Consider the following 59,304-nt stretch of genomic DNA (forward strand, 5'->3'; position numbering starts at 1 on the left):
TTGTTTAAAGGATACAGTTTCAGTTAGAGAAGATGAGAATGTTATGGAGATGGATAGTGTGAAAGGTTAAGCAGCAATGTGAATGTGTTTAATGCCATGAAACTGTACACCTAAAAATGGTTAAAATGGTATATAACATTTGTCACAATTTAAAAAAAATCACTTATTTCTAATGGGCTTGAATAGCAGAAGGCAAAACATGGCTCTCAACACGGCCGTGCTGAGGAACTAGATCACGTGGAAGACAGTGACTGATCTAGTTTTTCACACTGTCCACATGACGGCACCTCCATGTGAGCTCTGAGTCCCTTCTTCAAGAGACATCAAGAAAAAGTTTGCAGGACTTCTCTGGCAGTCCTCTGGTTAAGACTCTAGGCACCTGTTTGGGGACACTGAGATCCTGCAAGGGGTAGGGTGTGACCAAAAATAAAAACAAATGAAAAGAAAAGGTTTGAGAGTGAATGCAGGTATCCTCTACCAGACAACATGTTTAAAGTCTTGTGTGAAATTGATATTCTCTGTCTTGGTGATATGAAAACTCTCTCACTGAATCCTTTGAGAGAGTTTCATACTGCATTAGAAGGCAATGGTAATCCACTCCAGTACTCTTGCTTGGAAAATCCCACGAATGGAGGAGCCTGGTAGGCTACAGTCCATGGGGTCTTGAAGAATCGGACATGACTGAGCGACTACACTTCCACTTTTCACTTTTATGCATTGGAGAAGGAAATGGCAACCCACTCCAGTATTCTTGCCTGGAGAATCCCAGGGACAGAGGAGCCTGGTGGGCTGCTGTCTCTGGGGTCGCACAGAGTTGTGCATGACTGAAATGACTTAGCAGCAGCAGCAGCAGCAGCATACTGCATTTATAATACCACTCAGAAGAAATCACCTATGTCTTTTATGATCTGATATAACTGAAAGAACAGTGAACTGAGTTTTTGTGTAGCATCAGACAGAAAAAAGATAGTAAACCACTTAATAGAGTTGTGGTGTTGGGGGACGGCTTTAGTTCTACTTTCTCAAAATAATACAATTGAGATAGATTTTCCTTAAATTTCTTTGTAGTTTAAAAGTCTAGTTCATGCTGGTGATGTCTTGATAGTTAAGAACCTCATGTGCTAACTGTTAACTGTTTGTAGAATATAACACAATTTACATGGTATGCCTGGTGTAGAAAAGAATGAGATTTCCTTAACAGAAGGCAATAAATCCTTACTTTTCAAGAGTTTATAGTTTAAATGGAGAGATGGAATAACACCAAAGTAATTGAGAATCAACACAGTGCATGTTAGAACTGGAGATGGAACAATAGACTGGTTCCAAATTGGGAAGGGTGTACGTCAAGGCTGTATATTGTCACCCTGCTTATATAACCTACATGCAGAGTATATCATGAGAAACACTGGACTAGATAAAGCAGAAGCTGGAATCAAGATTGCTGGGAGAAATATCAATAACCTCAAATATGCAGATGATATCACCCTTATGGCAGAAAGTGAAGAAGAACTAAAGAGCCTCTTGATGAAAGTGAAAGAGGAAAGTCAAAAACTCAACATTTAGAAAACTAAGATCATTGCATCTGGTCCCATCACTTCATGGGAAATAGATGGGGAAACACTGACACTATATTTTGGGGGGCTCCAAAGTCACTGCAGATGGTGACTTTAGCCATGAAACTAAAAGATGCTTGCTCCTTGGAAGGAAAGTTAAGACTAACCTAGACAGCATATTAAAAGCAGAGACATTACTTTGCCAACAAAAGTCCATGTAGTCAAAGCTATGGTTTTTCCAGTAGTCATATGTGGATGTGAGAGTTGTCCTATAAAGAGAACTGAGTGCTGAAGCATTGATGCTTCTGAACTGTGGTGTTAGAGAAGACTCTTGAGAGTCCCTTGGACTGCAAAGAGATTCAACCAGTCCATCCTAAAGGAAATCAGTCCTGAATATTCATTGGAAGGACTGATGTTGAAGTTGAAACTCCAATACTTTGGCCACCTGATAGGAAGAACTGACTCATTTGAAAAGCCCCTGATGCTGGGAAAGACTGAAGGCGGGAGGAAAAAGGGACAACAGAGGATGAGATGGTTGGATGGCATCACCGACTCAACAGACATGAGTTTGAGTAAACTCCAGGAGTTGGTGATGGACAGGGAGGCTTGGCATGCTGCAGTTCATGGGGTCGCAAAGAGTTGGACATGACTGAGCAACTGAACTGAACTGAACTGACAGTGCATGTTAGAATATAGAAAATGAAGGTGGAAAAAGAAATTGACGATGACAGTCCAACCTCTAAATGTTAAGTTGAGAGGATTTATTAAAACAAAAAAGAATTGTTTCTGAAGGAAGTACAGGATTTGTAGAGCTCGGCACCAAGTCCCAGACTGCTTAGGGAGATTCCTGTGAGTGTTGGCGCAAAGGACAATGGATGATTATGCTTTTCTGGGTCTCATAAGTGAAGTGTGGAGGTGAATATCAGAATTCTTAGAGATCTAGCTCAATCTTAGGGCTTCTATAGTTCTTTCTGGTCGTGTGATTTTCTTTGGGTATTTTAACTATGTACTCACATGCATCCTTCTGATACACTACTTCCCAAGACAACCCGTAAAGGCTAGGAGGATGGGATATGCTCTAAGAAGCATGTGTCATGTCCCTTCTCTCAACAAAATTACCTATATGTCTCATCTTCTAGTGTATGTGTGCTCAGTCGTGTCTGACTCTTTGGGACCATATGGATGGTAGCTTGCTGGGTTCCTCTGTCCATGGGATATTCCCAGCAAGAATACTGGAATGGGTTGCCATTTCTTCCTCCAGGAAATCCCCTGGATCTTCCCAGCCCAGGATTGAACCCATATCTCCTGTGTCTCCTGCGTCACAGGCAGATTCTTTACTGCTGAGCCATGGGGGAAGCCCATAATGGCTCATCTTAATCCACTAGAATATTGATGGCCTCCAAAATAGCTGTCACTGTGAGAAATGAAAAGGTTTCTACTTCATTGTGGTGTCATTTCAGTATTTATTAATCATCATTAAAATAATTTCCTGAGATTCTATTTATGTGAACAGTTACTGTGGCAAATGCAGTAATGTATTTAATCTTGCTTCCTGGCATTCACAATCAAGGGAGATGGAATGGGTCTTTAGTTAAAAGGAAAGTAACACTGATTTGTTACAAGCTGATTGGAGGAGGACATATCGGCTACATGCTGAGTTTTCCTTTGTGAACTGTCTCACAGAGTAGCACTTTAAGTGATAGACAAACTATTTTCAATTTGGTCTCCGGTACCCTGTACAGAAAAAGGGAGGGCAAAAAACTTAGGGACAGAAATGAAATCCTAATTAAACTATCATATTGGTGAGTTTTCCTAATGGTTTCCTAAATATTTTATTTATTTACTTTTCCCCAATCTTCTTTTATGTAGTCTCTGCTTTTTAAAAAGTATTTATTTATTTGGCTACACCAGGTCTTAGTTGCAGCATGTGGGATCTAGTTCCCTTCCCAGGGATTGAACTCGGGGCCCCTGCCTTAGCAGCACGGAGTCTTAGCCACTGGACCACCAGGGAAGCCTCCCTATGTAGTCCCTTCTTTATATATTTTAAAGCATATATTAGCTATCACACCATTTTTGCCCATAAATAATTCAAAAAATATCTCTCATAGATAAGGATTTTTTTTTTTTTTTTTAAGCAAGGATAATTGCAAGGAGAGATTTCTTTTCTGGTTAGGAAGTTGTCGGGGGTGGAGGGGGGATATGTGAGAATTTTATCAGTGAATAAATGGCAACCCACTCCAGTACTCTTATCTGGAAAATCCCATGGACAGAGGAGCCTGGTAGGCTACAGTCCATGGGGTCCCAAAGAGTCGGACATGACTGAGCAACTTCACTTTTCATTCTCATGCACTGGAGAATGTATTCTTGCCTGGAGAACCCCAGGGACAGAGAAGCCTGGTGGGCTGCTGTCTATGGGGTCACACAGGGTCAGACACGACTGAAGTGACTCAGCAGCAACACATATAGTATCTTTGTTGAGATTCCATAGAAATCTTTGTGACTTAAGGCAAACACATATAAAATGTATTCTTTGATGAAAAATTCAACTCTGTTGAGTGTAAACCTGTATGCAGGTCAGGAAGCAACATTTAGAACTGGACATGGAACAACAGACTGGTTCCAAATAGGAAAAGGAGTACGTCAAGGCTGTATATTGTCACCCTGCTTGTTTAACTTATATGCAGAGTACATCATGAGAAACGCTGGGCTGGAGGAAGCACAGGCTGGAATCAAGATTGCCAGGAGAAATATCAATAACCTCAGATATGAAGATGACACCACCCTTATGGCAGAAAGTGAAGAAGAACTAAAGAGCCTCTTGATGAAAGTGAAAGAGGAGAGTGAAAAAGTTGACTTAAAGCTCAACATTCAGAAAACTAGATCATGGCATCTGGTCCCATCACTTCATGGGAAATAGATGGGGAAACAGTGGAAACAGTGGCTGACTTTATTTGGGGAGTTCCAAAATCACTGAGATGGTGATTGCAGCCATGAAATTAAAAGACGCTCACTCCTTGGAAGGAAAGTTATGACCAACCTAGACAGCATATTAAAAAGCAGAGACATTACTGTGTCAACAAAGGTCCGTCTAGTCAAGGCTATGGTTTTTCCTGTGGTCACATATGGATGTGAGAGTGGGACTATAAAGAAAGCTGAGCACCGAAGAATTGATGCTTTTGAACTGTGGTGTTGGAGAAGACTCTTGAGAGTCCCTTGGACTGCAAGGAGATCCAACCAGTCCATCCTAAAGGAGATCAATCCTGAGTGTTCACTGGAAGGACTGATGCTGAAACTGAAATTCCAGTACTTTGGCCACCTGATGCAAAGAGCTGACTCATTTGAAAAGACCCTGATGCTGGGAGGGGTTGGGGGCAGGAGGAGAAGGGGACAACAGAGGATGAGATGGCTGGATGGCATCACTGACTCGATGGACATGGACTTGGATAAACTCTGGGAGTTGGTGATGGACAGGGAGGCCTGGTGTGCTGCGATTCATGGGGTCACAAAGAGTAGGACACGACTGAGTGACTGAACTGAACTGAACTAGCTCCATCTGCTGCAAATTTCTCTATACTGCCACTATATGAAATAGCATTCCTAAGTTCTAAGATTACCAAGGTTGTCATGGCTAGAGAGATGAGTCATATGTGATTAACTGCCAAATTCCTAAGCCTATTGCTGACCAAAAATATATCAAAATTAAAAAAGAAAATGTGAGACTTATGAAAGACCCCAGTGTAGAGATAGTCTGTTATAGTGAAATAAACATTTATGGATATTGGAATAAAAATCTGGTCTAAATGCACACTCTTCTACAAATTTTGTGGGACTTAGCCTTTTAAATTTCAGTTTTCTTATCTGAAGCATGGGTAAAAATCCACTCCTCTAAGGCTCATGGAAAATACAATTTTCCCTTTCATAAATTACTTGGTGAAATATCCTGAAACACTCTCAGATTCACCACTTTCCCTTCCTGCAATAGACATATCTCAAGAATTTGCGTCAGCCAACTTCCCAATATGAAGCAAAGCTGCTCCTTCCTCCTACCAATGATTGAGTCATTCCACCAGATATCAGTAGCTATTTAAACACTCCAGCAGGAACTCACAAACTTTTACTTTGTAGAAGTCCTCAACAGCTTCACTCTCTCATTCTTGGAATACATTTGAAAATGACTGTTGATGACCCCAAGGGTATGAAAGATCAACTTGATCAGAAGCCAAATGGCAAGACAGCAAAAGGTACTACAGGTGGGTAAATGAATACAAGGACAGAGTTAATTTAGACATGTAAACTAACTAAATATAGGAGTAGAAAACTACAATGCCTGGGTGTGGGAAAGTATTAGAGTTAATAACATTTACTTAAAAGGAAAACAAGTCAGATATAATGGTTATTAAAGAAGATAATGATAAGCCAACTTGGTATGAATGATGATGTAGTAGAGGGTGCTGATAACCAACTCTTATTGATCATTTGCTATAGGCTAGTTTCTATGATATTCATTTTATATGCATTAAAGCTTTACACCTTGAGGTTGGGACTACTATCATATCCCTTTTACAGAGGACTAACTGGTAACCGGGAGGATTAACTAAATTACCCAGTTTTATGTGGCTATTAAGTGGTAGAGTTAAGACTGAGCTATAATATGGGAGGAATATTGACCAGAGGGAAATGTCGACTGAAAGATTTACCCAGATATTTTCTCCTAATGCTAGGATTGAGCAATTATTTGCAAGACACATAATTATCTTCAACTTCCTTTCTACTAATTTGCCAGACATATTGTAGAAGCTTAATCACTCTTGAATCAGTGAATCAACCATATTCCTTCCTGTCAAAATTTCTATTTGGTTTGATTCATCTGTAGAGTGCATTTAACACTTGAGAACTCAGTGAAAATAGTAATATTTGATCACTGATTGATTTGAATCATTATACATTCACACTGGAGCTTTTGTGATGTGATGGTCCAAGCCATGTAGCTACTCGCAATTGGATTAAAGATCTCTGTTTGGATCTTAACATCTGTGTGATCTTAGGCAACTCACTGAATTGTCAGTTTCCTTATTTGCATATAGAGTTAACATTTTCAGTGCCTTATTTGTTTATCTTACAAGGTGAGGAGTCCAAATCCTTTATTTGAAATGTTTTCTTTCTGAACCGGTAGTATCTGTGCTTTTTTGGTGATGGACTTCATAATAAGATATTCATACGCTAGTGAGCTACATGATTTGCTTTTATAATAATAGGGAATTTTTTTCTCGTAACAAGAGTGCTATAGCTGATATGAGTGTAGGACATGATATTAATATGAATCGAGTGAATAGAGTTTCATTTATATTTTTTCTTTGGTCAATAACCCCAGGTCCAAGATGTATTTATTTTTAATGAAATAAAAACTAAATAGCATAGAATTATATGTTAGTTCTTTGAGACTTTCTCAGTTGGTTAACTGACTAAAGACTTTACTTGTTTGATGTCTAGTATTCATTTATTATATGTTACTTATAACGGTGGTTATGTGTGTAGGGAGTGTGGGTGTGTGTGCACACATATGCATACATACACATGGTCTGTACTGAAAATATCAGACTCTCTGCCTTGTGGTGGAAGTTGATCCAACCAAGCTGCACTGAGAGTTTCTTGAGACAAAGTATATGCTTTAGAATCAGATACTTGGAGAATTCCCAGGTGATCCAGTGGTTAGGATTCCATGCTTCCAATGTCATGGGCATGACTTTGGTCCCTGGGCAGGGAAGTTTAGAGTGGCAAGGCCAAAAAGAAAAAAGAAAAAAAAAAATGAACTTAACTAGAATCAGATCCTTGGAGTCAAATATCTGATATTGAATCCCAGCTCCTAAATTTCATCAGTTGTGTGACCACGGGTAAATTACTTAAAGTTTTTAACTGCTCATATTTTTTGCCTGTAAATGTGGATAGTGAATTATTTGCAGAGTCATTGGAAAGACTAGAAGTAAGTAGTGCAAAGTGCCAGGTACAGGCTGGATCCAAAGAATTGTTTGACCACTTACCTCCATCATTTTTGTCTTTCTGAATCACTCTAGGTTTTGTTTCCTCTTGGAGGTGGTACCCTGCTGCTGTGACTCTAGGGGTCCTTTGTCTGGGATTACTGGTGACTGTTATATTGTTGATACTGCAATGTAAGTGCTGAAGCAGGAAAGAAGGGAGAAAAAAAAATGAGGGCTTATAAACAGGGTTTATTAGTTGGTTTCATAGTAACTATAAGCCACCTTGATTTAGATACATTTGAGGCAGACTGTTTTTAGGAGTGAATGGGAAGATGAATGAGTTTATTGTGTTCTTCCCTCAAATAGATTGAGGCATGGATGAAGATTACGGATATTAGGTTTTTGTTTGATTTTGTTTCCGGAACTTCATGGATAGAGTCCATTTAAATCCCAGAATAATGAGGAAGGAAATAATTTGAAGTTACTAACCCATAAGATCACCGGAGGGACCCATAAAAAGACACTTCATTTAGTTCACATTGAGTTTTAATACAAATGATTAAATACCAATTTAAAGTTAACTCAGAAACACAGTCTTCATAAATACAATATTTAAAATAAAACAGTCTTTGGATTTACAATATGGCCATTTAGGAAAGAGGGGACGTCAAAGGAAAAGAAATGAAAAGGTGAAAGTGACCAAGAAGGGAAAAAAAGGGCGATGATCATACATCTAATCCACCTATATATTTAGGTTATAGCTTTGAGCTATTTTGGCTCTCTAGAATCCTAGAATCCAAGTTATGAAGGCCTTTGAAGTGCTAATTTGTTCCTCAATGGTGTTTAAGGTCAAAAATCACTTATTTTTTCAATCTATAAACACTTTGGACCTATAAATCCTTTCCTAATGATGTGGGAGAAGAGCCCTTGACTCAGTGGTGGTCATTGGAAGAGTCTTCCTTTGAGGTTCTGATCACTTTTTAACAGGGTCAAGTATGGGTTTCAAGCCAAAGGGTCTACTTGGTACTGAACCATAAAACTTATAGAATCAAGACATTGGACCCTTAACATTTGTTGCCTGCTTGATTTCACAACCTTCCTTTCATCTCCACTCTTTCTAAAGACAAAAAAAAAAAAAAAAAAAAACAAGCTAAAATTGAAAAATTGTTTTCATATTCTTGCGAAAGCAGCTTAAAATAGTCCCATGGGAGAGTTTCTCAAAAACAGGGTGAGTGTCACAGTTTTTATGTAAAATCAGGAAGTGTGGAAGGTGGGGAGAGGGCAATTAAGACACAGAATTAATACACAGTAGAGTAAATCATTAATGACAAGTGCTACTAATAGTCACTGAGTATGATTGGTGTCTGCCTATTTTATATTATCTACATTTTACTTATGCCACTGATGAATGATTTAACTTGTGATTTCTTTTAACTTGTGTGTAACTCTCAGTAACAAGTAAATTCCTGTTTGTTTGTTTGTTTGTTTTTTATCACAAGTATCTGAGACATTTTTCAACATTAATATATATATATATGTATGTATATTGCAGAAATATAAAATAACTTCCAAATCCATAATTTGAGTAAAGTTGGGTTGATTTGTTGTCAAAACAGATGGCTTGATTCTGCTCTTTGATTTCTTCAAAATCCAGTGGAGGAATTTTTTTATTGGGAATTGGAATTGGAATCTAAATTTAGTTCTAATTTAGTATCCCAGGTCTCTGATCTCATAAAGCAACAGCAAGCAAATATTACTCACCAGGAAGATATCCTGGAGGGACAGATTTTAGCCCAGCGCCGATCAGAAAAATCTGCCCAGGAGTCACAGAAGGAACTCAAAGAAATGATAGAAACCCTTGCCCACAAGCTGGATGAGAAATCCAAGAAACTAATGGAACTTCATCGCCAGAACCTGAATCTCCAAGAAGTTCTGAAAGAGGCAGCAAACTATTCAGGTATGAGGGAGAGAGGGGTCCAGAGAGACAATAGAAGTTTATCTGTAAATCTTAACCTTTCTTTTGAAATGTCCCAAGGACAATATTGGTGTATAGATGTCTGTATCATTTTTCATTCATCAGGTTCTACATTAGAGGTCCTCTATTTTTGTCATCCTAGCTCTGGAGAGTGAAGTTGCTCAGTCGTGTCTGACTTTTTGTGATCCCATGGACTGTAGCCCACCAGGCTCCTCCGTCCATGGAATTTTCCAGGCAAGAATACCAGAAAAGGAAAGTTGCCATTTCCTTCTCCAGGGGATCTTCCAGACCCAGGAATCGAACCTAGGTCTCCTGCACTGCAGGCAGATGCTTTACCCTCTGAGCCACCAAGGAAGCCCCTATTCCATGTCATCCTCACTCTATCACATGTCAAATTCTTGAGATTATCTGATTCAATCAACCACACTTTCTGGTGGGTTTAAGATTTCCTTCCTCACAAGAGTTTTCTCTTTCTTTTTAAGACTTTAGTTTTGAGATTTTCTGGCAGAATCCTCCCACTTCTTTGTACAGATTCTCATCTTTTTCCATTCCAATGTATCATAATCACTGATTTCTTTTCCCAAGTGGTCTCCTTTGTCCTGAGGATTCCCACCTCTTCATTAGCTTTATTCTATGGGACTGTTTCTTAAAGTATACAACTACATCAACATAAATTGAGTCAATAGAGGTGAGCTGGCTTTTAAGTGTTAAGTAGATACTTCAAATCAGACAAAAATGTGAGGGACCCAGGAAGTCAGTGCATATGAGAAAAACTGATTGATCTCAGTCAACGAAGTGAACTCAGAATCTAGGAGGTGGTAGAAATAGTAGCATCTGTAACCAGGAGAGGATAATGTGAACTTTGATAATATTACAGAAGTGATCCATATGTACTATTTCGTTTTTCAACAGTGTATAATTAAATCAGGTATGTGTTTTATTCATGGGGAGCATTAGAAAGTGTGAAATGTAGTCACTTTTGGTAATACCTTGCTTTCTTGGTGGGGTGCCTGAGAATCTTATTCTGGACACTAGCACCTAACTGCCACTAATAAACAGATTTCTCCAGCTTCTTGCTTGTATCGCTCATGGCCTCAACCATGTAATTTTGTTGACTAAAGATTACATAGTAAGAGTTTACAGATACCCATGCATTTATTTTATAGATCAAAAAGTTGAAACCCAGGTAAGTTTAATGATAAGTAGGTTCGTATAAACTTTTGCAGTTTACAAATACCTTCAGTACGTATGTGCTCAGTTATGCCCGACTCTGTGACTCCTTGGGCTGTAACCCACCAGGGTCCTCTGTCCATGGATTTCTCCGGGCAAAAACACTGGAGTGGGTAGCCATTTCCTACTCCAGGAGATCTTCTCAACCCAGGAATTAAACCCACGTCTCCGGCATTGGCAGGCAGATACTTTACCACTGAGCTACCTGGGAGGCCCTCAGTATGTACAGTTCAGTTCAGTTCAGTGGCTCAGTAGTGTCCGACTCTTTGCAAACCCATGAATCACAGCACTCCAGGCCTCCCTGTCCATCACCAACTCCCCGAGTCCACCCAAACCCATGTCCATCGAGTCAGTGACACCATCCAGCTATCTCATCCTCTGTCGTCCCCTTCTCCTCCTGCCCTCAATCCTTCCCAGCATTAGGGTCTTTTCCAATGAGTCAACTTTTCACATGAGATGGCCAAAGTATTGGAGTTTAAGCTTCAACATCAATCCTTCCAGTGAACACACAGGACTGATCTCCTTTATGATGGACTGGTTGAATCTCCTTGCAGTCTAAGGGACTCTCAAGAGTCTTCTCTAACACCACAGTTCAAAAGCATCAATTCATCGGCACTCAGCTTTCTTCACAGTCCAACTCTCACATCCATACATGACCACCGGAAAAACCATAGCCTTGACTAAAAGCACCTTTCTTGGCAAAAGTCTCTGCTTTTTAATATGCTGTCTAGGTTGGTCATAACTTCCCTTCCAAGGAGTGTCTTTTAATTTCATGGCTGCAGTCACCATCTCAGTGATTTTGGAGCCCCCAAAAAAATAGTCTGACACTGTTTCCACTGTTTCCCCATCTATTTCCTGTGAAGTGATGGGACCAGATGCCATGATCTTAGTTTTCTGAATGTTAAGCTTTAAGCCAACTTTTTTACTCTCCTCTTTCACTTTCATCAAGAGGCTTTTTAGTTCCTCTTCACTTTCTGCCATAAGGGTGGTGTCGTCTGCATATCTGAGATTATTGATATTTCTTCTGGCAATCTTGATTCCAGCTTGTGCTTCTTCCAGCCAGGGTTATTTAAATTTCCAAAATAAGCAGAAATTTTTAGACAAGCTGATTTTTTAAAGCAAGTGTCAATTAATCTCTTTAAGGAAAGAACAGCTGAAGAAATAAAACCATCTTAAATAAGGCTTAAAGGAAGGATCCTAATATATCAAGGACAGGGATGTTTATATAAGTAGACATAGCTACATATCAAAAATAGTTTATTTCACAGGTGGGGCCATAAACTAGTCTTGTTTTTATCAGTCGTATGGGAGTAAAACTATGTCAGGACTGTTCAGAACCATCTTCTAGAGGTGCCAAGTTTAGACAACTAATCAAAAATACTAGATGTTGTGTCTTCTGCTGGCAGACATGCCTTTCATCAAGCAGCTTTGAGAAGATTCTCAAAAGCAGCAATAAAATACTATGCAGAAAAATATGCCAGTTTTCCCAAGTTTGAGATAAGTTTTATCTTTCTTACTGACAAGTCTGTGATTCTCCATAAAAGTATGAAGAGGGTGAGATGCTGGGAAATTTGCATATGTAGTTTGCTTGAGGTCAGCCAGCTAGAAAGATGCAGTGCCTTCCAAGTAACAGATATTTTAGCACTGAAATTAGCGGTGGTTCTCAACTTTTAGTGTACGTAATTGTCACCCAAGTAGTTTGTTAAAAGTGGCAAGTTCCAGATTTACCTCAAAACACTGTGTCAACATGTCTTGATGGGCACCAAGAAGTATTTCCTCAATTCATTCAAACTCAGGAGCTTGAGAGGTAATGTGATATAATGGGGGCTTCCCAAGTGGCTCAGTGTGTAAATAATCCGCCTGCAATGTAGTAGTAGCTGGAGCCACAGTTCAATCCCTGGGTTGGGAAGATCCCCTGGAAGAGGATATGGCAACCCACTCCAGTATTCCTGCCTGGAGAATCCCATGGACAGAGGAGCCTGGAGGGTCACAAAGCGTCAGACACTACTGAAGTGACTGAGCACACACACATGGGATATACTGATAAAACACACAGATGCTGGATTTAGACTGCCTAAGTTCAAATTCTCATTTTCTCTTCCAAATGAAGAAAATGAATGAACTTATACATACTGTTGTTATGAGGATTAAATGAGCTAATACATAAAATTATTGCCAACCATTAATGGCACCTAGCAGTTTTTGGGTTTGTTAAATAAAAAATGATTAAAGAAATACAGGTGGTTTGAATACATTATGAGATTCATCTTTTTCACTTTTTCATGACTTGGAAAACCTACCTAGACTTTTCTTTTAGTTCAAGAAAGCCAATATTCTCTTTCCTTCAACATAGTAAGACAGGACTATGCAAATTGAGAAGAATCTTGCATTCTTTGCTTTCAGCCTGGTGTTCTGTATGTCCTCTTTCATTCACTTTCTCCTTTTGTAGTTCACTGCCTTCTATTTTGACCTCTCTGATAAAGCCTGTTCTTACAAAATTATCTCATGATTTTATGCCATAAAATGAAATTGAAATGTTGCCTTTCTCAAGGATTTGATTTTTATATTTTTGGTCACAGAGTAGCACAAAGGGCTTTGTTCCCTAGTAGAGAGGTTTCAAGTATTACTAACACACAGGAGAGATGGTGATGATGGTAATGAAGAAAGGAAGAAAGGGGAAGGATGAGAGGGAGAAAAAGGTGAGGTGAAGTGAGAGGAAGAGGGAACGGAAGAGAAGGAATCGGGGAGTGTTTAAAATATCTGTAAACACATAGACAGGTTTCCCTGGTGGCCCAGACAGGAAAGAGTCTGCTTGCAATGCAGGATACCTGGGTTCAATCCCTGGGTCGGGAAGTTCCCCTGGAGAAGGACATGGCAGCCCACTCTAGTATTTTTGCTTAAGAAATCCCATGGACAGACGAGCCTGGCAAGCTACAGCCCACGCGGTCACAAAGAGTCAGACATGACTGAGCAACTAACACACACAGACACACAGACACCATCACGTTTTTGCCTGTTGCCTAAGCCCTGAGGTTTTTGGACTTCCTGGGAATTTTGCTGCTGAAAACTCTCTACCTACTGAAATCTTGTTGAAATGGAGATGCCCACTTTGCCTCCATATACTGTTCTCCCTAAAGCAGCTCTGTCCAAAAGAAAATACAGGGTATACCACATATGGAATGTTAAAGCTTCTATTATTCTATAAAATATTACAGAAAAAACTTGAACAAACTTTTTGGCCACCCCAATAGGAGCCACATGAAAAATTAAAGAGATGAAATTAATTTTAGTGACGTATTTTATTTCATTCAATATACTTGAAATATTATTGCAACACTAATCAGTATAAATATTATTCATGCATTATTTTACATTCTTTTTTTCATACTAAGTTTTCAAAATTAGGTATATTTTATACATACTGCAAATCTCACTGCAGATGAGCCATGACTCAAGTACTCAAAAGCCTCACAGGGCTACCTATTCAGAAGTAAGAGTTACAGGATCTAAGCCTAAATTTGTTATTCAAAGAGATGAAGTTTTAAAATATATAAGTACATCTTTTAGTTACAGAATAGCTACTAAATATTCATCCCCTAACTCTCATTTCCATAGTTCCAAACATAATTTTTTAAAAAATAGATCAGTTTCTAATATTACATCCCAGCTCAAGCCTTGCTTTTTAATAGCCTCGCTTTTTAATTTAGTTTTCTAAAATCAGAATGCATTTCTTTTTCTCCAAAAAAAAAAAAAAATGGAGAAATAAAGACTCTAGGCTATTTAGAGATTTGCAGAGTCTGGGTGTAATTCTGACTAAGAAGAGATGGTATGCATGTGGGAGTCCTGAAAGGTGAACTGAGTTAAGAATTGTAGAAATATTAATATCTTTTCTCAGGCATAACTCACTGATTAGATATACTATATTTCCTAGGTCCTTGTCCCCAAGACTGGCTCTGGCATGAAGAAAACTGTTACCAATTTTCCTCTGGCTCTTTTAATTGGGAAAAAAGCCAGGAGAACTGCTTGTCTTTGGATGCCCACTTGCTGAAGATTAATAGCACAGATGAACTGGTGAGTGTTCAACAGATGTATGGGATGTGTGTCGGGCTGGAATATTGGGTCATAGGTAAGTAGATCTTGTTTAGACCCTCAGTAGAGGAGTGCTTGCTTAAGAATCAGAACATGTACATGATTTCTAGCCTTGTGTGGCCACTGGATATGTGCATGACCTTGGATGGACAGGTTACTAAGCATTTCTAGGCTCCACTAGACATCGCTGTAAAGCCATGGAGAAGATGTCAAAGTTCTTTTTGAGTTCTTTAGTTCTGTGACTCTAATCTAAAAAGTCCACATCCACTCATTCATCGACACAGAAATGTTACTCCCCACAGGAATTCATCCAGCAAACGATTGCCCATTCCAGTTTCCCCTTCTGGATGGGGTTGTCAATGAGGAAACCCAATTACTCGTGGCTTTGGGAAGATGGTACTCCTTTGACGCCCCACTTGTAAGTTTGATGCTCTTTTTTAGTTTTGTTTATTTATTTATTTCTATCTTTGACTGCACCGGGTCTTTTTTGCTTTGTGTAGGCTTTCCCTAGTTGTCACACGCATGGGCTGCTCCCTCATGTGATGTGTGGGCTTCTCACTGCAGTGGCTTCTCTTATTGCCAGGCATGGGTTCTAGGGGATGGGCTTCAGTAGTTGTGGCTCTTGGGCTGTAGAGCACAGGCTCAGTAGCTGTGGCATATGGGCTTAGTTGCTCCAAGGCATATGGGATCTTGCCAGACCAGGGATCGAACACATGTCTCCTGCATTGGCAGGCAGATTCTTATCCACTGAACAACCAGGGAAGTCCGTAAGTTTCTTATTCTTCACTGAACCTACTAGTGAAGTTACTGCTGCATTCCATGCAGTGTCCTACTCTTGCTGGAAAAAAGCCTGGGGAATTTCTGAATCTCTCTCTCCAACTCTCTCACACAAGGACCTGCCCATTTACCCATTCAGATCTTCTCTTACCTTTTCCTGCTCACATTTATTAATGACTTGAAGCTTTAAGACAAGGTGGCAGTAAATCTAATTTTTCTGTTTTTTTTTTTCTCCCTGCCTGCAGGTTTAGAATTCAGGGAGCTGTTTCCCGTATGTATCCTTCAGGGACCTGTGCATATATTCAAAGGGGAACTGTTTTTGCTGAAAACTGCATTTTAACTGCATTCAGTATATGTCAAAAGAAGGCGAATCTATTGAGAGCACAGTGAATTTGAAGGATCTGGAGGAAAAGAAGAAAACCTTTGAATTCTCTTCTGGAATTTAAGCTATACTTCATCACTTAGATGTAAACCATTAGAGCCCAGGGAAATGCCTGCTACTGGTTGAGTGCAGAACTCCTTAGCAGAGACTGGCCCAGCTGCCTGGCACCTTGATAGCAAAAGTTGCAATTCCCTCTGTATATTTTTCCCTAACTTGTTCCAAGTCCTCCCCTGCAGGACTTCAGAGAAGTCAATTTTCCTGTTTCCATTGTTTCTAAGAACTTGTTGCCTAACTCAAGGTCACAGCATTTTTCTCATTTTTGTCCTGTGCTTTCTTCTAGACATTGTAGAGTTTTAGATTTTACATGGAAATCTAGAACTTATTTTAGATTAATTTCTAAGTGATATATGGATGTATGGAAGTTTTTTGTTTGTTTTTTGCTTGTGAGTATTCAATTGTTTTTGCAACATTTGCTGAAAAGACTATTCTTCCTTCACTACATTGCCTTTGCACTGTTGTCAACAATTATCCATACATGCCTGGCTCTATTTCTGGATTTTCTATTCCTTTCCATTTATTTATTTATTATTCTTGGCTTACAACATCACCATGATATTTTGAATTCTATGGTTCTTTAATATATCTTGGAATCACATGGTAGTAGTTATTCATTGTTGTTCTTTTTTAGAGTTGTTTGGTTAATCTATGCTTTTGTATTTCTGTCTTAAATTGGCTTGTCCATTTCTAAAAAAACTTGAAATTTTGAATTGCACTGAATCCATACATAAATTTAGGGAAAATTGAATTCTTAAAAAGACTGATTTGTTCAACTCATGAAAAAGGTGTATTGCTCTATTTAGGTATTCCTTATTTTCTTTAAGCAATGCTTTTTAATGTTCTTTGTGTAGATATTGTTAGATTATCATCATGTATTTCACATTATTTATGCTACTGTAGATAGTATTGTTATCATTTGTTGTTCTTATTTTCAAAGTCTTCTGCTAGTATGTAGAATTATAATAAAGTTTGATATTAATATTATACCCTGAAACCTTGATAAACTCACTTATTTCTTCTGGTAAGTTTTTTCTGTGTGTATTTCATTGGATTTTCTATATATATAAAATCATGTTATCTGAAAAAAAAAATACTTTTTTTTTTTCCTTTCTGGATGTTTTATTTTTCTTTCCCTTGCCTGATTTCATGGACTAGAATCTCTAGTCAAATATTGAATAAGAATGGTGAGAGTACATATCTTTATTTTGTTCTTGATTTTGGAATAAGTCATTCAATGTTATACTATTAAATATGGTGCTGTGTATTTTCCACAAATGAAATTAACCAGTTTGAGGAATTTTCCTTTTATTCCTATAATACTGAGAGGTTTTATTAGGAATGGGTATTGATTTGTCTTGAGAAGAAAATGGCAACCTACTCTAGAATTCTTGCCTGGAGAATTCCATGGACAGAGAAGCCTGGTGGGGATTCCTATCCAAGGAATCACAAAGAGTTGGACATGACTGAGAGACTAACACATTGATTTGTCTAATATTTTTCCTACATCTATTGACAACGATTATATAGTTTTATTTTTTTTCTAACAAGGTAAATTACACTGTATAATTAGAGAAGGCTAAGCCATCTTTGGATTCTTGGGATTAAAATTATTCTTGGGGTTAAAATTATCACTTTAATATATCACCAAATTTAAATTCACTAAAGTTTGGTTTAGGATTTCTGCAACTATGTTTATGAAGGATACTGATATGTAATTTTTTTTCGTGTAAAGGCTTCGTCAGGTTTAGGTTTCAGAGAAGTACTTCTTCATGTCAATTTTTGGAAAGATTTTATGTAAAATTGGTACTATTTGTTTATTTAGTGTTTGAAGCAATTTACCATTAAAGTCATCTGGGCAAAAATTTTTCTTTGTTTTATAAGGTTTTTAACTACTTACAGTTAAACAGTCTGTTTATTTAATAGGTGCAATGCTATTCGAATTATTTATTCTTGAATGAGCTTTGGTGGCTCTGTCTTTCAAGGAATTTGTCCATTTCATCTAAGTTTCTTTTTTTTTTTTTTTTCTGTTTTTGGCCTAACATTTTTCTTTATATTTTCTTATATTTTAATATTTCTAGAGTCGGTAGTGATGCTACCTCTCTCATTCCTGACATTGTTTACTTGTGCCTCCCCCCACCTTAAAAAAAAAAAAATCAGTTTGGCTGTATAATGTTTGTTTTGAAATCTATTTGAATGAAATGAATACAGGCAGTTCTGTTTTTCTATGATTAATGTAAACCTTGTGCATCTTTTTCCATTCTTTGACTTTTTAATTTATTTTTGGTTGCACAGGATTGTCACTGCTGCATGTGGGCTTTCACTAGCTGCAGCAAGCAGAGGCTACTCCTCTGTGCGGTGCCTGGGCTTCTCATTGCAGAGACGTCTCTTACTGCGCAACATAAGCTTTAGTGGTTGCAGCATATGGGCTCAGTAGTTGTGGCACGTGGGCTTAGCTGCTCCACGGCATATGGGTCTTCCTGGACCAGGGATCCAATCTGTGTCCCCTGCATTGGCAGGCAGATTCTGATCTACTCTACCACCAGAAAAGTCCCTATTCTTTTACTTTTAATCATTTTTTGTCTTTGTACTTTGAGTGTGTTTCTTTCAGGTGACAGACAGTTGAGTCTTGCTATTTTATATACTTTGACAATTTCTGCCTGTGTTTGTGTGTTTAAACGATTATATTTATTGTGACATTGGTGCAGTTAGATTTAAGTCTCTCATCTTGATATCATCTTCACTTTTTTCAACTCATCTTTGTTGCCTTTCTCGCTTGCCTTGTCTACTTTGATGTTAATTAAATATTGCTCCAGAAATAATGAAGGGATGGAGCCAAAGCAAAAACAACACCTAGTTGTGGATGTGACTGGTGATAGAAGCAAGGTCCGATGCTGTAAAGAGCAATATTGCATAGGAACCTGGAATGTTAGGTCCATGAATCAAGGCAAATTGGAAGTAGTCAAACAGGAGATGGCAAGAGTGAATGTCAACATTCTAGGAATCAGTGAACTAAAATGGACTGGAATGGGTGAATTTGACTCAGATGGCCATTATATCTACTACTGTGGGTGAGAATCCCTTAGAAGAAATGGAGTAGCCATCATAGTCAACAAAAGGATCCAAAATGCAGTACTTGGATGCAATCTCAAAAATGACAGAATGATCTCTGTTTGTTTCCAAGGCAAACCATTCAATATTACGGTAGTCCAAGTCTATGCCCTGACCAGTAATGCTGAAGAAGCTGAAGCTGAAAGGTTCTATGAAGACCTAGAAGACCTTTTAAAACTAACACCCAAAAAAGATGTCCTTTTCATTATAGGGGACTGGAATGCAAAAGTAGGAAGTCAAGAAACACCTGGAGTAACAGGCAAATTTGGCCTTGGAGTACAGAATGAAACAGGGCAAAGGCTAACAGCATTTTGCCAAGAGAACACACTGGTCATAGCAAACACCCTCTTCCAACAACACAAGAGAAGGCTCTACACGTGGACATCACCAGATGGCCAACACCGAAATCAGATTGATTATATTCTTTGCAGCCAAAGATGGAGAAGCTCTATACAGTCAACAAAAAAAAGACCGGGAGCTGACTGTGGCTCAGATCATGAGCTCCTTATTGCCAAATTCAGACTTAAATTGAAGAAAGTGTGGGAAACTACTACACCATTCAGGTATGACCTAAATCAAATTCTTTATGATTATACAGTGGAAGTGAGAAATAGATTTAAGGGACTAGATCTGATAGACAGAGTCCCTGATGAATTATGGATGGAGGTTCATGACATTGTACAGGAGACAGGGATCAAGACCATCTCCAAGAAAAAAAAATGCAAAAAAGCAAAATGGCTATCTAAGGAGGCCTTACAAATAGCTGTGAAAAGAAGAGAAGCCAAAAGCAAAGGAGAAAAGGAAAGATATAAGCATCTGAATGCAGAATTCCAAAGAATAGCAAGGAGAGATCAGAAAGCCTTCTTCAGTGATCAGTGCAAAGAAATAGAGGAAAATAATAGAATGGGAAAGACTAGAGATCTCTTTAAGAAAATTAGAGATACCAAGGGAACATTTCATGCAAAGATGAGCTCAGTGAAGGACAGAAATGGTATCAGATAAGATCAGATCAGGCAATCAGTCGTGTCCGATTCTTTGCGACCCCATGAATCGCAGCACGCCAGGCCTCGATGTCCATCACCAACTCCCGGAGTTCACTCAGACTCACATCCATCAAGTCAGTGAGGCCATCCAGCCATCTCATCCTCTGTCGTCCCCTTCTCCTCCTGCACCCAACCCCTCCCAGCATCAGAGTCTTTTCCAATGAGTCAACTCTTCGCATGAGGTGGCCAAAGTACTGCAGTTTCAGCTTTAGCATCATTCCTTCCAAAGAACACCCAGGACTGATCTCCTTCCGAATGGACTGGTTGGATCTCCTTGCAGTCCAAGGGACTCTCAAGAGTCTTCTTCAACACCACAGTTCAAGATGTCTAGCCTTGACTAGACGAACCTTTGTTTGCAAAGTAATGCTTTTGAATAAGCTATCTAGGTTGGTCATAACTTTCCTTCCAAGGAGTAAGCATCTTTTAATTTCATGGCTGCAGTCACCATCTGCAGTGATTTTGGAACCCCCAAAATAAAGTCAGCCACTGTTTCCTCTGTTTCCCCATCTATTTCCCATGAGGTGATGGGACCAGATGCCATGATCTTTGTAACTTTTTTGCTCTCCACTTTCACTTTCATCAAGAGGCTTTTGAGTTCCTCTTCACTTTCTGCCATAAGGGTGGTGTCATCTGCATATCTGAGGTTATTGATATTTCTCCTAGCAATCTTGATTCCAGCTTGTGTTTCCTCTAGTCCAGCGTTTCTCATGATGTACTCTGCATAGAAGTTAAATAAGCAGGGTGACAATATACAGCCTTGACGTACTCCTTTTCCTATTTGGAGCCAGTCTGTTGTTCCATGTCCAGTTCTAACTGTTGCTTCCTGATCTGCATACAAATTTCTCAAGAGGCGGAGCAGGTGGTCTGGTATTCCCATCTCTTTCAGAATTTTCTACAGTTTATTGTGATCCACACAGTAAATGGCTTTGGCATAGTCAATAAAGCAGAAATAGATGTTTTTCTGGAACTCTCTTGCTTTTTCCATGATCCAGAGGATGTTGGCAATTTGATCTCTCGTTCCTCTGCCTTTTCTAAAACCAGCTTGAACATCAGGAAGTTCACGGTTCACATATTGCTGAAGCCTGGCTTGGAGAATTTTGAGCATTACTTTACTAGCGTGTGAAAGGGAAGTCTCTCAGTCGTGTCCAACTCTTTGTGACCCGATGGGCTGTAGCCTACCTACCAGGCTCCTTTGTCCATGGCATTTTCCAGGCAAGAGTACTGGAGTAGATTGGCATTTCCTTCTCCAGGGGATCTTCTGGACCCAGGGATCGAACCCGGGTCTCTCGCATTGCAGGCAGATGCTTTACCATCTGAGCCACCAGGGAGATGAGTGCAATTGTGCAGTAATTTGAGCATTCTTTGGCATTGCCTTTCTTTGGGATTGGAATGAAAACTGACATTTTCCAGTCCTGTGGCCACTGCTGAGTTTTCCAAATTTGCTGGCATATTGAGTGCAGCATTTTCACAGCATCATCTTTCAGGATTTGGAATAGCTCAACTGGAATTCCATCATCTCCACTAGCTTTGTTCATAGTGATGCTTTCTAAGGCCCACTTGACTTCACATTCCAGGATGTCTGGCTCTAGGTCAGTGATCACACCATCACGATTATCTGGGTCGTGAAGATCTTTTTTGGACAGTTCTTCTGTGTATTCTTGCCATCTCTTCTTAATATCTTCTGCCTCTATTAGACCTAACAAAAGCAGAAGATATTAAAAAGAGGTGGCAAGAATACACAGAACTGTACAAAAAAGATCTTCACGACCCAGATAATCATGATGCTGTGATTAGTCACCTAGAGCCAGACAGCCTGGAATGCGAAGTCAAGTGGGCCTTAGGAAGCATCACTAAGAACAAAGCTAGTGGAGATGATGGAATTCCAGCTGAGCTATTTCAAATCCTAAAAGATGATGCTGTGAAAGTGCTGCAGTAATTATGTTAGCAAATTTGGAAAACTCTTCAGTGGCCACAGGACTGGAAAGGGTCAGTTTTCATTTCAATCCCAAAGAAAGGCAATGCCAAAGAATGCTCAAACTACTGCACAATTGCATTCATCTCACATGCTAGCAAAGTACTGCTCCAATTCTCCAAGCCAGGTTTCAGCAATATGTGAACTGTGAACTTCCAAATGTTCAAGCTGGTTTTAGAAAAGGAAGAGGAACCAGAGATCAAATTGCCACCATCCACTGGATCATCAGAAAAGTGAGAAAGTTCCAGAAAAACATCTATTTCTGCTTTATTGACTATGCCAAGGCCTTTGACTGTGTAGATCACAATAAACTGTAGAAAATTCTGAAAGAGATGGGAATAACAGAGCACCTAACCTGCCTCTTGAGAAATCTATATGCAGGTCAGGAAGCAACAGTTAGAACTGGACATGGAACAACAGACTGATTCCAAATAGGAAAAGGAGTATGACAAGGCTGTATATTGTCACCCTGCTTATTTAACTTATATGCAGAGTACATCATGAGAAACGCTGGACTGGAAGAAACACAAGGTGGAATCAAGATTGCCGGGAGAAATATCAATAACCTCAGATATACAGATGACACCACTGTTATGGCAGAAAGTGAAGAAGAACTAAAGAGCCTCTTGATGAAAGTGAAAGAGGACAGTGAAAAAGTTGTTAAAGCTCAACATTCAGAATACTAAGATCATAGCATCCGGTCCCATCCCTTCATGGCAAATAGATGGGGAAACAGTGGTAACAGTGGCTGACTTTACTTTGGGGGCTCCAAAATCACTGCAGATGGTGACTGCAGCCATGAAATTAAAAGACGCTTACTCCTTGGAAGGAAAGTTATGACCAACCTAGACAGCATATTAAAAAGCAGAGACATTACTTTGCCAACAGAGGTCCGTCTAGTCAAGGCTATGGTTTTTTCAGTAGTCATGTATGGATGTGAGAGTTTGACTATGAAGAAAGCTGAGCACTGAAGAATTGATGCTTTTGAATTGTGGTGTTGGAGAAGATTCTTGAGAGTCCCGTGGACTGCAAGGAGATCCAACCAGTCTATCCTAAAGAAAATCAGTCCTGAAAAGATCATTGGAAAGACTGATGTTGAAGCTGAAACTCCAATACTTTGGCCACCTGATGTGAAGAGAGCTGACTCATTTGAAAAGACCCTGATACTGGGTAAGATTGAGGGCAGGAGGAAAAGGGGATGACAGAGGATGAAATGGTTGGATGGCATCACCAACTCGATGAACATGGGTTTGGGTAAACTCTGAGAGTTGGTGATGGACAGGGAGGCCTGCATGCTGCAGTCCCTGGGGTCGCAAAGAGTCGGACACAACTGAGCAACTGAAGTGGGCTGAACTGAAATATTGCTTACTATCCTGTTTTATCTTCCTGGTGGCTTATTAACATTACTCTTTTTTTGTTGTTGTTATTTTAGTAGTTGTTTCAAGATTTATATATCGATTGTGACTTACTGCAATCTACTTTGAAGTGATGGGGCTTCCAGGTTTCTCAGTGGTAAAAGAATCTTCCTGCCAATGCCAGGAAATGCAGGAGATAGTGAGTTGGATCCCTGGATTGGGAAGATCCCCAGGAGGAGGAAATGGCTCCAGTAATCTTGCCTGGGAAATTCCATGGACAGAGGAGCCTTGCCAGCTACAGGTCTCAAAGAATCAGACAAGACAAGCAATTCAGCATGCATGCATGCAGTTGAAGAGATATTATACATCTTCATGTATAGGAATCATCTAGGAATGGAACCTTAAAATATTATTCTTCCATGTCTTTTCTCCCAGCCTTCACCTTAACATCGCCATACATTTTATTTTTATATCTGTTATCATTTTTGCTTAAATAGTAAATCATCTTTTAATGACATCTAAACAATAAGCAAAAAAATCTTAAATATTTACCCATGGAGTAAACATTTTGGGTGCTCTTCATCCCCCCCCCCTTTTTTTTTAGATCCATATTACATCATGTGTTATTTTTATTTTTTTTAAAGGACTTTTATCATTTCCTGTAGTGAAGGTCTGCTTGTGAGGAAATCTTTATTCTTTTCCATCAAGTTTGAAAATTTTTAAGTTGCTTGGCATTTTTAAGTTGCTTGGCATTTCAAATATTTTTTCTGCCCTGCCTCCCCAAACACCCCTGCCTCCACTCCACCTCTCTCTCTTCCCCTCTCCCTGCCCCTATGCACACACACACTGTTCAGGGACTCCAAATATATGAATATTGGGCTGCCACAGTGCCATCTGATGCAAAGAGCCAACTCATTGGAAAAGACCCTGATGCCTGGAAAGACTGAGGGTGGGAGGAGAAGGGGGCAACAGAGAATGAGATGGTAGGATGGCATCATCAACTCAATGGACATGAGTTTGGGCAAACTCCGGGAGCTAGTGAAAGACAGGGAAGCCTGGCGTACTGCAGTTCACGGGGTGGCAAAGAGACTGAACAACAACAATGGTGTACTTTCTTCTTTCTTGCTTGCTTACTTTCTTCCCTCCCTCCCTCCCTCCCTCCCTGTCCTCAAACCTTCCTTTCCTGCTTACTTTCTTCTTGCTTACATTCTTCTTTCTTGCTTGCTTACTTTCTTCCCTCCCTCCCTCTCTGTCCTCAAAACTTCCTTTCCTTTTTAAAATTATTTTCTCTCAGTATTTCAGTTTTGATTGTTTCTATTGTTATATCATCAGGTCCATGAATCTCTTGTATTGAGTGTCTCTCATTAATACACACATACTTCCCATCTCGCACTTCGTAGTTCTCATCTCTAGAAGTATGCTTTAAAAAAATCTTCCTTGTCCACAAATGTACAGAATAAATATAAGGATACCAAGGGGGAAGGTGGGACAGAGGAATTGGGAGATTGGGATTGACATATATATACTACTAATACTATGCCTAAAATAGATAACTAATGAGAACATACTAATAGCACATACTGTCTATTCAACACTCTGTAGTGACCTAATTGGTAAGGAAGTCCCAAAAAGAAGGGATATACATAAACATATAGTTGATTCACCTTGCTGTACTGCAGAAACTGGTAAAACATTGTATAGTGACTATATTCTGATAAAAAACCAATTTTCAAAACCCTGCATTTACAAAGCAAAAAAAAAAAAACCAGAATCTTCCATGTCTCCATGGAGCACTTTTAATCTAGGGGTACCAGCCCTTCATGTGGTGGAAAATCCTCATATAACTTTATTTTTATTTTATTTTATTTTTAGTTGGAGGATAGTTACTGTACAATATTGTGCTGATTTATGCTATACATCAACATGAATCAGCCATAGGTATACATATGTCCCTTCCTTCTTAAGCCTCCCCCCCACCTCCCTCCCCATCCTGCCTCTCTACATTGTCACAGAGCACTGGCTTTGGGTTCCCTGTATCCTTGTATAACTTTATAGTCAGCCTTCTGCATCCTCCATTCCAAATGCAGATTGAGTAGTATGGTAGTATGGATTTAGTGAAAAAAAAAATGCATGCATTTGTGGATTCATGCATTTCAAATCTGTGTCATTCAAGGGGCTACTGCATAATTGACTTATGATGTTATATCAGGTCAAAGCTAGATATTTTTTTGTTCTTATAAATCTTCCTGAGTTTTATTGTGGAGCAATTTAAGTTGCATAGAAACGGTGAGATGCTTATGGCTATTGCTTTTATGATTATCAGGCAGTACCAAAGAAGTTCTCAGTCTGGGGTTAATTATTCTCCATTGTGAAGGAAGAATTTTCTGAGTATCCTACCCAACAATCCATGAGCTGTGATCCTGTCTAGTCTTGTTGTTGGGAAAGGGCAGTGTTTCCTGCCCCATGTGAACTTTGGCATTATCTCCTTTATTTTTTTTTTTTTTAATGATTATTTATTTTTGGTTTCACTAGGTCTTCACTGATGCACCTGGGCTCTCTCTAGTTGTAGTGAGCAGGGGCTACTCTTCCTTGCAATTCATGGGCTTCTCATTGTGTGGCTACTCTTGTTACAGAGCATAGACTCAAGGCACCAGGGTTTCAGCAGTTGTGGTATACAGGCCCAGCTTCTCCTCGGCATGTGGAATCTTCCAAAACTATGGATCAAACCTGAGTCCCCGCATTGGCAGGTGAATTCCAATCTACTATACCACCAGGGAAGTCCTCTTTTGTTTATTTTTGATGGTTCTTTCTTATGGCTCAGCTGGTAAAGAATCCACCTGCAATATGGGAGACCTGGGTTCGATCCCTGAGTTGGGAAGATCCCCTGGAGAAGGGAAAGGCTAATCTCCAGTATTCTGGCCTGGAGAATTCCATGGACTGTATAGTCCATGGGGTTGCAAAGAGTCAGCCATGACCGAGCGACTTTCACTTCACTTCTCCAATCCCTCTGGTAATTCTCTCACATTATGCTCTTATGTGTAGGAGATTCTCTGCAAGTGTATAGGATTCTTTCTGTGCAGCTCTCCCTTCTCTTGTACTTTCCTTTGAACTCTTGCTGCCTTTTAGTCTTTCTCAATTCAGGGGTTTTCCAGCAAATGCCTCAGTTCCCCTTTCCCTTGTGTGTGGCCTGCAAACTCTATAAACATGATAAGCTGGGCAGTCCCGGTACTCACCTTGTTTGTTTCCAACTCTCATGGATCACTGTCCTTCTTTATCATTTGATAGCCAATGTTTTAAAAACTGCTGATTCGTGCATTTTGTCTGTTTTGTTTGTATCTATCAGGTTGGAAGGTAAATCCTGTTGTCAACTGAAAAAAATTGTGCAACATGAGAGTTGTGACTTAAGTTCTATTTGGGGCAAAATGAGGACTATAGCCTAGGAGGCAGCAGTTCAGGTAGCTCTGAGAAACTGCTTCAAAGAGGTAGGGGGTGAAGATCAGTGTTATGTATGATTTTAGAGAAGAGGAGTGTGTGCAGTCAAGCACACATTATGGCAGATGCTTGCTGCTAGTCACGAAGAACAGATGTCACCATTAATGATTTTAGTGTTTTTCTAAATACAAGGAGATGCAAGAATGGGGGTCATAAAATCTTCTCCTGACCTGTTCTGCCAGTTTCACCCAGAACACAGAGTGCCTTTTTCTGGATCTCCACCCTGAATTCCTTCCAGGGGGTGTTGAAGGTCAGCAGCTGCAGTGGCTCATGATTTAAACCTTGTTGAGGTAGATGGCAAGTGTCAATTTATAGTTGGCACAGCATTTGTTATTCCATTTGGCTCTAGGCAAATGTCCAAGAGAAGGATTTTCTAAGTAGGGATTTTAGTTTCTCTTTCTGTTGGAACTACTGGTATCTCTGAACAAAAACATGTTTACCTGAAAGGATCTTCGGGGCGGGGGGAAAAATCTGGTCAAGATTGGAAGATGAATTTCTTGCCTCTGTGTCTGGTATAGAAATTTCAAAGTTGATGACAGAGCTATCTTGTTTAGCCAAGCTGACAGGGCCTATGAGTCATTGTTCAGTCACTTCTACTATTTCTGTCTCTAATTCTTCCAGACGTTGGCAACTTGTCTTCCTAAACTTTAGATTTGGAGGAAATTGCCCTAATCTGATCTATTTTGGGGATATGTCTCTCAGTTTATGTACTGCTTCTTAATCCCAAACATAGAAGGCAGTGGCACCCCATTCCAGTACTCTTGCCTGGAAAATCCCAGGGACGGAGGAGCCTGGTAGGCTGCAGACCATGGGGTCGCTAAGAGTCAGACATGACTGAAGCGACTTAGCAGCAGCAGCAGCAGCATCTTTGTTATTATTTAAATTAGGGCTACAACCACAGCCTTGGCCTGCAGTTTATTTAGGTATGCCCTGAGGGTTAAGACTGGTTTCTAGGAATGCAAGGGATTTCTGTGTGTTGATTTTATATCCTGCAACTTTACTGTAGTCATTGATTATTTCTAGTAATTTTCTGGTGGATTCTTTAGGGTTTTCTATGTAGAGGATCATGTCATCTGCAAATAGTGAGAGTTTTACTTCTTCTTTTCCAATTTGGATTCCTTTTATTTCTTTTTCTGCTCTGATTGCTGTGGCCAAAACTTCCAAAACTATGTTGAATAGTAATGGTGAAAGTGGGCACCCTTGTCTTGTTCCTGACTTTAGAGGAAATGCTTTCAATTTTTCACCATTGAGGATAATGTTTGCTGTGGGTTTGTCATATATAGCTTTTATTATGTTGAGGTATGTTCCTTCTATTCCTGCTTTCTGGAGAGTTTTTATCACAAATGGATGTTGAATTTTGTCAAAGGCTTTCTCTGCATCTATTGAGATAATCATATGGTTTTTATTTTTCAATTTGTTAATGTGGTGTATTACATTGATTGATTTGTGGATATTGAAGAATCCTTGCATCCCTGGGATAAAGCCCACTTGATCATGGTGTATGATCTTTTTAATGTGTTGTTGGATTCTGATTGCTAGAATTTTGTTAAGGATTTTTGCATCTATGTTCATCAGTGATATTGGCCTGTAGTTAAATCCCTTGCATTCCTATACACTAATAATGAGAAAACAGAAAGAGAAATTAAGGAAACAATTCCATTCACCATTGCAACGGAAAGAATAAAATACTTAGGAATATATCTACCTAAAGAAACTAAAGACCTATATATAGAAAACTATAAAACACTGGTGAAAGAAATCAAAGAGGACACTAATAGATGGAGAAATATACCATGTTCATGGATTGGAAGAATCAATATAGTGAAAATGAGTATACTACCCAAAGCAATTTATAGATTCAACGCAATCCCTATCAAGCTACCAACAGTATTCTTCACAGAGCTAGAACAAATAATTTCACAATTTGTATGGAAATACAAAAAACCTCAAATAGCCAAAGCGATCTTGAGAAAGAAGAATGGAACTGGAGGAATCAACCTACCTGACTTCAGGCTCTACTACAAAGCCACAGTTATCAAAACAGTATGGTACTGGCACAAAGACAGAAATATAGATCAATGGAATAAAATAGAAAGCCCAGAGATAAATCCACGCACATATGGACACCTTATCTTCGACAAAGGAGGCAAGAATATACAATGGATTAAAGACAATCTCTTTAACAAGTGGTGCTGGGAAATCTGGTCAACCACTTGTAAAAGAATGAAACTGGACCACTTTCTAACACCATACACAAAAATAAACTCAAAATGGATTAAAGATCTAAACGTAAGACCAGAAACTATAAAACTCCTAGAGGAGAACATAGGCAAAACACTCTCCAACATACATCACAGCAGGATCCTCTATGACCCACCTCCCAGAATATTGGAAATAAAAGCAAAAATAAACAAATGGGACCTAATTAACCTTAAAAGCTTCTGCACATCAAAGGAAACTATTAGCAAGGTGAAAAGACAGCCTTCAGAATGGGAGAAAATAATAGCAAATGAAGCAACCGACAAACAACTAATCTCAAAAATATACAAGCAACTCCTACAGCTCAACTCCAGAAAAATAAACGACCCAATCAAAAAATGGGCCAAAGAACTAAATAGACATTTCTCCAAAAAAGACATACAGATGGCTAACAAACACATGAAAAGATGCTCAACATCACTCATTATGGGAGAAATGCAAATCAAAACCACTATGAGGTACCATTTCACACCAGTCAGAATGGCTGCGATCCAAAAGTCTACAAATAATAAATGCTGGAGAGAGTGTGGAGAAAAGGGAACCCTTTTACACTGTTGGTGGGAATGCAAACTAGTACAGCCACTATGGAGAACAGTGTGGAGATTCCTTAAAAAACTGGAAATAGAACTGCCTTATGATCCAGCAACCCCACTGCTGGGCATACACACTGAGGAAACCAGAAGGGAAAGAGACACGTGTACCCCAATGTTCATCGCAGCACTGTTTATAATAGCCAAGACATGGAAGCAACCTAGATGTCCATCAGCAGATGAATGGATAAGAAAGCTGTGGTACATATACACAATGGAGTATTACTCAGCCATTAAAAAGAATACATTTGAATCAGTTCTGATGAGGTGGATGAAACTGGAGCCTATTATACAGAGTGAAGTAAGCCAGAAGGAAAAACATAAATACAGTATACTAATGCATATATATGGAATTTAGAAAGATGGTAACAATAACCCGGTGTAGGAGACAGCAAAAGAGACACTGATGTATAGAACAGTCTTATGGACTCTGTGGGAGAGGGAGAGGGTGGGAAGATTTGGGAGAATGGCAATGAAACATGTAAAATATCATGTAGGAAACGAGTTGCCAGTCCAGGTTCGATGCATGATGCTGGATGCTTGGGGCTGGTGCACTGGGACGGCCCAGAGGGATGGTATGGGGAGGGAGGAGGGAGGAGGGTTCGGGATGGGGAACACATGTATACCTGTGGCGGATTCATTTTGATATTTGGCAAAACTAATACAATTATGTAAAGTTTAAAAATAAAATAAATTAGAGAAAAAAAAAAAAGACTGGTTTCTACATTTTTAAAGTTTTATTAAAACAAATACGTTTTGTGGCAGCCTGGATGGGAAGGGTGTTTGGCAGAAAATGGATATATGTATATATAGCTGAGTCTCTTCACTGTTCACCTGAGATTATCACATCATTGTTTGTTAATCAGTTATACCCTAATACAAAATACAAAGTTTAAAAAAAAAAAGCAAAATAAATATACAGTAGACTGTAAGTGATCCACAGAGTCTGAAATATTTATTCTCTCATCCTTTGTTGGAAAAGTTTGCTGATTCCTGATGTAAATAACTTCATGTTTATGCCATGTTTATTTTTCATTAAAGGAATGCACTCTAAATTTGGACTACCTGATTTGAAATCCCTTTTTAATATATCTTTGCTATAAAAGGAAAGTTACTTAGCATCTTTATTAACTTGACTTCCTTAACTGAAAAATAGGAATAACTCTAATAGCTCATAAATTCTCATGTTATATCTAGTAGTTCATAGATATGTGAGGATTTAATGAAATAATGTTTGTATAATAGCTCACACAGTGCCTAGGATTTGGTTAGAGTTCAAGAAATGTTAACTATTTATACTATTAGTTGTTGCTGTTTTAATAGGCTCGTACAAGTGTTTCTGTTTTTGGTAGAGGTTCTTAATCTCATACAGTAAATTGACCAAATAACTTCTTAACTTAGGTTTAACTGTGTTTATAAAAATTGCTTAGAATTATTTGTTGTTGTTGAAATAGTGTCCTGTGGATCTTCTCCTGACTTGGCATTTGTTTCCTGAACCATAAAGAGTATTGTTCCACAGTTCTTCAATTTCTTATTTGTAGAGATTTTCTGAGTTATTAGGGCTTGCAGGGCATTTGGGTTAATGGGAATAGATGGCATATAAATGAATATTATTTCAAATATAGAATTACTTTAGAGTATTTCACAGAGTTAGACTGTTCTGGTTTGGAGAGATGAGCAGAATATATATGCTGTCCTAGCTCTGTTGTTCAAGTTTTTAAATTTTAACAAGTACAATGAGCAAATTTAAAGTATCTAATCCTGGGACTTCCCTGGTGTCGCTAAGACTCCACACTTTCAATGCAGGGGGCTCAGGTTTGATCCCTAATCAGGGAATTAGATCCCACATGCTATACTTAAGACCAGGGCAGAGCCAAATAAATAAACAAATATTTTTAAAATACATAATTAAAATAAAACATCTAATCTTTATACCTTATGTCTCCAAATGTACCTTCTTTGCACCTCTATTTACTTCCAAAATCCCCTCAACCTCGGCCCCCATGATCAGTCAGACTCATTCCAGTGGTGTGCAAGGTATTAATCTGTGAAGGATGCCATAAACCAGAAAATTAATGAACCACTCATTTCCTGGAAGCAAATTTTTAAAATGAGACAGAAGAACATGGTCCTAAGCATATACACAGTTGGGAAAACTCAGAATTTTAAGTAAGGGTATTAGGCCTTTGACTTACATGGACCATAAGAAAATCTCAGGGACTTTGACAATTATTAAACTGGACATTTGTAGAACCCATTTAAACTTAATGGTCCAAGTTATACTCCAGTGAACATAACTCAGCTCTTCCCTAGTTTTTTACTCCATTAAGAAAGAGCACAACTGATAGATAATTTATAATTTTCCTTTTAGAGAACATAAATAATTTAAGTTTACTAAAGCATCCTATAAGGCTGACAGCAGGAAACTACCTGAATATATTCATAAGCATCAAACTATTTGTGTTTATTAAATTCTTTTCTGGGATACTCTTCTACAGCACTGTCTTTTATTTATTTATAACAAACCCCAAACATTAAAAAAATTAAGTGAACAGTTTTAATATTATGCCTATCTTATTAAGCATGCGGGTTATATATTGGAAATGAAGTAGGATGCCTAATATAGAATTTTAAAATACCTGCTTATATACCTAAGTGACCTAAACATCTGAATAATAGTTTCAGGCTGTTTTGTTTTCCCCAAGTTATTCTAATTTACTGTTACAAAGAGATGTCGATTAGAAATTATTCTCACTTTTGGGTGAGAATTTATTCATTTAACAAGTCTCATTCATATGTCTTCTTTCTTTAGTGCTAACAGAGTAGGTAGTAATTAATATACAGAGAGCTTATTCCCAGGATGCTTATAATCTAGTGTGTAGGAAGAAAAAAATTGCTACATATATACAGTTTTATCCTCTTAATGTATGAAGCACTACTTTACACGCTGGGAATTTGTAGTGAACAAGACAAGCTTCCTGCCCTCCAGGAACTAACACATTGTCAGGCATTGAAAATTAAATGTACAATAAACATATCTGGTAATTACTGGGGCTTTCCTTGTGGCTCAGCTGGTAAAGAATCCACCTGCAATGAGGAAGACCTGAGTTCGATCCCTGGGTTGGGAAGATCCCAAAGAAGGGAAAGGTTACCCACTCGAGTATTCTGGACTGGTGAATTCCATGGACTCTATAGTCCATGGGGTGACTGCTCACAATAGAATAACTCCCAAAGCCATAACTTATTAGGAATAAAGAAACATAGATGACTTTAAGCAGACTGAAAACCACATTTTTTTTTGAAAAGTTACTTTTTTATTAGGAGTCCGATGCAGCCTGCAAAAATTCAATTTCACTCACAAATGAGTAAAACGTTAACTTCCTCTAACTTGCCTTGAAATTCATAATATAAAGCAGCAGAGGGCACCATCACCTCATGCACCCTGCCCGATTTTGCTAAATTTTTTGATCAATTCATATTGACTCAGTTCAGATCACACACCACATGGAATCTATTTTCATTTTTTAGTTACCCTGTAACTAAGGGTACCTAAAAAGCAACAAGGTAAGATGATTGATTCATTAGATGGAATGCAGACTTTGAATCTGGTAGTTCTGCCCAAACTTGGAGATTGTTTTCCGCTCTCTGAAATTCAGTTGCCCTATCTCAGGTGGCCTCCCCTCTTAAAAAAAAAAAAAAAAAGAGTGGAATACACTGGGGGTGTGTGTGCGCTCAGTCGCTCAGTCCTGTCTAACTCTTGCGATTCCACACACTATAGCCTGCCACAGTTTGTCCTTTGTCCATGGGGGTTTCCCAAGAGAGAATACTGGCATAGGTTGCCATTTTCTCTTCCAGGGGAAATTCCCGACCCAGGGATTGAACCTGCGTCTCCTGTACCCCCTGCATTTTTTACCACTGAGCCACCTGGAAAGCCCATATAACAGATGAAGAACTTCCAAATATTTGATGAGTTCAATTGCTTTTTTTTTTTTCTAGATAAAATTATATATTAACTTTCCAAATATAAAACAATAAAATCAGAGATGCTCTGTTTGTAGCGGTACTGGGGCAGTCTAGACACTTTCCTATTTGACTTGTACTACATCACATTTTGCTATATTTCTCTTCCTTTTAAAGATGATACTGAGTTTAAGGGTATAGGGAAAAAAAGAAAATATAGTAAACATAGCTAACCAAGACATTAATGGCCCATACAGCAACAAAAACAAATACAATGGAGAAAGAAGAGCCACAGTGAGTTTAAAAAAAGAGAGACAATGCCACATGTAACCTAAAATGCACAAGCAAACGTACATACAAGAAAAACCTCCCATTTGACAATAATACCTGTCATACTTTGTTTTTTCCTTGCTCTCCAAAGGCAATTTAAGGACAACTTGATTGTGATTTGGGATTAGAAATTGGAATCACCAATAGCTTAGCTCTTAGTTCATAAGAAGCATAACTGCTAGCCTTCTTATCTATTTCCCCCAATAAACAGGACTGTTAAGATGCTGACTTAGAAAATGGACACAGAACACAGATAAAGACAGAATGCTTATCTTTTGGGGGTTTATATAGGTAGTTTTCAGACTCGACTGAGCGACTTCACTTTCACTTTTCACTTTCATGCACTGGAGAAGGAAATGGCAACCCACTCCGGTGTTCTTGCCTGGAGAATCCCAGGGACGGGGGAACCTGGTGGGCTGCCGTCTATGGGGTCTCACAGAGTCAGACACGACTGAAACGACTTAGCAGCAGCAGCATAGGTAGTTTTAGACTATAGTATATGAAGGCTTTTATATATATTTGTACATGTTTTATTATTTTTAAAGTATTTGTTTACTTATAATCTTTTTTATTGGAGTATAATTGCTTTACAATGTTGTGTTAGTTTTTGCTGTACAATGAAGTGAATCAACTATATGTATACATATATCCCCTCCCTCTTGGAACTCCGCCCCCTTTAAGGTCATAACAGAGCACTGAGCTGAGATCCCTGTATATACAGCAGCCTCCCATTAGCTATCTATCTTACACGTGGTAATATATATATATATATGTCAGTGCTACGTTTCCAATTTGTCCTACCCTCCCCTTTGTAATCTTTTATACATATATTTATTGATAACCTACAGTGACTCAGAAACGAGTCTAGTTTCTTAGGATATATGTATGAATGAGACAAGCATTTGTCCCCCTAATTTATGGGGACTTCTCCAGTGGTCTGGTGGTTAAGACTCCCTCTGCCTTCCAATGCAGGGAATGAGGTTTTAATCCCTGGTCAGGGAACTAAGATCACATGCTGTGTGGTGTGGCCAAAACAAAACAAACAAAATCCTAAGTCATGGGACTTACAAACATCTGGACATGGAGAGTCTAAGTATAAACAGATGAGATATATTCAACATTGGTAAGTACTTTGAAGAGAAAAAGAAAAGCTATATGTTGTGATTAAGAGTGAAAGGAAAGTGCTCTGGCTATATTCTGCTTCATTATCAAGAAAAATCTCACCATGCAATGTTCTCAAGGCAAAGCATATCAGCCAACATGTATGTGCGAAGTCCCTGACCTTGATGTGTTTGTGTGATCACTTACATGTAGAATCTAAAAAATACCACAAATGAATTCATTTACAAAACAGAAACAGACTCCTGGACATAGAAAAAAAAAAAAAAAAACTTATGGTTTCCAAAGGGGAAGGAATAGGGGAAGGACAAATTGGGAATATGGGATTAAAAGATCCATACTATCATATATAAAATAGATAAACAACAAGGACTTACTGTAAAGCACAGGGAACTATATTCAATATATTGTAATAATCTGTAATGGAAAAGAATTTAAAAACCAAATATATACATACATATATATATATACACATATATATCTGAATCATTTTGCTATACATCTGAAATTAACACAGCATTGTAAATCAACTGTACTTATTTTTTTATAAAAAAGCCAGTATTTCAAGACCATGGTTAATAGCGGGGAGACAGCTAAGGCATGAAGTTAAAAAGCTAGTCAGACATCAGATTATTTAGACCCATATAGAATAGAGAAGATAAAGCCAATGAGTGTTCAGCAGGCAATAAGGAGGTGGTCAATTGTCTTAGGAGAATTAAAATAATAACATTTTCTAGAAGTCACTTTGCTTTTTATAATTATCATGTGTTAGCAATACTAAACAACATCAGTGATAAAATATTCCCTGAAAATGTCTTTTGTCGCCCAAAGTTTTAAACAATTATGGTGATAACAGTTGAATTTTAGCTTTCCGTTTATCTATTTATCTACACAGTAGTTATTATTCATGGTTGTTATGTTGTATAGAGCCACAGAGAATACTGAACAACCATTGTTTCCAGGGGAAACACAAGATTAGTTTCCTCTGAGTGTCTTATTCATAACATTTTAATCAACAAATTTGTAACTGAAAGTAGAGTCTGGTTGCTTGCTGGCCAAAAGCTAATAAAGAGGTCAGTTTGGGGGAAAGGGAAGTTTGCTTAATTTTGGATGCCAGCAAGTGTGGGTGGAGGAGTGGGGGTGGGGGTGGTGAGACAGACGTCTGTCCAGAAGTCTTCCCCCAACCCACAACCAGTGAGCAAGAGCTTTTATAGGCTGAGGGAAGGGGCTACATGCAGAAACGGCACAGTCAGCTCAGACAGACCAATCCTGAAACTTGTAACTGGTAGTCTGACCAGCAACCAACAACCAGGTTGTTTTAGGTTTGGTCCCATTTCCTTGAGGCCAGTTCTAGGAATTGTGGAAGCTTATGTCATGGTTACAGTCTCGCCATTATGTAGTTAACTTCTTCACGTGGTGGGAGTTTCAGGATTTATTATCTAAGACAGCGCACAGGATATGGCCCAGAATATTATCTATAGTCCTTGAAAAGGAACTAAAAGTCCTTGACTTTGCTCACGGACTGAACAATTATTGTTAGGTCTCTTTGATTGTTTTCCTTTGTTTCTGCTTGTTTTCACTTCTCTGATTAAACTTATTCTTTGTCTCAAGTTTTCCACAGACAAAGGGAGGCTGAAGACATGTGGAACAAGGACCACAGGGTCTTGTTCTGTTTCAGGGAGGAGATATATGTTTACGTATAGCAGATTCACTGGTTGTACAGAAGAAACTAACACAACATTGTAAAGCAATTGTATACCAATTAAAAAAAAAGAGTTTTGCCTCAATTAAAAAATTTAAGGACTCTAGAAAGCGTTCTATGTTATTTGAAGTAAGCATAAATTTAACACTGGAAAGAGTGTTGTGAAAAAAGTTAAGTGATTTTTGTGGTCTGCCCAAACCAGGGCATTCTTAACTAATTTAAGTAACTTTTTAGGTCTTCACCCTCCAGATATAATCTGAAACCAGTTAGGATGGAGATTGGGCCTTATGCTTCTTTGTATCCTGGCTACTGAGAATATGGTAAATGCTCAGTTCATGTTTAATTGTTTAGTGGATGAATGGAGGAAGGAAGGGAAGAAGGAGACCCAAGTTTGCATTCAAACTAGAGGTGAAATGTGAGGATTTTTTTTTTTAATTTGTGATAGGTAAGTTATTTGAAATGTGTCCTGAAGACATGTTTTCTTCTTCTACAAGGGTTTTAAGTGAATGCCTAGTTTATTTTGAATAATCTTGTTTTCTATATAACTCATTTATTTCTACATATTTATATATTTATTTGTTTTCACTCATTTATTTACATCAGATCAGATCAGATCAGTCACTCAGTCATGTCCGACTCTTTGTGACCCCATGAATCCCAGCACGCCAGGCCTCCCTGTCCATCACCAACTCCTGGAGATCACTCAGACTCACGTCCATCGAGTCAGTGATGCCATCCAGCCATCTCATCTTCTGTCGTCCCCTTCTCCTCTTGCCCCCAATCCCTCCCAGCATCAGAGTCTTTTCCAATGAGTCAACTCTTCGCATGAGGTGGCCAAAGTACTGGAGTTTTAGCTTTAGCATCATTCCTTCCAAGAAATCCCAGGGCTGATCTCCTTCAGAATGGACTGGTTGGATCTCCTTGCAGTCCAAGGGACTCTCAAGAGTCTTCTCCAACACCACAGTTTAAAAGCATCAATTCTTCAGCGCTTAGCCTTCTTCACAGTGCAACTCTCACATCCATACATGACCACAGGAAAAACCATAGCCTTGACTAGACGAACCTTTGTTGGCAAAGTAATGTCTCTGCTTTTGAATATGCTATCTAGGTTGGTCAAAACTTTCCTTCCAAGGAGCAAGCATCTTTTAATTTCATGGCTGCAATCACCATCTGCAGTGATTTTGGAGTACAGAAAAATAAAGTCTGACACTGTTTCCACTGTTTCCCCATCTATTTCCGGTCCCATGGGGACCGGATGCCATGATCTTCGTTTTCTGAATGTTGACTTTAAGCCAACTTTTTCACTCTTTACTTTCACCTTCATTAAGAGGCTTTTCAGTTCCTCTTCACTTTCTGCCATAAGGGTGGTGTCATCTGCATATCTGAGGTTATTGATATTTCTCCCGGCAATCTTGATTCCAGCTTGTGTTTCTTCCAGTCCAGCGTTTATCATGATGTACTCTGCATAAAAGTTAAATAAACAGGGTGACAATATACAGCCTTGACATACTCCTTTTCCTATTTGGAACCAGTCTGTTGTTCCATGTCCAGTTCTAACTGTTGCTTCCTGACCTGCATACAAATTTCTCAAGAGGCAGATCAGGTGGTCTGGTATTCCCATCTCTTTCAGAATTTTCCACAGTTTATTGTGATCCACACAGTCAAAGGCTTTGGCATAGTCAATAAATTTTCCAAAAAGTCACATTGGACTTATGTCTCAGAATCTCCTGTTTCCTTTTCCTGATATAACACTCATTCTGGTAAACCTATCAAAATAGGTACTTATTTAGGAAGGTTATTTTCAAGATTTAGTTCTGAGAGCAAACACTAGCGTTAACAACAGTTTAACATATGTAGAAATGAGAGAACTCTCATGCACACTTAGTCGATTCAGTTGTGTCCAACTCTGTGCGACCCCATGGACTGTAGTCAGCCAGGCTCCTCTGTCCATGGGCTTCTCCAGACAAGAATACTGGAGTGGGTTGCCATTCCCAGGCTAACTCAACTGTACTGAATGTATGTTGTTTTCTTGGTGCAGTAGTCAATTTGACTCGGTTCAATTAATTGTCTTTTTATTTTATAAAGTATATTTTCACTTCTAATAAATTTTCTCAGATTTTTCATTTTTCTTGAAGAAAAAACTTGCTGTATAAACACAGTTTTTCATTAACTCTCACTAAGATTGTTGCTATTTACTGGGTTTTGTTTGTTTATTGGTTAGGTGCTTTGTTGCATTAATGTTTAACCTGTTTCTTACATTAAAGTTTAACCAGGGGACCAGGGGTATTTTTCTCTGAATATGCAAACTCTCGGGCTTCCCGCTGGCTCAGATAGTGATGAATCTGCCTGCAATGTGTGAGGCCTGTGTTTGATCCCTTGTTATTTGGGAAAATCCCTGGAGGAGTGCATGGCTGAGAGTAGGACTCGACTGAGTCACTAAAACACAGCACATGCAAACTCTTACTCTCTCCTGCTCTTTTTTTTTTTTTTAATTTGGCCATGACTTGCAGCCTGCAGGATCTTAGCTAAGCTGTCAGGGACTGAACCCGGGCCATGGCAGTGAAAGCTCTGAATACTAACCACTGAACTGCCAGGGAATTTCCCCTTCTGCCTTTTAAAATGCTGAGGGATTATTTTTTCCTAATTGTCAATGATTTGTGTATTCACTGTTTAATTGTTTCAGTCCCAGACAAACGAAAAGACTAATGTTTACATTTATGGAAAATTTTCTTTGATAACTTAGAAAGCCAATTGTTTCTGTAGGATTGTGATTGAATAGAGGGTAGCACTTATAGAACCTAAAAGCTAATCTGTAAAGATTCTCCCACTGAGTGTGCGTGTGTGGCATGGGGGGTGGGTGTTGGAATCAATAGTAAAATCTTTTTGTTACTGTCTGGAATATTCTCTCCTCATTTCTATGCTCTAGCTCTATTTAGTTAACTGAACTTTCTTCTTTGAACCAATTTATTCATTCAGAAAAATCCTATGTTTTCTCAAGGGCTGCATCATAGAGCTGGACATCTGATGGAGGTTGAGATTAGCTCCATCCCACTACTTTGCAATGTGTCTTGAAAAGTTAGTAAACTTTTATGGCAAGTAGGTACGAGGGAGAAATGTCTCTCTCTTTTTTCTTTTTCCATTGACCTCTCTTCCATTTTGCTATGTATTGATGAGAACTGTAGAACTCTTGGAATAGAACCATTCTATCCAAACCTCTGCACTAAGGGATTTGACAGACTGTAACTTGGTTTCCAGCAGTTTAAGGCTGTGTCCTGAAATGATCCCAGGTCCCTTAAAATGCCTGCCTGAGAAAACTTAATGTTTCCAGGAGAATTTACTGCTTGCTCCAGTCAAAACTTGGTAATAAACAGATAGACCTCTGAGACCCCTCGTAGAGCAGTTACTTCAGAAATCCTGCAATTAAAGTCCTCTCTCTGCCCTTTGACATGTAAATCTACCATCTAAAACGTTCTTCAGGGTCCTGACAGCCATCTCTGAAAGCAAACATGTAGGAACCTAGGGAGACAACATGCCCAGTCCCCATGGGAGGGAGGAAAGTGTCTAACTTGGGTAGGAACACCACCCTGCTTCAACACCAACCACTGTCTCCTGTCAAAAAGGGAAGTTTGTTTCTCTTCTGAAGAAGCAGCAATTAACAAATCTGAATGGTCTAGTCACATGGATTAACCCTCAGAGCCTGTTCCTTAGCACACTCCAGCCTTTAAAAAGTCTCTTGTCCTCTTTTTTGGGGAAGTTGAGTTCAGTTTATTCTGGCCGCTTTTCTGTTGTAACCGTGCTACTGAAACAATTACTGTCCTAACTGCTTTAATGAAGTCTGGCTTTATCTTTGATAGCAACCAGATGTCTGCTTCTTTCTGCCTGCCTCCAATTCTTGTGAACAGATGGTACCTCTCTAGTTTCTAGCAATGACAAGTGTTTTCTGTATCTCATTAACTTGGGCATTTCTGTGGAAATTGGAAAAGAGGAAACATTAAGCATGTAACACAATATTTCATTTCCTGAATTCTCCATAAGCTGTCACTTGTAATTTAAGTGTACAGAATGGTGAAGGAGGCAGTGTAGCATAACAGGAAAGATCATGAGTTTTACAGTAAGAGTAAAGTTTGGTTTGATTCCTTGCATCAATATTTTTATTAGCTTCTTAAAATTATACAAGGAACTAAAATTTCTATGTCTCAGTTTTGAAAAGAAGACTAAACAACAAGGTCTGACAGTATAGATCAGGGAAGTACATTCAATATCTTGTAATAAACCGTAATGGAAAATATTATGAAAAATAATATATATTATATGAATATCTTATATATGCATATATAAATGAGTTGTTGTAAATGATAAACTAGCTCAACATTGTAAATCAACTATGCTTTTAAAAAAAGAAAATAGTTCTAATTTATAGGTGCCTACCTCCTAGACTTATTGGAAAACTGAGATTGTATAAGAACATGTGCAATAGATAGTATCAAGCTTATTATTGAATAAGTAATTTTCTACCTTGTATCATTAACCTCTGACCAGCACTGAAGAGATTTGCTTCCTCTCTCTGTTGTTACAACAATGTATCTCCTTATGGCATCCTCCATACACCCATCTGTGGGTTTGCTCTATTACTCAGTGAGCTTCTTCACAGGTATCATTGATCCCTTTGTCCCCCAGCTACTGTCAATTTAAAATATGGGCATTTGATAAATGTTTATTGATAGAGCCAGTACATGAATGAATGAATGGTTATAACACTGTATTGGTGAACTCAACGAACTAAAATTGTTTTAGGTTTACATAGGTCAAATCCTTTAATGATGTCCAATTCAGATGTGAGAATAGTGAAAGCAGCATAAAATATTAATTGGTTTATTTTTCTTACGTTTGGTCTGAAACAAAGATCTATCTATTGTGCTGCATTATAATTTTTTAAATAATTAAAATTTTATTTTATTTTATTTATTTTTAGCTACACTGGGTCTTCATGGCTGCACAGGCTTTTCTCTAGTTGCAGAGAGCATAGACTACTCTCTGGTTGCTGTGTGCGGGCTTCTCATTGCAGTGGCTTCTCTTGTTGCAGAGCACGGGCTCTAGAGCTTAGGTTCAACAGTTATGATAGGTGGGCTTGGTTGCTCCTCAGCATGTGGAATCTTCCTGGATCAGGGATCGAATCCATGTCTCCTGCATTGGCAGGTGGATTCTTTACCACTGAGCCACTAGGGAAGTCCTACCTTATAATTTTCTGAGGAGTCATCAGTCTCTGAAACAGGATCTAAAGGTACCAATGGGAAATTACCACAGTATAGTTTTTCATTTCCTGCTTTTGGGTATCTGGTTGGACTACTTTAGTTCAACTTGTTTAAGCCTAATAAATGCATCTCCCACATGATCTGACTCACAGATCCTCTTTTGTCCACAGGCAGTTGTCTTAGGAGAGAGAAGAAAGCTCTCAGATGCTGTGTCAATTCAGGAACTCAGTAGAACAATGGAATATCAATCTTCAGTAGAAAATTTGGATGAAGATGGATATACTCAATTAGACTTCAGCTCTCGCAACATCACCAGGAGATCTGTAGTCTCAGAGAAAGGTATATATTTTTGTTTCTGATTTCAACATTCGCATTCTTATAACTAAAACTAGAAGTGGAAAAAATTGGACAGACTTCTGATTTTCCAGGCTTTTATTAATGTATTTTAAAAGGTTTTCAGAAGTCACTGAAGATAATTTGAATGAGCACTAAGACTGTTCTCTGGGCAACCATTCAATGGCTAATCATTAGCACAGTTGATCTTTGGATAACACGGGTTTGAACTGCACAGATCCGCTTATACGTGAATGTTTTTCAAAAGTAAATAGCACACTACTAGATGATATGTAGTTGGTTAAATCCATGGATGCCAAACTGTGAATATGGAGAAACTGCAGATATAGAGGGCCAACTATAAGGTAGAGTGTGGGGAGGACCAGTGCCCCTAAACCCTGTGTTGTTCAAGGATCAACTGCATTGAAGTTAATTATTATGATGATAGAAAATACTCACACTTTTTCTGTTCTATAGAGACAGATGCTTCAAAAGTAAGGAGTTGATGATAAATGTGATGAAATGCAAAGATGAAGGAATTTCAATAAGAGTGACTTGTTTGACAGAAAATAGTAAATTGTAGAATGAAGGTTAAGGGAATGTAAAGAAGTGCATATGAACAACATCAGGATATTGGAGTTAGAAAATAAAAGAAAGAAGACAGGAAAAACAACAGGATTTTGTGGAAAAGGCCAAAGGGTGGTCAGAGGTCAGGGTTTAGATAATAAGAACCTACTGTATAGCACAGGGAACTCTGTTCAATGTTATGTGAAAGCCTGGACTGGAGGGAGTTCAAGGGAGAATGGATACATGTGTAGATATTGCTGAGTCTCTTTGCTGTCCACCTGAAATATCACAACATTGTTAATCAACTATACTTCAATATACTTCATTTTTTTGTGCTTAGTCGCTCAGTGGTATTTGATTCTTTGCAACCTCATGGGATTTCCCAGACAAGAATAACCCTCACCCAGAGATCGAACTCATGTCTCCCATGGCTCCTGCATTGCAGGCAGATTATTTACCACTGAGCCACCAGAGAAGGCGTACTCCAATACAAAATAAAAAGTTTAATTAAAAATAAAAGAAGTCAAATGGTTTAGAATCCCAAATCTGATTTTTTTATGTGTATCATGAGATTGATTTGGAAAAAAAAAATTTAAACAAAAAGTTCTAAAAAAAAAAAATGTTCTTTGTGTAACAGTGAAGAAATATATATGAGTTAGATAAAAGATTCCATTATCAGGACATGAATCTTAGACATTATGTAAAAAAAGTGAAATCTGGAGAAGGGAGTTAAAATATTTCTCTCTTCACTGAGTGAGCAATTTAATCTCCTCTACGAGTCTTCTATTTGACAGTTCTCTGAAATGCTCTTATTGCTTATTCTCAGTCTTGATGTGGTGATATTAATATAAAGTGAATTTCCTGTTATCAAGAAAGAGATTATTCACAGGTTTTGACATCAGCATTTGCTTTCTTCTGCTTTCTGGTCATTCCCATTGCACAATTATTTTCCTCTTGTCACACAGTTTTGTTTTCTTGGGCAACCTACTGGGGAAGAATGGAAAAACATGGTGAAGCAAGAGATAGGAAGGCATGTGTGTGTTTATAGGTGTGTGTGGACAAACTGTGGGTTGCCTATAATGTGCTAGTAGTCTCTAAACTAGGTGCTTTTACTTGTGTTGATTCTCACAGTCATTCTTTGATGCATCATTACCCTAATTTTTCACAAAGAGAAATGGAAAAATGGAAGAAGTAATTTGCCCAGTGACAGGCAAGAAATAAGTGAAAGAGGAAGATTACCCTTCCTAACCAGTGTTATTTCTGTTGCATTAAGCTGTCTCTTCTAAGAATGGATGGGAATCCTGGTAGTGTCAAAACCTATAGATATCAATGTGGAGCTGAAATTAGGAGTGTACAGCTCTCAAGGCACTGTGCTCAAATTACAGTTGCTGACCCTGAAGAGGTACACTAAAGAGGGAGAAAAATTCAGACTAACCCTAGATGAGTAGGTTATCTGGGTATCAGATTTTGATGAACTGCAGAACTGAAGTGCTCAGTGATTAGTCATCCTGTTTCTTGATTCAGTTTCTGCTCCCTTTGGCTTTCTAGGGCTTTGTGCTGCATCCTCTCATTGGCGTCTGATTGCTGTGACTCTGGGCATTTTATGCTCAGTGATGCTGGTGATAACTGTGGTCCTGAGTACCTCGGGTAAGTATTGGTGGGGAAGATGAACAGCAATAGACATTTAATAAGCATTTATGATGTTTCAGGCGCGCTTTTAAGGAAACTTTTTTTTTTTTAATGTGGGCCATTTTTAAGGTCTTTATTCAATTTGTTACAATGTTACTTCTGTTTTATGTTTTGTTTTTTTGGCCCTAAGGCATGTGGGATCTTAGTTCCCAGAGCAGGGATAGAAGAACTCATACCCCCTACACTGTACAGTCAAGTATTAACCACTGGACTACAAGGGAAGTCCCTCAGGTACTCTCTTAAGAGTATAACATAATCTACCTGGATCTGAACACCGACCCTTTGAATTGATGTTATGAGTTCTAACTTTATTTCTAGGGTCATAAACTAGTTAACATTAGGACCATGATTAGAAATGCAGGTGATCTGTCTTGATAACTCATACTCTTATCTACAAGATCTGCTTGAATAGCTGGTTTCAAAGCTGTGAAATTCCTAGGATAAATTAATGAAAGGAAACCAGTGGAGGTGAAGGAAGTGCAATTGGTGCTTATCTTCCTAAGAGATTAATTCCCTAAAGAATTTAAGCTATTTTTTACATCTCATGAATTAAGGAAATTGTTTTACACCTGTCTTTAAACTCCTTTGGATAATATCAGGAAATATTCAAAGCACTTATGAAATTCTAGGTAGTTATTTTGTAATAGATGAATACATTTCCTTAGATTTTATCATTCATGAATTCCATTTTGGATAAAGTATTATTGTGCCTTTGAAAAGGGTATATGAAAACATGAGAGATTTCTTAACTAGTCATGTGTTTATTGAATACATTCTATGTTATAGTCACCTGGCAGATTCTCAAGGAACTCTCATTTTTAAAATATTATAATAAAGAAGATTTATTACTATTTCAAATCCATTGTGGTACCAAAGGACTATATTCCATTTGCCTCTTACTTTCCCCCATCCTCCTATCTACTTCATTTTTATCTTTTGTATTAAATCTTCTTTATGGAAGTTATTTCTTTTTTCCATCTATTCAAGCTATCACCTATCTATCTACCATCTGTCTCTACCTCTCCATCATCCTCTCCATTATTTATCACTAATCAAGAATGTGTCCCTTTATATTCCAACAAAAATATAGGTTTTTGAATTTTAATTCTCAAACATAGTAAAAATGACTTTTTTTTTTTTTCTGTCATTACTATTGTTGTTGGTATATGAAGGTATTTGGAGATCCAGTTCAGGGAACAACCTGTTGAAGAGTGACAGCTTTCCATCAAGAAATAAAGACAACCAGAGTCAACCCACACAATCATCTTTAGAAGATAGTGTGATACCTACCAAGGCTCTCAGGACCACAGGCAAGGGCAGAATTAAGGATTAATAAAATCCTTGATTCAGAAGGCTTAATTTTTGGTACTAAGGCTTGGAGCAGGGGATGAAGAAAGTACTTTTACATGTGGTGATTCTGCATTCTAATAAAGCCCACAGCAATATTATCTCAGTAAAATAAGTCTTCTGTAATATACAAGGGCTTCTCTAGAGGCTCAGATAATAAAGAATCTGCCTGCAATGCAGGAGATCCAGATTACAAAGTGATAGCATAAATACCTTATGAACTTAGCTGAATCTCCAACTTAGTTGGATTTTTTTCACGTCACTGATTTTTCACATATTTAAGCTTTTAGAGGTTTGTGTAATTTGATTTGAAGAAACATAATGTGTTCTCACACCATAGGGAAAAGACATTTTAAAGTGATATAGTTAAAATAAGAAATAGGACACCAGAAAAGGTTAAAAAAAAAAAAAAACCAGAATAGAAAAAGGAAAGAAGGTAAAGTGTTGCTAAGAATTTAAAGGTTCATAGATATGTTTAATATCTATAAACCTAAAAAATGTTTCTTTTTTATATAAATTTATTTATTTTAATTGGAGGCTAATTACTTTACAATATTGTATTGGTTTTGCCATACAAAACCAGTTAAGTTTGTTTTTCTTTAATTATGCAAGTTAATTGATTTAATTACCATTTTGTATACAGTAGACTTTAATTCCTAATTGCACTGTTATTGAGTATGACAATATTTGGACTTTAATTTTCCATCTCTGGACACATACCTCTTCACTGTCTTTATCACATTACTCTGTAATGTGAATGAGTGCTCTTATACTTTTCTTATTTGGTGAATTGCGTTCTGAAATAGATGTCACACTTGTAAAATAAGTCAACATGAAATTATTGTGTATCTCAATGACTGACATTGCATTGGTTTATTTTGAGAGTTATCATGGAGAAAAGGAGTTCTGAGCTGACTGTAAAGGCATGCAAGACAAGACAAGAAAGAAAGGAGAGTTGATAGTCTACAACACTGTAGCCACTCAGTTATTTTTTAGCTGTAAATGAATAAGGGGTTTTAATATGATCCCTTCTGTAAAGTTATATCTATATAGTTTGAATTGAAAATGAAATATATTCATGGCAATTTATTGATTATTATGTCCTTAGGATTAATGGTACCTGTACTGAAGTACCATTCATAGTATGAAACTCATTGTATTTATCTTTTATTTCCAGGAGTTTTCTCTAGCTCTTGTCCCCCTAACTGGATCACACATGAGGATAGCTGTTATCTATTTAGCACACTATTAGATTCCTGGGATGGAAGTAAAAGACAATGCTTTCAACTGGGCTCCCATCTCCTGAAGATAGACAGCTCAAAAGAGTTGGTAAGTGTAGATTTTGGTTATAATATCTGTGGTCTATACTGAGCAGAAAAGTAGAGGTAGTTTCCAGATAACTATTTTCCCTAAGAGAAAGTAACTTTACGTATTCTCCATAATTATAATAATAGCATATATTGAGTAAAGTATATAATACACGCTTTTCTTTTTAATTAATTAAAATATGAATACATTTTGGATTTCCCTGCTAGCTCAGTTGGCAAAGAATTCACCTGCAATGCAGGAGACCCAGATTCGATCTCTGGGTTGGGAAGGAAATGACAACCCACTCCAGTACGTTACACTTTAAAATTAATCCTTTAAACACAACTCCAAGTTGACTCTAATAATCAAGCCACACTCATTTTTGTGGGTTTGGACTTTAGGTTTTAAATGTGGTACAGTAAAATAGAAGGTTCTTCCCCTTATCACCATAATTATCAAGCTATGATAATATATACTTATAAATAATTTATTCCTTGCAAGATACTGGGAAAGGCAAAGAGGTTTAAACTTCTAGCCATGCTCAACTAATTTTTAAGAAAATAGAAACGACTCAACAGCTGTTAAAAGTTAAATATCTTGTATTGGCACCAAATGCCATAGAAATTCAGAGAGAGAAATTCCTGTAGACATAAAAATTGCACAGAAAAAGAGCAACTTACAATGCATCTTGCCTGAAGGATAGAACTCAGATGAGATACAAGGAGGAGTTAATAGTCAGGGAATATTCTACCTTATAAATCTGAACAACCTACAACTTCTATACTTCCTTTTACTACTCTCAATTTTTGTGTTTCTGTTTTGTTTTCCCCACAGTTGTAGTTGACATAAAAATTAATGGAAGTAAATGTATGGCAAAAAAAAGGGGGGCATGGGACTGGAAGTCTGTCTGGCTTTTAGACCTTCCTATAATTGCCACTTTGTTGAGTTATATTTGTCAACAATTCAAATATGATCATTAACCCCTAGATTACTTATTCATAAAAAGTGTAGTAGAACTAAACTGTTTTAAGATAGTCATTTAACTCTGCGAAGCATTTCTTGACAAAGGCTATATGAACTTATATTTTCAATTAAAATTGTGGCGATGATAGTAGCCTGTCATCCATGAACATGGCCTACAGACTCTGTCGTTCTTGGATTTATTCTGGTAGATTGAATGCAGGAAGCACAATTTTGACATCAAGGATTTATTTATTTATTTATTTATTTATTTATTTATATTAAATTTTATTGGAGTATAGTTGCTTTAGGATGCTGTGTTAGTTTCTGCTATAAAACAGAGTCCCCTTTTTTTAAGATTTCCTTTCCATTTAGATCACCACAGACCATTGAGTAGAGTTCCCTGTGCTATATGGTAGGCTCTCATTAGTAATCTCTTTTATACATAGGCATGTATGTATGGTACTCCCCTGGTGGCTCAGTGGTAAAGAATCTGCCTGTGATGCCGAAGATGCAGGAGACCTGGGTTCCTTGGGTCAGGAAGATTCCCCTGGAGAAGGGCATGGCAACCCACTCCAGTATTCTTGCCTGGAGAATCCCATGGACAAAGGAGCTCAGCAAGCCACAGTCCATAGGGTGGCAAAGAGTCAGACACGACTGAGTGACTGAGCACGAGCATTGAGCACAAGTATATATTTATATATCAATCCCAATCTCTCAAGTCATCCCTCTCTCCTTTCCCCCTTGGTATTCTTAAATTTGTTCTCTATGTTTGTGTCTCTATTTCTTCTTTGCACATAAGTTCATCTGTATCACTTTTTCCAGATTCCCCATATCAGCAACATTATATGGTATTTATTTTTCTCTTTCTGACTTACTTCATGGTGTATGGCAGTCCATCTCTAAGTCCATCCATGTCTCTGCCAATGGCACTATTTCATTCATTTTTATACCTGAGTGATATTCCGTTGTTTTTACGTACTACATCTTCTTTATCCATTTCTCTGTTGATGGAAATTTAGGTTGCTATAATGTCCTGGCTATTCCAAATAGTGCTGCAATGAACATTGAGGTGCATGTGACATTTCGAATTACTGTTTTTTCTGGGTATATGTCCAGCATTGGTATTGCTGGGTCATATGGAAGTTCTACTTCTAGTTTTTTGAGAAACTTCCATACTGCTCTCCATAGTGGCTGTACCAATTTACATTCCTACCAACAGTGTAGGAGGGTTCCATTCTCTCCACAACCTCTCTAGAATTTATTGTTTGTAGTTTTTTGATGATGGCCCTTCTGACTGGTGTCACCTCTGACTGGTGATACTTCATCGTAGTTTTGAATTGCATTTCTCTAAGGCAATGGCACCCCACTCCAGTACTCTTGCCTGGAAAATCCCATGGATGGAGGAGCCTGGTGGGCTGCAGTCCATGGGGTCGCTAAGAGTTGGACACGACTGAGCGACTTCACTTTCACTTTTCACTTTCAAGCATTGGAGAAGGAAATGGCAACCCACTCCAGTGTTCTTGCCTGGTGAATCCCAGGGATGGCGGAGCCTGGTGGGCTGCCGTCTATGGGGTCACACAGAGTCGGACACGACTGAAGCGACTTAGCATAGTTAGTGATGTTGAACATCTTTACACGGATTTGTTGGCCATTTGTATGTCTTCTTTGGAGAACTGTCTCTTTAGGTCTTATGCCCATTTTATTCTGTTGTCTGTTGTGCTGATACTGAGTTGCATGAGCTGTTTGTGTATTTTGGAGATCAACCCCTTGTCAGTTGTTTTGTTTGCAAATATTTTCTGCCATTCTAAAGACTGTCTTTTTGTCTTGCTTATGATTTCCTTTGTGGTACAAAAGCTTTAAGTTTAATTAGGTCTCATTTGTTATCTATTTTCATATGTTTTTATTTTCATTATTCTAGAAGGTGGGTCAAAAAAGATCTTACTGCTATTTATGTCAAAGAGTGTTCTGCCTATGCTTTTCTCTAAGACTTACAGTGTTCAGCCTTACATTTAGGTTTTTAATTCATTTTGAGTTTATTTTTATATATAGAGTTAGGGAGTGTTCTAATTTAACTTACCATTGCAATAGAAAGGATAATACCTCAGAATAAACCTAACTTATGGAGGCAAAGAAAGTGCAGAAGAATTGATGCTTTTGAACTGTGGTGTTGGAGAAGACTCTTGAGAGTCCCTTGGACTACAAGGAGATTCAGCCAGTCCATCCTAAAGGAAATCAGTCCTGGGTGTTCATTGGAAGGACTGACGTTGAAGCTGAAACTCCAATATTTTGGCCACCAGATACGAAGAGCTGACTCATTTGAAAAGACCCTGATGCTGGGAAAGATTGAAGACGGGAGGAGAATAGGACGACAGAGGATGAGATGGTTGGATGGCATCACTGACTCTATGGACATGAGTTTGGGTAAACTCTGGGAGTTGGTAATGGACAGGAAGGCCTGGCGTGCTGCAGTCCATGGGGTCACAAAGAGTCGGACACGACTGAGCGACTGAACTGAACTGATGGAGGCAAAAAACCCGTACTCAGAAAACTATAAGATACTGATGAAAGAAATCAAAGATGACACAAACAGATGGAAAGACACACCATGTTCTTGAATTGGAAGACTAGTACTGTGAACATAACTATACTACCCCCCAAAATCTACAGATTCAATGAAATTTTCCTATTAAATTACAAAAGGCATTTTTCACAAAATTAGAAGATTTTTGCAATTTGTATGGAAACACAAAAGACCCCAAATAGCCAAAGCCATCTTGAGGAGAAAAAACAGAGAGGGAGGAATCAGGCTCCCTGACTTCAGACTATACAGTCATCAAGATAGTATGGTGCTGGCACCAAAGCAGAAATATAGATCAATGGAATAGGATGGAAAGCCCAGAATTAAACCCATGCACCTTTGGTCACTTAATCTATGACAAAAGAGCCAGAAATATACAATGCAGAAAAGACAATCTTTTCAATAAGTTGTTCTGGGAAAGCTGGACAGCTATACGTAAAAGAAGGATCTATTCTTTGTTGGAAAATTAAATGATAAGGACTCTGAAAAAATGAGATATGCTTTTTGAGACAGTGAGTGGCATTCAAGAATTGGCACATCTATCTAGGCTGATGCCAGTATACGCATGCATCCTCCATCAAGGTGATTCAATCTCTGTCTCTCAAAATCTCCTAACAGTCTTTCTCTGTATCTTACCTGTCTCTATCATCTCTGTCCTTCACTGTCTCTCCTTCTTTCTCCTTGACTTGTATTTATGTTTCCTTACAGGAGTTTATATCAAGGCAAGTGTCTTCCCAGCCTGATCATTCATTTTGGATAGGGCTTTCTCGCCGTCAGACAGAAGAACCATGGCTCTGGGAGGATGGCTCCACCTTGTTGTCTAACCTGTAAGTATCCAGAGAGACAAAGCTTCATACCTTCTCTCAGAGAGGTAAGAGCATGTCACACAGTTAAGGATCCAATCTGTTGGCCATAATAAGGAAGAGAGAGAAAAAGAAACATAGTGATGGGAAGAGACACCGAGCCAGGGGAAAAAAAAGTAAAACAAGAGAATAGAGGAGGACTTACAGGTCAAAAAGTGTTGAGTGGTCACTTCAAGATATCAACACAAGTGGTTCCTCAGCCTTCTTACCAGAAGGGCGTGTGTTCGAAGCTTCCCAGGAAGGAGCAATCACTCAGTGTAAAGATGTGGTTAAGAGCAGGGCTTTGAAGTCAGTTTTCAGCCTAATTCTGGTCCTCTCACTGTGTGGAACCGGACAAGTTGCTGAATCTTATCTGTGCCCCCCTTTCCAAATCTGTAAAGGAGAATAAAAATAATTCCTACCTCTATAGATTTTGAGATAAAAGTAAGATCACTTGGCACAGTGTCTGGCACATACTTTTTACCATGGGTTCAGATAGAGAAATTGTATGAGTAAGCAGCTTGGGGCTCATCATCCTGGGGATATAATTTTTTCCTCCCACCTTCCACCTTGCCTGGTGGCTCAGATGGTAAAGAATCTACCTGCAGTGCAGAAGACCCGGTTTAGATCCCTGGGTGTGGAAGATCCCCTGCAGAAGGAAGTGGCAACTCACTCCAGTATTCTTGCTTGGGAAATTCCACGGACAGAGGATCCTAGTGGGCTACAGTCCATGGTGTGGCAGTTAGACACGACTGAGTGACTAACACTGGTAATAACACTCCACCTGGTGGCAAGATTGAGAAATGCACATTTTTTGTTAGTCTTTTCTGTTGGGCAGGTTTTTTTTTTTCATTTACCCCTGCACCAAAATAGTCATTTGTTTTCCAGCTTCTGCTGGGTTTTCTGCTACATTCTCATTTCGGATGCATTTATTTCACAGTATTAAATTAAATAAATGGGAACCAACCAACAATTGATGTCATCTCGGAGTCAATAAAAATATAGCCCTAGAAAACAATAGAGATCTATGCAGTTTATTAGATTTTCCCCACAGATTCATGGTTTTCACTGCTTCTTATTCCTCTCTGCCTCTCCTACCTTCCATTTTGAATCATTTTTAAAATCTGAAGAATACATTTGTATTTCCTTTAGAGTTGAAGTTTTATGGTTGAATTCTCTGTGCTTGTCTAAAACTCTTTATTTCAACTTTTATAAAAAATATTTTGAGTATAAAATTAGAAATCTGTAGCTTTTTTCTCTTAGGCATTCAAAGATATTATTATAATGTATTCTATTTTTATTGTTGTTTTTGAAAGGTCAATTATTTGAAAGCAATATAAGTTTTATGTCTTTTTTCAGTTTTGACGTTTTCAGCCATACTTGCTTCAAATGTTGCTCTTTCCTGACTTTCTACCCTTCCATAATTCCAATTAAATGTATTATAGACCCATTCACAATATCCTATATGTCTCATTTACGTTTTCCTATAGTTTTGTCTTTTTTCTTTAACCTATTTACCTGTCGTACATCTTTCAGTTTCGTTATTTTTCCTCTTCTTCAGTTAAACTGCTGTTAAAAGCCTTGATTAAGCTTTTAACTTTGTTTAATGAATTTTTAAGTTTTATAATTTCTCAAATCTATCCAGTTGCAATTTATAATTCTTAGCTTTTCCAAAACATTCTCAATATTGTCTTTTCACTCCTAGAATACACTGTATAGTTGCTTTACTATTTGTGTTTGATAACCTAGTGTTTTTTACTCATGTGTATCTATTTCTGTTATCTTTTTCTTCTAATTAAAAACATGTATTTATCTGATTGGGTGGGGTCTTCGTTGTAACATGCGGGTTCTTTTTGGTTACAGTATGCATGCGAACACTTAGTTGCAGCATGTGGAGTCTAGTTTCTCAAACAGGAATCGAACCTGGGCTCCTTGTATTGAGAGCGTGGAGGCTTAGCCAGTGGACCACTGGGGAAGTCGCATTTTTCTTCTTATTTTTATTCATTTATTTATTTGTTTTCGTCTATGCCTGAATTGTTTTTGTTGTTGTTGTTGTTTTTAATGCACTTAACATACGTTAAACTTTTGTAGAATTAATTTGAATTTTACAGAGTGGCTTTTCATTTGCTTCTGGCAAGCACTATTGGGTGTGAATAGTACAAACTGTTGAGTATGATCACACTTTGATTTTATACCACTGAACTATCTCGCTTTGGCCAAGCACATTGAATTTATTAACGAACGACCTTGACAAAATATATGTCTTATTTTTCTATAGCACTTGTTTGTGTTGAGTTTTCGTTTGTTATTTTAAAAACTGACTAGTGGACTCCCTAAAGTCGTAAGAGTAGGTCCAAATTAACATCTTGATGTGTAACTATTCATCAGTGACAGTCATTTTAATCTGGCTCTGTACATTCTCCAAAATCTCTTAGATGTCAAAAAGATATTTTGGAGAAGAACACTGGCCAGAATTCTCCCTGAGGCTGGATCAAAGTTGTTTCATGACCTTGGCCTAATTATTTCAACAGAAGAATTCTCTCAATCCTCCATCCTCAGTACCAAGAAGAGATATATGTACAGGATGTACAGAATGTACAAGATGTACAGGATGAAGATGTACAGACCTTAGCTTTTACACTGAGGCTCAGTAATGCCCTTTGAGCTTGACTAAATAACTAACACTTCTCCCTTATGAAACTAAGGGCAAATAGAACAGAGCCATGCTTCTATTTACTCATGGTAATTCTCATAAGTGAAGTTGCTCTGTCGTTCAGGACTCTGCAATCCCATGAACTGTAGCCTACCAGGTTCCTCCGTCCATGGCATTTTCCAGGCTAGAGTACGGAAGTGGGTTGACATTTCCATCTCCAAGGGATCTTCCCAACCCAGGGATCAAACCCTGGTCTCCTGCATTGTGGGCAGACACCTTACCCTCTCAGCCACCGGGGAAGGCCAATTCTCATTGTCTATCATTATATTGCAAAACAATACAACCTTCAGGATGTATTAAAAAATATAGGGTTGTTTGGGACTTCTCTGGTGGTCCAGTAGCTAAGACTCTACATTCCCAGTGCAGGAGGCCCGGGTTCAATTCCGGGTCAGAGAACTAGATATGTCTCAACTAAGACTTCACATCTTGCAACCAAAAATACTGTATGCCACAACTAAGACTCAGAGAAGCCAAATAAATAAAATAATAAGTATTTTTTTTTAATATAGAAAGTTGTTTGAATTGCTTTTCAATGGTCTTGATATCTGTGATTCTTCACTTAATTCTCAGTCACCATGAGCAAGAACTCTTCTACTTGGTCTACTCACTAAATATACCCAATAATAATTTTACTAAACTGCTACTTTATTTAATAAGTATCAGTTCAGTTCAGTCGCTCAGTCCTGTCTGACTCTTTGCAACCCCATGAATCGCAGCACACCAGGCCTCCCTGTCCATCACCAACTCCCGGAGTTCACTCAAACTCACGTCCATCGAGTCGGTGATGCCATCCAGCCATCTCATCCTCTGTCGTCCCCTTCTCCTCCTGCCCCCAATCCCTCCCAGCATCAGAGTCTTTTCCAATGAGTCAACTCTTCGCATGAGGTGGCCAAAGTACTGGAGTTTCAGCTTTAGCCTCATTCCTTCCAAAGAACACCTGGGACTGATCTTCAGAATGGACTGGTTGGATCTCCTTGCAGTCCAAGGGACTCTTAAGAGTCTTCTCCAACACCACAGTTCAAAAGAATCAATTCTTTGGCGCTCAGCCTTCTTCACAGTCCAACTCTCACATCCATACATGACTATTGAAAAAACCATAGCCTTGTCTAGACAGACCTTGTTGGCAAAGTAATGTCTCTGCTTTTGAATATGCTATCTAGGTTGGTGATAACTTTCCTTCCAAGGAGTAAGTCATAAGTATACCTCTAGGTAAAAGGTTTAAAGATAAGTAAAGAATTAGTATGTATTATAATTTAATATTATAAAGTATTAAATGATTTTTCTTTTTTGTCAGAGTAGTAGTATTTAATTTTATTTTCAACTAGTAGTATTTCTTAAAAAATTTTTGAGTCCTTTTTATGCCTTAATAGTGAAAGTTGTTATGCTACTATTTGGAAAATTTGAATTTAAATTCAAGGTTTTTTTTCAATAATATGCACTTCGGAAACTCTTTTTAACCCATATCTTTACCAACTATGCCAGTATTGTGGAGACAGTAGATATTAACAGTATTCCCTATGCTTGTACTAATTATCATATTGCATTTTATTTTAACAGGTTCCAAATCAGAAGTACAGTTACCGAAAAAGACTCATCTCACAACTGTGCATGGATCCATGTGTCAGACATTTACGACCAACTTTGTAGTGTGCATTCATACAGTATTTGTGAGAAGAAGTTGTCAGTATAATGGTGAGGAGCAGAGAGATGTATGTAAGATACTAAGGAGGGTATAAACCCAAACAGAAAAGAGACATATTTGAGGTCAAAATAATTGCTGAAAAAAATATCAAGAGAGCTCAGCCAACTTCAATCTTAACTGAGAAACAGGATGGAAGACTTCGATTTCCATACTCCCCAAGTCTATCCGGTAATCAGTATTGTGTTCTAATTATTAGAGTCCTAGAAATGGAGTCAGAACACCTGACCTTGAATTTTCATTCTATCAATGGTAGAATTTTCATTCTGCCATTCTATTTACCTGGATTAGCTGTGGATTCTTGGTGTTTCAGGAGATCTTAATTTCTGACTATACCAGAGTTGTATTTTGTCCTAAAAAGTGCCACTGGAGTACATGTGCTGTGTTTCCACTACTTATTCTTGCACTTTTAGCAATGAATCAGACACAGATAGAAATATATTTTGAATAGCTAAATGAAAAAAAAAAAAAAACATGCTTTACTAAAATCAGAGCCATTTTATTATTTTAAACATCATGATTATGATCAAAAGCATCATAAAAACCATTAGTTGCATCTTTTTTTCCTTAATTAAATAACCGAGATAATATGTCTGCCATATCTCTAAGAGAATCTTGTATAATGTGAAATTGTAGGGAATCTGCTTTGGTAAGAAAGATTTATCTTTTTAAATACTATCAATCAAAAAAAAGATCTGATTAATAAATATAAAAAAGTAACCTGTCCTATTGACTAAGGTATTAACATTTTGTAATGCTGCTGCTGCTGCTGTTGCTAAGTCGCTTCAGTTGTGACTCTGTGTGACCCCATGGACTGCAGCCTACCAGGCTCCCCCATCCATGGGATTTTCCAGGCAAGAACACTGGAGTGGGTTGCCATTTCCTTCTCCAATGCATGAAAGTAGAAAGTGAAAGTGAAGTCGCTCAGTCGTGTCCGACTCTTAGTGACCCCATGGACTGCAGCCTTCCAGGCTCTTCCATCCATGGGATTTTCCAGGCAACAGTACTGGAGTGGGGTGCCATTGCCTTCTCCTTTGTAATGCAAAACGTTTTATTATTTTTATGATGACTGTTTTGCAGTTTTCAGCAATTTTTCAGAAATTACTATAAAATGTATTATTGGAACATAAATAAGTTTCCTTGTATGATGATTTGTCTCTTTCTTATTTTTTTTTAAACTTTCCCATTGGTGTTATTTATATTTCCAGTGGGGATTTCCATAATTACTGGAGAGATATTCTAGTGTTTATTAATATGTGAACAGAAACTGTGTCAAGTTCACTGAATTTTTCACTTTAAAATCGTTACTGTTATGCGATTTCATTTTAATAAAAATGTTAATTAAAGAATCTTTGGCATTTAAATTATGTGCCATGTGTAATTAACACTATTACTGTTTGCCTTTTCCCCCAAAATGACGATAAATTTGGCACTGGAGACAAAGTAGTATAGTAGGTAGTTTTGTGCTGAAGAACAAATTGTAGATTTTAAATATTTAAAAATCTAAGAGAAGGAGAAAAAATTTTCGTGAAGTGACTATGACTTTTCTAATACACTAACTGGGGTTGTCACTATCTGGAAAGAAATGTGAAAATGAAAATGTTATTAAAGCTGAGTTAAATTAAGGCATAAGGTGGGATTTTGAAAAGATGCCATGTATTTTTAATTTTGTTTTTGGTTTAATTTTTTTCTCCTGTATCCTTAAAATGGAATGCATGAGTTGAAGAAATCATGATAATCAAAGAAAATAGTTCTGGATGCTGAATGTTCAGCTGTACTTATCTAGAACAGATGGGCTAGGCAACAATAACCTATAAGTGAAAATTGAAAGCATGATTTTAACAAGAGCTAGGCTGTCTAAAATATGCCATACATTCCTTGTTACTATTACAGCCAATGTGGAATCGTGCCTGATAATGAACAGAAAACATCCACGCTTTTCCAAGTGACAGAAAAATGAAAAGAGCAGCTAGTAGACCTTATGTCTCAAGGGTAATTCAAGATCAGGAATGATCATGTTACGGAAAACACTTGCGTCTTCAAGGATCACCATCTCCTCTTGCTTGAGTTATTGCAGTAATTTCAAAGGAGTCTTCTAGCACCTACAAAGCAGCTGTTCAGTCGCTAAGTCATGTCTGACTCTTCACGATCCCACAGACTGCAGCACGCCTGGCCTCCCTGTCCTTCCCCATCTCCCAGAATTTGCTCAAACTCATGTCCATTGAGTTAGTGATGCCATCCAGTCATCGTCTTCTGCCTACAATCTTTCCCGGCAAGGGTGTTTTCTAATGAGTGGGCTTTTCGCATCAGGTGGCCAAAGTATTGGAGTTTCAGTTTAAACAAGTCATACCAGCCCTCTACTAAAACTCTCCTTGACTTCCCATGTATCTGAGTTAAAAAAAAAAAAAAAAATCTAACCAAAAAACTAAAGACCTTTACAATTATATATTGACCAAGACAATTGCTGGCCAGTATAGCATGCCATAGTCTTGATTGAAAGAAGGGTGTTAGTCTCCCAGTAATATCTGATTTTTTGCAACCCCATGGGCTGTAGTCTGACAGACTCCTCTGTCCATGGAATTCTCCTGGCAAGAATAATCTGATGTTCTTTGCTATTAAATCTTTAGTGAGCTTAGGTGGCCATGTCTTCTTATGTCTTTTGTCTTATATATAGATTTTATTTTTGCCCAGAAACTGAATATTTAATGCATCAGAAATATTAAATAAAAATAACCGAGTATTACTCTAAAAAATTTTACTCTTTCAAGCTGAGGGTCTCTTCTCATCACTCATTAGATTTATGACAATGGTTTCCTTGCAGTTTCTCCGTCACAGCCAGCATGCTTGCCTCTCGGGGCCTTTGAGATTCCTGGTCCCTTTACCTGAAGTATTCTTACCCTAGATTTCTGCAGACTCTTTCAAGTCCGTGTGCAAGTCCTTAATGAAGCTGACTCTCACTACCTTATTGAAAATGTCCAACTCCTTTCCGGTACATTCTATATTCTTTTTAACATTTGTTTATTTTGGCTACGCTGGGTGTTAGTG

The 59,304-nt window shown here is 38.2% G+C and overlaps 2 protein-coding genes across 9 annotated transcripts; both read left to right on the forward strand.

The window, feature by feature from the left end:
- Window positions 1-5,645: 5,645 nt before the first annotated feature.
- OLR1 (oxidized low density lipoprotein receptor 1) lies at window positions 5,646-17,032 on the forward strand. 4 transcript variants are annotated; one of them, XM_019961574.2, is made up of 6 exons: window positions 5,646-5,794; window positions 7,625-7,720; window positions 9,240-9,485; window positions 14,665-14,804; window positions 15,125-15,240; window positions 15,845-17,032. In XM_019961574.2, exons 1-6 carry the CDS (start codon window positions 5,725-5,727, stop codon window positions 15,987-15,989), a joined length of 813 nt encoding a protein of 270 aa, XP_019817133.2. In that variant the 5' UTR covers window positions 5,646-5,724; the 3' UTR covers window positions 15,990-17,032. The 4 variants fall into 4 exon arrangements, with proteins under 4 accessions (XP_019817133.2, XP_070646237.1, XP_070646238.1 ...); XM_019961573.2 differs by having other exon boundaries at window positions 5,710-5,803; XM_070790136.1 differs by lacking the exon at window positions 7,625-7,720 and having other exon boundaries at window positions 5,660-5,803.
- An 18,194-nt stretch (window positions 17,033-35,226) lies between these two features.
- On the forward strand, window positions 35,227-58,894 carry CLEC7A (C-type lectin domain containing 7A). Of its 5 annotated transcripts, none has more exons than XM_019961567.2 (7): window positions 35,227-35,270; window positions 42,391-42,559; window positions 44,669-44,767; window positions 45,982-46,119; window positions 47,334-47,485; window positions 51,714-51,832; window positions 56,118-57,608. In XM_019961567.2, the coding sequence occupies exons 2-7, from the start codon at window positions 42,457-42,459 to the stop codon at window positions 56,248-56,250; spliced, it is 744 nt and encodes a 247-aa protein (XP_019817126.2). In that variant the 5' UTR covers window positions 35,227-35,270; window positions 42,391-42,456; the 3' UTR covers window positions 56,251-57,608. The 5 variants fall into 5 exon arrangements, with proteins under 5 accessions (XP_019817126.2, XP_019817128.2, XP_019817129.1 ...); XM_070790138.1 differs by lacking the exon at window positions 35,227-35,270 and adding an exon at window positions 58,153-58,894 and having other exon boundaries at window positions 42,347-42,559; window positions 56,118-56,252; XM_019961569.2 differs by lacking the exons at window positions 35,227-35,270; window positions 51,714-51,832 and having other exon boundaries at window positions 42,343-42,559.
- Window positions 58,895-59,304: the final 410 nt, after the last annotated feature.

This window comes from Bos indicus, chromosome 5 (genome assembly GCF_029378745.1).
Source record: "Bos indicus isolate NIAB-ARS_2022 breed Sahiwal x Tharparkar chromosome 5, NIAB-ARS_B.indTharparkar_mat_pri_1.0, whole genome shotgun sequence".
In the NCBI taxonomy this organism is placed as follows: Eukaryota; Metazoa; Chordata; class Mammalia; order Artiodactyla; family Bovidae; genus Bos; species Bos indicus.

What these genes read in the sequence shown, in the direction of transcription:
- OLR1 (XM_019961573.2), top strand. Translation starts at nt 5,725, where the DNA reads ATGACTGTTGATGACCCCAAGGGTATGAAAGATCAACTTGATCAGAAG. An exon ending in GACAGCAAAAGGTACTACAG is followed by an intron (nt 5,804 to 7,624) that starts GTGGGTAAATGA and finishes GAATCACTCTAG; the next exon opens with GTTTTGTTTCCTCTTGGAGG. An exon ending in TTAATAGCACAGATGAACTG is followed by an intron (nt 14,805 to 15,124) that starts GTGAGTGTTCAA and finishes TACTCCCCACAG; the next exon opens with GAATTCATCCAGCAAACGAT.
- CLEC7A (XM_019961567.2), top strand. Translation starts at nt 42,457, where the DNA reads ATGGAATATCAATCTTCAGTAGAAAATTTGGATGAAGATGGATATACT. An exon ending in ATCTGTAGTCTCAGAGAAAG is followed by an intron (nt 42,560 to 44,668) that starts GTATATATTTTT and finishes TTGGCTTTCTAG; the next exon opens with GGCTTTGTGCTGCATCCTCT. An exon ending in TGTGGTCCTGAGTACCTCGG is followed by an intron (nt 44,768 to 45,981) that starts GTAAGTATTGGT and finishes TGGTATATGAAG; the next exon opens with GTATTTGGAGATCCAGTTCA.